This window comes from Lygodium microphyllum, chromosome 7 (genome assembly GCF_053477565.2).
Source record: "Lygodium microphyllum isolate KBCC chromosome 7, Lygodium_microphyllum_v1.1.10, whole genome shotgun sequence".
NCBI classification, from domain to species: Eukaryota; Viridiplantae; Streptophyta; class Polypodiopsida; order Schizaeales; family Lygodiaceae; genus Lygodium; species Lygodium microphyllum.
The window spans coordinates 60169818-60241906 of NC_141141.1; the positions used below are offsets into that span (position 1 = coordinate 60169818).

At 40.6% G+C, this 72089-nt stretch overlaps 1 protein-coding gene and 1 pseudogene across 1 annotated transcript; one reads left to right on the top strand and one right to left on the bottom strand.

The window, feature by feature from the left end:
* Nucleotides 1-19325: 19325 nt before the first annotated feature.
* Nucleotides 19326-57286, bottom strand: LOC148033500 (uncharacterized). The gene is made up of 2 exons (XM_087681444.1): nt 55274-57286; nt 19326-20312 (listed from the first exon to the last, which is right to left on the bottom strand). Exons 1-2 carry the CDS (start codon nt 57138-57140, stop codon nt 19993-19995), a joined length of 2187 nt encoding a protein of 728 aa, XP_087537570.1. The 5' UTR covers nt 57141-57286; the 3' UTR covers nt 19326-19992.
* Nucleotides 49127-50092, top strand: LOC148033501 (uncharacterized; annotated as a pseudogene).
* Nucleotides 57287-72089: the final 14803 nt, after the last annotated feature.

Sequence of the window (72089 nt, forward strand, 5' to 3'; positions counted from 1 at the left end):
CCTAAGTGACACATGCAATTATATTATCACTTGGTAGCATGAGCCCTAAGTGACACATGCAATTATATTATGGGTTTTCGACTCCAAGGCCAATTCAGCCAAAACTCTAAGGTGATGCCCAAATGGTTTTGGGAGGGCTAAAAAATTCATGGCCGAATGGGAGATGGGAGGGCCGATTTGGCATGGTAGAGGCTCAGATTGCCTATGATGCCTATTCCAAGGCCAAGGGGGTGGTGCTAGAATCAAATGGCAGCAACAAATGATTGATGAGGTGACACATCTAATTTGAATGAAGGGGTAGGCAAATTTGGGACCAAAGACTCGTTGAATGAGAGGGTGGTAGGCCTATTTGGTTATCATTGCATAGGTTGTTTGGCCATCCTCCTTTCATCATCAACTTGGTCTTGTGGGCGAGATCGTGTGTGTGTGTGTGTGTTTGTGTGTGTGTGTGTGTGTGTGTGTTCCAAGGCTTAACTCTGAATGAAGTGATTTTAAATATGATTTGTATTAGGCAATGATTCAATTCTACAACTTCTACTAGAGCTTTTAGTGTTGGTTTGGATCCAATCCACCTGCCTCCCTTGTTGACATAAGCTCTATCAAGTTTGGCAGCTCTCCAAGAGCTACCAGATTGTCTATTGTGCCAAGTAAATATCAATGCTCCCCTTTCCCCATTTATATGAGCTACATCCACAAGTTCTTGGCTCCATCACAATTTACTCCAATTCTGCTTCTCAACTTTGATCATGGTGGTACTTCTATGCAACCTATCTCCCTCTTTAGGAACCATATTCTAGTCCTCAATCAGAATGGTGTTCTTCACATCAATGAACTAATCTAGCTTGCCTCATAATTCATCTCTCTTAGCAGAGCTGTTAGGGCCATGTATAGAGAATACTTAGATCTCAAACTTATCTATCTTGATGCTTACCCCTACAACTACTCCTCCAAATATTGAGTTTTAGTTCATCTCTAATAAGCAACAAGGTTCCTCCTCTTCCTCTTACTTTAGCATCCATCATAGCCACATACCCCTCCAAAACTATTTGGGAGTCATCATTATCATCATGCAACTTCATTTCTCGGACCGCTATTATGTCCACAACTTCCTCCTATCCTACCTACCAATCTTTTGCATGCACTCCTCCTTTTCTCTGAACATAATCCTCTTATATTTCAAAAAATTATGTTGAGTTTGTTGTGCTTAAATACCATAAATAGTGTCATAAAATTCTTGAAACTCGTTGTGCTCTTTAGCAAGAGGGGCATAGACATTTTTGTCCACCAAAGCATTTCTAGCAAGTCTCAAAAGTGAGATATTGTTCTTTTTCTTATCTTTAGCCTTCGGAATAGGGGCAAATTTTCTTTGTTTTCGTTTTTCTTTGACCTTGATGCTATCACTTTTGGGTTCTTTCTAGGTTGCATTATACCTTACTCTTCCTTCTAATTATCCAACACTTTGACAAGCTTATCACTTGAACCTTCACCCATCGGTGCCTTCCCCGCTGGGTCTTTCTCCTCCACCTTTGGCTATTGCTTGGGCTCCTCTTTATCCTTCTCAATTGGAGCCTCCTCCTTTGATTCATTTTTCTTGCATTCCTGAGCAAAGTGCTCAGTCTTATGACACAAATAACATGCATCTAGGAAGGGACTAAATTTGATTTCCACATAGAATTCAAATCCCTATTGGTTGATGACCTCCAAATAGTCAGGAATCTCCTTACTCCTATTCCATAGAATGCAAAATTTCTTGCTAGCTTGAATGATGCCATTGCTTGACTTGGGCACATATAATACTTTAACAAACAACTCTAATAGTGGGAAAGCTTCATCCTCCATCCAATCTAGCAGCCTAGGGTATGTGACCCATACTAGGCACTCATGTTGCAAAGATTCCTCCATGTTGAAGTGTGGAGCCCATGGTAGGGCATAGATGAAGTTCCCTTTATATCCAACCACTTAGGCGATAATCCAACCTCTCTCCTATACTAGGTCCCCATAAGGGAAAAATAGAAACCTCTCCCAAATAACTTATATTGGCATAGCAAAGCCCTTCCATGATGAGTGAGTAGAAACCATTTAGCAAAATCTTCCTCAGTAGGAATTTTTTCCATGAAGTAAAAGTAGATCCCACATGTAGTAAACTTTGCATATTTATTATTGAGTTTCTACAAAGAAAACAAGGCTTGTGCCTTGAGGACCTTTGCGTCCTTCTCTGCAACGGCCTTCTTCTTGCACTCAAAGGACTTTGATATTTTGCATGAGATTCTCTCGACCTCTACCATATAGAGATCATGCGACTTACTAGCAACAACTGTGAATAGTCTAGTTCCATAGCATCTTCTCCTTTTGTTGCCTTCCTCCTCAGCTATTCAGCCTTGACACCATCTTCTACCTATTGTTTGCCAACTGAGACTTGCTGCATGGACTAGGCCACATCAGCTCACCCCTGACACGCAAGTTAATGGTGGGCAATAAATGTCCTTAAATGCTCATGCCACTCCAACTTTCTAGAGTGTTCTTCTCCTCTCCTCTCATCTTGAGTTAAAATCCTATAAGGCTCTTTAATACCTCTTTAATTATCTTATTTTAGCAATGCTAAACACATAAGTTTGCTTTAATTTTTCTTGCATGAATGTATATATGTCCAAACATGCCAATAACATATGCAATCCTAACTTCTTAACAAATAGGGATACTTGAGCTACTTTGGCACTTCTCAAGTCCTACAATGTTGGCTTAGGATACAATAAATATATTAGACTAATTGCACAATCAAGCTGAGAAAGACAAGCACCACTCAAAGAATACATCCCATGATCACAATATGAATCCACCTATATCACTAGTTTCTTTTATGTTGAATGATTTGGATGATGAATTGCATGGTTTCACCTTGGAGTACATTGTATGGTTAAAATGCTTTCAAATAATGAGTAATAACTTATTCCTTTATCATATGCCATTGAGAAATCAAATTTTCTTACACATGAATTGAAAACCTATTGGCTTTTTGACATTTTCACTAGTTGCATTTGATTATGAAACCATGATGAATGTGAACAATATGATTATAAAGACATAAAATTTATTTTTTAAAATTAAAAGGGAAAAGAGGTTTGCAGATAAGTATTCAAAACATTTAAAGTAAGTTTTCAAAAAAAAAGCTGCAATCTTTGATCCATAGAAATTTAAGCTTTGAAAATATTTAAAAATATTTAAAAAGTCAAGTAACTAATATACCTAGGAATCCATCATGATAAACCAAGAAAGAACAAGGACAATATCCACAATCTATTATCTTTCAAAATTGGATCTTATGAAGTTGAACTTTATAAAACAAGAGAATCACCCTTTTAGGGCTCTTTTTTTTGTATTTAAATTTTACTTGTGGCCTATCAAGTGGTGCTTTGCATGAAAATTTGATGTAAAAGTCATTTGCTTGCTTGTAGTTCTTTTTGTTAGCTCTTAATCTATGATGTATAGTTCTTATAAGTAGGTGATTGTATCCAATTAAGAGGTTAGTGTATGTTGTTTGCTTATGATTGATTTTGTTTGTTTTTTAATTGTATATGTTGTGAGTTGTCCAATTAAAAAGCCTTGGTACATTATGAATAGGTTTTATGAGGACTTAATCTTTTTTTAGTGTGTGGCTCTTTTTATTATCCTGAATAAGGTGTTTAGTTTTGGGATACATAGCATGATGCTAAGTTTTACAATAAATATTGTAGTTTTCTTAAAAGATACTTAATTATGGCATTTTGTTATTGAAAGGTATAAACATATAAGACTTAACAATGCAATAATGATAGACTTTGCAAATCAAGAGTGAAATAGTTGTACTTTAAGAGGGGGATTTTGGACATGAAAGGAAAAACGGAAGCTAAGGGGGAGATAGAAGGATAGAAGAAACACTTCTAATTGAGCCATTCAAAAGATACCATGGACATTTCATTGATTTAGAGAGCACATTCTCTAATTTGAGGAAGTCAAATGACCAATTCCAAGTGAGTATTATAAAAAGTGCAAGTAGCATGAAGAGCCCAAGGGTTTTGTTGCTTTATCACTCCAAATTATGCCATAAGCACACATAAGCCTTTAAACTAAACATGACCATATAGCCACTAGGGGGGGAAGCCTAAAAATTGTATGTGACTTAGATTTGGTATCGTTTTATAAGCACTTGTTTTCTCAATACCATTGTTTATCACTGAAAAATATCTAAAATATCACGTGAGTTCAAGACAATGGAATTTTGAAGTCCCTTTTTAAACACATTTTACGCATATAATGGTATCATTTAGTAAGAATATTCACGAGTTGAATAGAAAAAGGGTTCTTTTTATACATGAAAAAGTGACAAATAAGGGTTCTTAAATTAGGCCTTGAACACATGTGATAGAAAGGGTTTACATGTAGTAAACCCCCCTGAGGGGATTCATTCTAAGTAAAATTATGATAATAGCAGTGTTATATCAATGCTAAATATAGTCAAATCCCTTGAGATTCGCTTATGGCCCATGTTGGACTTTTGTGCTGAATTTGACTACATGCCCTAAAGACTTAATTCACCAATAGATTTTTCATCACAGTATAAAACAACAATATTATTATCAAATCAATGGGGACCATAAGTAGAAAGGAGAGCTAGCCTAAGATTATGTCACAAGAGTGCAAAGAATCATAAAGTGAATACTTAAGGACAAGTGTTAAATAACACGTTGTTCTCTATATTCATAATAGGTGGAATGAATACCTTAAGTGCCTTAGGTATGTCTTTAGGAAATGCAAGAGGTTTGGAATCTCATTTAACCCCTTACATGCTAATTCTAGGTAGGTACAAAGTGATCTTAGGTTACGCTTTGTCAAAGAATGATATATTCACTAACATGTCCAAGTTAAAATTCATTGTTGAATAGACTCTACTAACAAGTTATATGCAAGTCCAAAGATTCATGAGCCATGTGGGATATTATGTCAAGAAAATTCATATTGGAGTTCGCTTTGTTTGTCTTTGTATAAGATCCACATCCATTTGGAGTGCATAGATGAATGTCAAGAATCTTCCAATAAGCTTAGGGTTGTTCTCTCCAATGTATCTATCCAAAGACACCCAATTGTTAATTGCTACTATACTCATGTCAATATCAGATATCATCAAAATGGGATCCTATTTTGACCTTCTAGCTTAAAATTGGATTAATCTACCAACTTTGCAAGTAGATAGAGCTAGATGTAAGATCAACCACACATATGGAACAAGAAGGACTAGTTACATGGTTTAACTACCTTTTAGTGACTTCTTCCAACATTTTCACATTGACTCATGTTTTACCTTATACATTAAGCCTACAACACAACTTCCAGACTAGTTTTTGTTGTTAGATTTTGGCCTTCAAGTCGTAATAAGAAAAAGCAATAACACTTATGATCAATCATCTATTGTGTTTCACACTTGAAAATTACACATTTTAGTGGGTGATCATGTTTGTGGTGTACCTCTTTACTTAATATAACATCTTTCATATTGACTTTACACCATACTAGCTTAAAAAATTTTAAATGACAATAGCCCAAAATTCCAAGAGAAATGGGCAAGCTAAAATGCTTTACAATCTATTCACATGTAGCATTTCTAGTTGACAAATAGTTATACAAAAAAGGGCATTAAAGTCCATAGAATGGTTCTCTCCAATAGTCATGTGTTTTGTGAGCATGATTACCATTTACTCCTTCACAAACCTCACACATGCAAAGCAAGAGGGTAATTCTAAATATTCTTTGGTCTCAATTATAAATGCGTACCATTTTTAGAGGTGCATTAGCTATTCAAAAAAGGGCATTAGGTCCATATAGCGGTGTTCTCCAATGATGATGTGTTTTGTGAGGATGATTACCATTTATTCCTTCAAAGCTAGAGCGAAATTCTAAAGATTCTATGGTCTCAATAATATTTTCATACCCTTTTTAAAGATGTTGCTTTGTATGAACCACAAAGTTTTCTCACAGGAAAATAGAGTGTGACAAAATGGATGCCCATTGGAGCTCATAATTCATCAAGGCTTTCATTTCACTAATGAATTCATATTCACATCATCAAACAAATATGTCGCACATTAATGGCCATCACCATTGAACCCTCAAGCAACAACTAGGATTTATCCATGGATAGGGTTCTCTTTTGTCCTAAATAAAACAACCACCTTGTGGGCCTATAGAATAACCTATAAGGTAGTGACAAACACCTCACACTAGCTCATGGAACTTACCAATGGAACAAGGTAAGTATCTTGTTAATAATTTATAGATACAATAGGAGTGGTTATATATACAACCAAGCATACATGTCTAATCATCATCCCTTTAGTGATCTTAATCCGTAGATGAAATAGTCCTCAACAAATTTTGCTAGTTAATCACACCCAACACCATACAAGCTCAACAAGTTTACATAGCCACACCTAATTCAATCACCCAAATCTAAAAGGCAACATGATGCTTGATACATTGGTTAACCAAGCAACAATGTACCTTGGATGGATTCCCAAACTTTCTTAGGGGCTCTAGGATTTACAAAGGTAAAACATCCATTTGTATACCTTCAAGGAGACTTGCTACAATACCATACTTGAACTAGAACATATTACAGTACACTATGTCAACATCCTCCTATTATAACTTGTCCTATTAAAGAAAACATGGCTATCTATAGTAATTGACTATAACACAAGGTATACAAAAATGTGAAGTCTCATAAAGGATCATTATACTTGTTATTGTAAATCAAAACAACACAAGGTATACAAAAATATGAAGTCTTGGAGAAGATCATTATACTTGCTATTGTAATAAGAACACCACAATGTATATAAAAATATGAAGTCTTGGAAAGGATCATTATACTTGCTATTGTAAATAAGAACACCACAAGGTATACAACATTGAAGTCTTTGAAAGGGTCCTTATAATTGACTTTGTGTTCATGGTCATGTATATCTTACTTTGTGCATTCTTAGAATACCAAATGAGTTATTTTTTGAGAAACTTCCATGCATGAATAGAAATAATAGATGTTATTTTGGATCTATGTGCACTTTTACATATATCTATATCTTCATATTTTATTTATCTATGAAGGTATACTAAGGGAGACTCCTCATGAGTCTCTTTTAGCGCACCATTTGTAGTGTCAATACTTTATCGAAGAGAAGTCACTACTTGGGTCATAAATATCCTAATAACTTCCTCTACCTAATCACCATAGAGCTCCAATTAGAGCAATTGGAAAAAATTGGCAATGAGCACAAATTGAAAAAAATTAGTCACTAGTTGGGCCATAAATATCCTAACAACTCAACTACCTAATTGCCATAGAGACCCAATTAAAGTAATTGGAAAAAATTGGCAATGATCACTAATAAAGTTGTATGTTCCCATACAAACCTTAAGTTATTGTTTCATTGTTAAACAAACTTTGTTGACCTTTTTTGAAAAATCTTCTCATATATCTCATTTTGACTCTCATATGAAAATTGGTAGATTTTGTTAAGCTTAGAAACGGTGATAGATGATTAGTTCAGGGATTATTTGGATACATTAATTAATCAACCCAAAGATTAATGTGAGTTTACCCCATATCTCTATAGCTTTGGTTACTATTATATCAATCATTGCTTGTGCTCTTTTCCCTTGAAACTAGGGTGTTTTTGTTAGATCTAGGTTTGCAATAATTCGCACATACAAGAAAAAGCTTGAGAGATCATACCACAAAGTGTGTTGACACGTACCAATAGATAAGATTTACAAGACTACATATGCTCTAAAGTGGAAAAGCATATAGATAATGTTGAGAGAAAAGAAACCCTTCAAAGAGGGGAAAAAATGCTCCAGTGATCCTAACTGTGTTCGTACACATCATTATTGAACTGTGGAAACAACACCTCCCCCCCAAAGGAGTGATGCATGAAAGGTAGAGCCCGATTGGAAGCACACAAGCAGAAGCAAGAGCTATGGTAGATGGTGCAAGATAGTAAGAGAGCAAGAGAGAGAGAGGCGCTGTATGTGAGAACTCTAACAATTACATTGAAACAATTACACTGTGTGATGGGCCTTCCCTTATTCAATAGTCAATGAAAGAATAAAGAATAAAGTGATAGTGATAGGTTCTTACTACTTGCAGTGTGCAGGTGAGCGACCATGGTGTTGTGTGAAGTAAATAGATGGTGGCATAGGCACAGGCATCTTTGCCCCCAACAACCTACCACTTAAACATGAATGTGTCTTTACTGAGGAGATAACAAGAAAAAAAGTAATAAATTACAAATGTGCATAAGTACAACAAGATGAGAAATAGATGTCATCTCATCCTACACCCATCATCTTCCTAAGGAAGGCAAAACATTCTGCTGAGAGACTTTTAGCGAGTAGATTTGTAGAAATCTCGTCAATTGAGATCTTGACAAGCTCAATAGACTTTTCCTCTACCACCTTCCTAACGAAGTGATAGAGCACCTCAATGTGCTTTGTCTTCACATCATGGAAGACCAATTTCTTTGCCAAATTGAATGGCACTTATATAATCCAAATGCAATATAGAAGTAGCACTGATACCAAGGTCTAATCCGAACCATAGAGCCTCCTTGCAAGCCTTAGTGGGCTACAACATACTCTACCCCGCAGATGTAGATAAGGCCATACATTTCTATATCTTGGACATCTAAGAAATAACATCTCTAGCAAAAGTGAAGATATACCCAGAGGAGGTGGACTTCCTATTTCCTGCATGTTGTCCATGGTTGGAGCTAGTGTAACCCACGATTGTAGTATCCTACCCACCATAGCAAATGCATATATTTGCATTGCCTTTTGCGTATCTCAAGATACCCTTCACAACATCCCAATATCTCAGGCCATGTGTACCCATATAGCATGCCATAACTCCCATTGCAAATGCTATGTCAAGGCGAGTGGCTATCATAGCATACATCAAACTACCCATTGTGGATGCATTAGGGATCTTATCCATCTCAACCTTTTGCTATGACTGGGGCCAATCGGCCTGATTGACATTCATATGGGAAGATATAGGACAGCCAATAGGCCTAACATCCTGCATATGAAATTTCTCAAGCACCTTCTATATGTATGCTTGATGTGATAGATAAAGAAACCTCTTAGAGTGATCATGTATGATGCACATAAAAAATCTCATAAAGGTCCAAATCTAATTGTGAAACCAAGACCAACATCAATCGTAGGATAGTCATCTTGACTACAAGAGAAGAGATTTCATCAAAATAAACATTATGCTCCTACTTAAAACCCTTAGCAACCAATCTAGCCTTGTATGCTAGCTTGGGGCATTCAAGGGTACTCTTCAACCTTGTACACCCACTTGTATGGCAATGTATGTTTTCCACTAGGCAAAGGAACCGTCCCATGTATGGTTTTTTTGTTTTTTTTGCAGTGAATCAAACTCAGACTGCATGGCCCTCTCCCAAGAGTGACTATCGCCTCTGTGCATGGCCTCCTCATAAATAAGTAAGGGACTCATCGAAATTTATCACCATAACATAGTGCATGGAGGATACAAACCAATCAAGCTAAATTCTATTTCTAGTAGATTGTCTCAAAACAAGCTATGGGGCCTATACATCATGTCCAACATCATGATCATGTGCCACTAAAACATTAGTTGCTAGTTGTACGGTATCAAGAGGCTCCTTCTAAAATTTTACCCTACGTACTTCAACTACTTGCTCATGCTATTTATGCATCTTCTCCTCATGGAAAACAACATCATAGCTACTAGGATAACCTTCCAATCCTATGGATCCCATAGGTGATAGCTCATCTCACACGCATCCCCGTAACCAAGAAAGATACATTTCAGTAACTTAGGATCTAGCTTATTATATTTGTCCTCGGGTACATGATGGTAGAATGCCTCACATCCAAAGACTCCAAGATACATGGGGATATTTTCCAGACCATAGCACCTCTGCAACTTGACAACCAATAGTAGTGCATGGGGATCTCTTTATCAAATGTACGGTAGTAGTAACTCCTTAGCCTAAAAATGATGCAGTAAGCCTACCTAACTAAGCATATTGTAGACTCTTTCGTAAACTATCATGTTCATGTGCTCAAAAACATTGTTCGAGGGTGGGATATATAAGGCAATACGCTTAATACCCCTCTCATCAAACAAAACTACTCAAAGGCTTTAGAAACATACATATCCCCATTGTCATACCTTAGGCATTTCAGCCAAGACTGAAAGATAGATAACACATCTGATTTCTACTTAATAGGATATGGCTAGACCTTATGTGAATAATCATCAATGAGCATAACAAAATATTGCACACTACCCAATAACTGACAAGGCATGGGACCACATACATTAGAATGACAAGAGACAGAGGCTCACCCATGCGCATAATGCCTTACTTCTTATGCTACCATAAAGAAAATGGTCGCAAGAATCAAAATATTTATAATCAAGAGGCAAAAGATATTGCAAATGAGTAAACATTTTCATTCCCTTTAAGGACATGTGCCTAATGAAACAATGCCATAAAGACACATGTGGTACGTTAGCCACAACCAAAATATGGTAAATTATAAACTTTAAGGAAAAGTGAATTACTTTGTTGGGCACCCCATGAGCATATATGGAGGTGCTACTAGTATTCATGGGAAGGGAAGGAGCAAAGACCATGAGAATAAGGTAGTGAACTAAGGTATGGAGTATTAATCAAGTGGAGAGGACAAAACGAAAAAAAACCACTTAGGAGTAGGTGGTGGTGGTGCTCTAGCATTAATTGAAGTAGAACTAGAACCTGCAACATCCTCCATTGCACCTATTTCTACTACACTCATAACTTCCAGAACACCACTAGGACATTCTTCAATCCCATGTGCAATTTTCCAAATCCCTTTTGCAACCAATACATGATGCATCATATAAGCCCATAATGGATTGTTGGTTCCATCCAACTTATCTTCAACAACCAATATTCAAAATACATTATTGTTGCTAGTTATAGTCATTGGTTGTACTTGATTCAAAAGTTGTCTATATAGAGAAGAATATGTAGAAAACCAAGTAGTGATATGTAGCACAATACAAAGTAGACAATAAGGGCTCTTGCAAAAATCACTATTGTTGAAAATTCTACACAAAAGAATAAAATAGCATGTGTAGTACTAGCAATAGTGCAAATGGAGGCTAGAACAAACCAGCCAAAAATACAATGATATCTAGCTCTTCGGGTTGTCTTGCAATATTTGTCAACCTAGATGTGCATGTCAAATATTGTCCCGATTGGAAAAAATCAAGTGGAGGCTATTGACAACTCTATCCAACATGTCAAAGCCCGCTCTGATACTAATTGTTGGATTTAGGGTTTCAAAAGTGCATATACACAGTTTAGAGAGGCTTTCTTGAGAGAGCACAATGTAAAGTGTATTGAGAGATGTCAATGGAGAATATTTACAAGACTAAGTAGGCTTTAAAGTGATAGGCATATTACAATGTTGGAGGGCAAAGACCTAAGTATATTCATACACATCACTACTAAAATATGGTAACAATCTTATATGAGAATGAGCAACAAAAGCACAAGAATCACAATTGCTAAGCATTGAGAAGAATGAACAATGAAAGAGAGAATTAAAAAACTTAAACAATGAATGAATGGGAAATGGAATCCATACCACAATACAAACCACATGGGTACATAGTGCATGCAATGACCATTCGTACCTCCAAAGTCTCTCTCTCCAAGTGGACGTGATGATCCAATGTAGCAAGTATGGAGAAGAACTATAGTGAATATAGACTCTAGGGTGAAACCTAAGACAAGTGACCTAGCCCTAAATGGACTGCCCAATTGCCCATAAAGTCCCCAATGCCCACTCACAAATTTACACTACTAACACCCTTTCTCAAATGGGGGATCAATACAATAAAATATACAATGATGGGGAACAAAAAGCCCCTAGGAATTATCACCATGTCTCATACCAAAGCAATGATTTGCTAGAGATCTATACCACCCTAGTATATAGTAATAGCAAGTGTTGCTCAAAGTACTTGAATGCACCACCAAAATAACTCCAAGGCTCCAACTCTCGATCACAACTCCTAGTTTGGAAGACTTTTGAAGAAGAAGCACCAAGTTGATGTCGATCATACTCAAAACTTGATCATAGAATGTGGAAATAACTAAATCTTAACTTCTATCACTGATGTATTGCATCACATCATGATCATGAATTCCCTTCCTTTAGCCAAACTGTTGGTGTGTCCCCCATGTGGGAACAGACTAGTAGGAGAAGAACATTTCTTACTATCCATGCCTTCTGTCTAGGATCTGAAAGTCAAACCATCTCCAAGATATGAATCATCAAACTATGTCAATGTATGTAGAAAGCCTCCCTCATGATCCACCATATCATATGAATTTATAGTATGCATCAATATGCCCAGTTGTTACCCTCCTACAATCATCCCTCACTAAACTAGGGATACATGAGGAGTGTCACTCCAGTACTATAAGACAGGGTTATCCTCCTCTGTACCAAGTCATGCATCACAGGAAAATAGGTGCTATCATAGAGGAGATCAAGGAATGCCAAAACCCGCATCAGTAAACCCGCCAAGCAAGCCATGCCATAGGAGAAGATCAAGGAATGCCAAAACCCACATAGGTAAACTTGTCAGCCCAGCATGCCATACGAGACGATGACTTCCTTCCCTCACAAAACCACATTTTTAGCCGGTGTGAGGGATAAAGAGTTTATCTAGCAACCATCTATCTAGTAGCTAAACTAAATTGACCATAATTGTCTTTAGAATAGGAAAATAGAGCACCTAGCTCTAAAAATAAGGTTACCCAGCTATGTGACAAATCACCACCAATAAAGGAAGGGGTGGAGATTAAAAACATGATTTTTTATAGTTTTGACAATAAAAAACCAAACTTTGGCAACTCAGAACAACAGCAAAACAAATCATCCAGTATACAATACATCCAATGAGCAATAAAATGTAGCAATTCTTGACTTAAACATTGAATAATACTAAGTATAATGAATAGTGAAAGAGAGGACACAAGAATATAAACAATGAATGTGCAAGCAACGGAATCCATAACACAATACAAGATATGTATAATACAAACCACACAGGTGAATGGCATGTGTGGTGGCCACAACAATACCTCCAAACTTCTCTCCAAGTGGATGTGTTCTAACATAATAAGAAACCCTAATTGAAAGTTTAATAAAGAGCCTAACAATCATGAAATGTACACCACTAACATTTTCTACATCTAACATCAAGTGAATATTTTTCTATGTGTAAGTCCACTTGTTTCTATCTACCCTCCAAAAAATACATTGACGTCTTATGACTAGATATTATTTTTAAAACTTATCTTCCACATCTAACAAGTGATTATTTTTTCTTTCTAACATATATTTACCACTAACTCCAAGAAGTATTTTGAAGTCATATGAACACAAACAATTAAGTATTCCACTTTGTCTTGAATTTCAAATAAACATTAAAAACCATCAAAGAATTCTAGTATTGTTCTTTTTTGCATTTAATGAGCTTTGTTGAGATACCCTACATCAATAGTACTTCCATTAATGGATTGTGATGGACATTGGGCCAAGTCACTAACATTACATACAAACATTTTGCAAAATGTTCATATGACTTTATGTAACATGAATAGTTATAGACCTCACAACTTAACCAAATAACATTTATCAAAAGAAGAACATATCATGGCTAAACAAGTATAGTTCTCTTTGAAGGTTTTATTATACAATGTATGCACAAGCACGTAGAGAATGAATGTGTCCTCAAGCATGCATGCATCTATACATGTATTCACAAAGTAACTTGTCATGCTTTTTTGTTAGAGATGCACTTTAACCTTAACTAAATGAATCTTGTTTTTCTCATCATATTTGTTTTAATATTTTAGTTTTCAAATGGCTACATCATATTCATTTGAAACAACCCTTCACTATTAGATTCATGCAACAAATTTTTGGAATTAATTCACTAACATATGCTACGGAGCATAAAAGTGCTAACATGTGAAGAAATCTACCTAGTTTGTTATTTTGCTATTATCCCTAAACAAAGATGAGACCAACTATGCTCTAGAAATAACAATTGACAGGACATGTCACAAGGGGATGGACATCTCATAAACCAAAGTGTAGGGAACATGCCAAAATAAACAACATATAACTTCAAAGATATCATAGGCAAGACCAAGCTCATTCTAGTTACATGGGTAGCCTAATACAAATTTGTGAAAGCTTGAAAGATAAAATAGTCAAATGTGCCAAATTAGTGAAAAGACTAATGAAACTAATGAAAATATATAAATATAATAATGTGTAGTGTATTTGGTAGATATGAAAATAGCCAAATCATCAAATGGATTGAGAAGCTAACATGGATTGTGATATTCATGGCAAGCAACCATATAATAGTGATGATAGCTTGAGTTTGGATTTGTCACACACACACATACACAAAGCCCTTCAATATGAGCTTAGAATGCAATTGAAAGGAAGACAAGAGTAGGGAGTTTGGATTTGTGATTTTGAGAGAGAGAGAGAGAGAGAGAGAGAGAGAGAGAGAGAGAGAGAGAGAGAGAGAGCTCAAAATGCAATTGCGAGCAAGACCACAGGAGTATGGAGTCACAAACAATTGAAGAGAATTGAGAAGCATTAGAAAACGAAGTTTGTGAGGCGAAACTGAAAGTGGAAGTGCATATGCACACATGCTATTAAACAAGTTTGTGTGCCAATACTCAAAGTAGAAGTGCATATATGCACACACACAGGTAAATGAGAAAGGGTACAACTCTCATCTTTACATATTTGGAAGAGAAGTGTGCAGCTATCCACCACATGTATCTTATGGCACTCATGTAGCTTTGCACATTATGCATTGCTTACAAAGCTTTTTTTCCCATTAATTTTGCCGAGTTAACCATTATAAACTTTTCTTTCTAGTGAGACCATTTATAAGAAAAGTATAATATGTATTGGCATGACAAGTACTCTAGGCTCATGCAACCTCAAGTCACATAACTCATAAATATCATTATGTACTATATACAACCACATGTAGCTATCGTATTGCATTTGATCCTTGTCTTAATAATCAAGGTTATTATCATTTTTCCACTAATATATATGTGTTCTTGTTTTACACCTCACAATCTAAAAAACTTATGTGACAAGCCCTCATGCCAAAGGCTAACCCATCCAAGGCTACTTAAGCAGAGGGGTGGAAAATTAACCACCTAAGGATACTAAGGTCAATTGAAGGGTAGAAATTACCACAATTTTATTTGTATTTTTGCATCATTGTAGAAACATGCATATGTGAAAGGATGAATTTTACAAGGAAGATTGCCTTAAAACTCCATATTAACCAACATTGGTAGCACACAACTAGCTAATCTTGGCTCATGAATCGTTTATGGTGCTAGTAGTTCATACTTATAACTCATTCTTTTTTCTAAAATCTTTCAAGGTAAGAGGGTAAGATGTGAATGTTTCTCCTTCTATTAGCACCAACATAAGAGATTGCATTTTTAATTAATTGAATTGTCAAAATGCTACAAGAATATGCTTTAAATTCAAATTATCTTGGTGTTTCATGGAGACATAGCTAAGTTCATATTGTTTCCTATCTGAAAACTTGTTAGCAGAATATGTTATTGATTGTATCCAAGCTAGACTTTCTGCATGATGGATTACATCCTACTCAAGATGGCTTTATGCCCAAAAGACAAATTAACGATACTATTACCTATATTTATATTGATATTGAGTATACTATAATAGACATATCAAGATATGATTATACTATAAGCATGCATTAAAAAGGCATTTGACTCTATGAGCTAGGATTACCTTTTACCTTAACACACTAGCTAAATTGGGAAATGCGACAGACTATTTTCTAGCTTTATGTAGATAGCAAAGCTTTAGTCACATTGAAATGACTTGTTTGACTTAAATCATTTGGGCAAATTGGATCCTTAGGGTTTTCCATAGAGTGCCTTGCTTTATGCAATGGACAAACTCTCTTTTCTCTCTTACTTGGACCAATTGACTGAGCATGATAGTTTAGATGGATTGGAGTTACCAAATGGGAAGCATATCTTGCCCATGTTTATGTTGATAATTCCTTCTTAAGGAAAATTCATCCTACTTGTCTAAACCCTTCTCCATTAAATTAGTTCCAACAAAAGAGTACACTAACTTTTCCCATATAGAAGTCATCTTCATTCTCATGTGCTCATGTAAGGGTTCCACTTTATAATGTCTCAAGTGAGCCCTAACTATGCATAATCCTTTGCCTTTGAAGGCAAGTTTCAAAAGTATGGGCCAACATTATAAAAAATGCCTAAGATATTATTTAAATAATCATATCTACATCTCCTCAAGCGGACAAGGCTTCATTGCTCTATGTATACATTATTTGAATCAAAAAGTCGGTGAAGATGGCACATTGGAAAGCCCTAAGAGTTAGTTAGACAATATGCACGAAATAGAAACAATATGGCTTGGCAAATTCTATGCATATGAGCATGTATTGAAAGAAATCCCTTGTAACAGCAAGAGAGAGTTTTGATGTATTCTATGAATATTTATGTTGTTACTTTGTTGAGCATAATAGAAGAAGAGGTGAGTCCAAGGCAATGAATCAACATGGTCAATTAAAATAAAACTCACATGTGCACTATTTGAAAAGACTATAAAAGAGAGTGTGAGATAAAAACTATCTCATGTCTTAAGGGACTTAATGAAACTAGCCTTCCTCCTCGAACAGGGTAGTAAAACTTGATCAAACACTCAATTACAACAATTAATAACTATGCATAAACAGAAATGCACACATTGCCTTAATAATCTTGGACAATAGACGCCCAATTAGATGGCCTCAAAACTAACCCCCCTTTCGCTATTTCTTTAACGTTGATTGCTAATCATCGATATATAAGTTAAGATTCTACAATCTCCTTTGCCAATTCAAAAGCCCCTTGTTGTACATACAATCACCAAACAAGTTGGGCCGATTGCCCCTTGATTTTCACCCAAGAGTTACACAAATAGAACCACCAACTAGCTCGATGTATAAGTTGAGATTCTACAATCTCCTTTGCCGATTCAAAAGCCCCTTATTGTACATACAATCAACAAACAAGTTGGGCCGATTGCCCCTTGATTTTCACCCAAGAATTACACAAATGAAACTACCAACTAGCCAAATGCTACCTCAATTTTCATTGGATGACCTGACATTTAAAATCAATATCAATTGCATGAATTTAAGTGTTGATTTCAGTGTATAATGCATATTTCTATTGGCATGGATCCCAAGGTAACTGTCAAACCAAAATTAGAGTTTATAGCAAAAATCCTCTTACTATTCACCAAATTTAACTGAGATATGTTGAGAATGGCTGAGAAATGTTGAGATCTTTTAAGAATTACTAGAGAAGGTGAGAGAAAGCCAAGATGAGAGAGGAATGAGATTTTCCTTGTGAGAAAATCTTAAACTTGTTTGTTGTCTGCTCTAGCCTACATTTAATGCAGTCACCTACTGCCAAGCACCTTCAAAATGCTATCACTTGATCAACAATGCAATTGCCAATCCCTGAAAGGTATCTTCATATTGTTCTCTACCTGCTGAGGCTCCCAAATGGTTATCTTCGAAATTGTTGTCCTCTAATTAGAAAATGAATCAATTGCTACATCTCTCCCAAGCTATCTTCAAATTGTTGTTCTCTAATCATAAAATGGACTAATTACTCCCCCCCCCCCCCCCCCTCTCTCTCTCTCCCAAGCTGTAAATGACTAAGACCCAACTCTCAAAAACATTCTAGGTTTGAATTGACATTTTTGCCAATTGACAACCTTCTTAATCCATTTTTCAAAGTTGCCCACCATTTAACTATTATTCAAAATTGAATAATCTTGAAATTTTACTTTAAGCCTTTCTAAACCTACCCAAAATTAAATGTGTTTTCCATAGTTAAATTTGCTAAGTCATTTGCAATCTGGAGTGATCTCCAACCTTTGTTGAACCTTAGAGTGACATTAGTTAATTAATTAAGGCTAGTCCCTAATGTCACCATTGATACTTATTCTCCAAACAATTGTCCTAGAATCAAAATTGACACCAAATGATCACAAAAACCCAATTGGCACAACTTATCACAACTTTTACCTTTAACGCCCACTGCATCCTCGAGATTCATGGCTTGTTACCATAAAATAATTGCCATGTGCATCACATATGCTAAACAACCTTACGCATTTGATTAATAACTTAATCAAATGTTATTGAAAAAATTAAAACATCTCAAAATTTCACATCCCCATGATACTTTACCTGGAGTACAAGTGCTCTTGCTAAAAATGCACCTCAATACTATATAACATGCCTTCTTTTTTCTCACCAAAGACTGCACTTCAACCCATAGCATTCTCTTTTGATGAAGATAAATACCTAAAGGAATACAATAAGAAGAATATAACAACTTGCAGAAGCAAGCCAGAAGGTTACCAGAGTAGGTGCCATATAATATAGAGAAAGGCTCACCATTGTAGAGCAAATGCTGGAAGCCACCTTGCTGGAGGTCCATGTTGATAAAAGACAAGTGTAAGTAGTTCAACATGGATCAGAAGCCAGAAGGTCGCAGGCAAAAAGAGCAACATGTAGGTACGAAGAGAGCTGCAGGCTCAGCCTCAAAAAATCCAGCTGAAGATAGGTCGGTGAGGGCTGGAGGGCTAAGAGCAGGCCAAGGAGTAGTGCCATTGCCAGCAAGCAAGGAAGAGCAGGCAGGCATTTTCCATATAATGCTTCTACATCAATTACAATGTATTCCTTTGCCTAATGCTATGCATATGAGATCAGATGGTTTCAAACATTCCAATGGAAGACTCACCATGTGATCACCCCAGGCACATTCGTACTGGATGATACTTGCAAAGTTAAACGTTAACAATATCACAAACATTGTTCAGGCCTCCTGTTGCAAATTTCAAAACACACATAAAAACACTACTCAGCAAATTTATTTGCTTTGAAATCTATCCTAGATATGGAATCGTTTGTTTGCCTTCTCTTACAGCTTATATTGAAATGTTCATTTAACAGAACTTTGCATCTTACTATGCCTGAGATACATTTACAGGTCATATAACGAAACTATGTTAGCAATTTCATTGTCAGAAGCTGCCACATCCCAAGAACTCTATGTTCCATGTAGCTGAGTCTATACAATGGGCATATATAATGTTACAACGCTAAAACCAAAACTCCATAGCAAACCACTAGGTTGGAATAAGTTTGATTAATCAAAACAGTGGCACACTTCCACTCTGATTTACTGCCAAAATTTAGTGCCTGACAATCTTCATTAGTCATGAATATGATAAGATGTGTTACAGAAAAGCAGTCCAGTTTGGCCTGTCCCATCCTTGAAGGATGTGACGAACTGGAGGAAGGAATGGGGACAAGCCTACGCAAATCCATCCCTTGCCATATTACATGATGTGAAGCTCTCTGAGTTGCAACCAGAGCCTTATGTCTTTCAATTAGACTGCAAAGTTGCTTGCAGAATTGTTACAAGGAACTAAAACACCCTGTTATATAGAGTTGTGGAGACTGAATGTACCGGTACAGTTTTAAGGGAGAGACTGGAATTGAACAAAAATTCAAGTGTCGGCCAGTTTGATTTTCTGCAACATCAATCCAAGCACAGGTTCAAAAGCACATTGTGCTAGTAACCAACAGCTGTGTGTTTCCGCAGCTTGATTGCCATCCATACACAAGGCCACCATTCCGAGTCTTAAAATACAGCCTTCAATGTAGGCTTCCGAATCTACAGTCTAAGGCAATTATGATAAGGAGATGACTGGCAAAATTTTTCATCTAGCCTCCCCATATTTATGTATCTCTGTGGTATGGGTAGCATTCACTGCATGAAGCCCATGTCCCCAAGACAATGAACTAACTTCCTGACCAGCAAGCCCACAATAAGGGGCAAAAATCATAGCTTTCGGTGGTGGACGTGAGCCAATGTCTAGTGGTGGAAATGAGAAGTCTGGACCAAAGTTGAATTTCACAGTGCAGTTGGGCTCCCTTGGAAGAGTATACATAGATGCAGCTGGAAAATATCTACCAGCCTTTATATCTTTGAAAGCTGTACCTTGGCAAACACCATTGCGGAAAAAGCATATTTCACTTCCTGCAAAATAGTAAAATCCCATCTCTCTCTCTCTCTCTCTCTCTCTCTCTCTCTCTCTCTCTCCGTGAAGATAATTGAATGTGTGTGTGTGTGTGTGTGTGTGTGTGTGTGTGTGTGTGTGTGTGTGTGTGTGAGAGAGAGAGAGAGAAGGGTAACTATATTAATGACTGGAAAAGTACCAAGTGTCACATATGAGCTAAATGTACGGCAAAGTAATGGAGGAAACTACTGTCATGAGACCAGATCCTCCTGGAGGAGAAAGCCTGCATCCTACACAATATCAAGCTGCCAGTGAAGAAGACCTTTAAATTGAGCAGTGTGACTTTGAACGCCTAAATGGGAATAAAAAATAAAGGCAAAGGAAGCAAGACCCATTGGAGCTATTTCATTTAGATTGGGCCAAAGGAAGGGGCAAGCCACCAAGCAGCATTCTCCAAAGAAAGATCTTGCATTTGAATGGAGTTTCATTGATCCATCCCTCCATAATAGTTGATTTCCACCATGTCCTGCTTTTATGAAGCCAGAAAGAATTACCCTGAACTGCCAACCAGTGACAATCCCTAATAAGCAAGTGATAAATTTGATTAACTGGAGCACACTCCAAATGCAGCAGCCCATAAGTCACCAATCCTGCCAGGGATTATCCAGTTCTGGAAAAGGCTAGCAATTCCACAAAGCTAAGGAAAGCCTGTCCCACATGTCATGGTATTCTCGAGGGACATGAAAAATCCATCGAATTGTGTGAAATCTCTCTCTCTCATAATCGATTGGCTACTAAATGACTACCTTATCAGCCATACTATCCCTACTGTGGTTTACCTCACACACCCATCCCCACTAAGACATTTTTTGTCAAACCAATGCTTTGATTACACTATTGAAAAGGGGAGATGTCACCGAGTCGTCCACAACAAACAAATTAGTCAAAAACAGTGGGAAAATCCACAAAAGCGCAAGTATGTAGCTACTGTTATAAAGAGCTAAGGATTGAATGGAAAGGCTAAAAAAATAACATCAAATATGGCATGGTTGAATGCTGTCCATATTGTCGACAAAGCCCAAAATTTTGCCCCACTACCTGCACACCAGCAATAAGGCAACCAGTATGGCATGTCACCTGACCTGCCTTATCAGCAGCCTACCTAACTATCAACCAGACCTGTTGTGCCACCCCACCTAATGTCCATCCGTGGCAGTGTCATCAAGTGGACTACAAGAAGCTTGATTGAGCAGGCAAAGACACAAGGCAGCAGACTTTATTGCTGCTTTCTGAATCTCCACAAAGACTTTGATACAACCTCAGGATCCACAAATTAGAAGTGCTTGGGATATCATCAACATCAATATGGAGGGTCATTGCCCTACACACATAACCTCTATCAGCCCTACTCGTGATATTCTTAGCCCTACCCACCATTTTCTCAGCCTTGCTCGTCATTTTCTCAGCCTCACCCGCCATTTTCTATATATCTGAGAAAAAACCCAAAAAACCCTAATTTTTTGAATTTAGGGGTTTTCAAAAAAATTTGCAATTTCTCATTCATCTTGCTCATCTCCTACCCAATTTCAAATAAATTTTTAAATTCTCACACTCTGTGCCAAGGAATTTGGGAATTTTCGACGAACTTTCCCAATTTCTCAAAATTTCTTTGAGGAAATTTGGGGCTTTTGCCTAATTCAAGTTCCCATGCATGAATCTCCATCAAAATTACCAACATTGTGCAATTACTTTGACATTGATACGAGAAATTTGGAGCTTTTTAATTTTTTTGGCTCCAACACGCATCAAGGGGTGGATTCCAACTGCTGGTTACTGTTGGCACATATCTCTATGCAACATTTCTGCAAAAATTCAGACTATAAGGTATAAATTTCTTCACTTTCTTTGAAATTTTTTGAAGAAATTTGGGGCTTTTGCCCAACGCACATAATAGGTGGTATAGCAATATTAATTCGGTGTGACAGTCAAATGTAGCAGCAAATTTTGGGAATTTTCAATAAAATTTAATGAGACTCAACATTAAATTGTTGTAAATTGTTTTCTTTTGGGCACTCATTTCACAACAAGTGCGGTACAGCAGTGCATTGCTGTCATTTGCAAGCTCAGTGCTCATTTGTGCAACATTGGGCACATTTGGCAAGATTTGTCACAGTTTGGTAGTTGCATTCTAATCCCATGAAAGATTTTTGGTACTCAACAAAGTACATACTATACTACAACATTGAAGTATTTGGCTGCTAATTTTTGTGTATCACTGACAACATGGCATGTTAGGGGCATAATGATCAAAGCAACATCCTTGGTGTCCTCACTCAGGAGAACAAGCTTCATGGCACAAACTACCCGTTATGGAGTTTCATGGTGCGCAACCTTCTTATGGCGAAGGACTTCTAGAACTGTCGCTAGTGATCTGCAGCAACCAAGAGGTCTTGCACCTCATACACCTCAACATAATGCTAGAGGACAAGTGGTTGGTGTAGGTGCTGCCCCTCCTACTGAGGATCAGCAGAGGTGGGACTCGAAAGATGCACAAGCACTATCTTTGACTTCCTTGCCGGTAAAAAGGGCTATTATTCTGCATATTTGGTCTTGTAGGACCTCAAAAGCTGCTTGGGGTGTGCTTGAGCGCATGTTTGCAGCACTAATGAGGCCAAGTTATCTTATCTCCGCAAAGAGCTGGCTAATGTGAACATGAATGAGGGTGAAGTATGACTGATCATCTTGCACACATAGGATTCACATGAGCAGTTGCTTACTATTAATGAGGTCATTCAAGATGTAAAATTGGTAAACATCACACTAATCCCTCTTCCTAAGTCATATCTTGGTTTCTACACCTCTTTGATGTTTTTTTTTTTTTTTTTTTGGCACTTGGTTTTGTTGTGCCACGCCAGCAACTCTTTACATTTGTGGAGTTGGAAAGTTTCTTACTGCAACAGGAATAGATTCGGAAGAATCTCACATTGCATCCAAGTGGTGTGGCTATGCTCTCAAAGTACGAAGGCAAAGGGGAAGTCAAGTAAAATGTAAAAAATCAGCAAAAGGCCAATGCTTAATAGCCATCAAATAAGGCTGCCCACAACACAAAAAAGTCCACGACACAGAAGTCCAAGAAAAGGGAAATGTCATTATTGCAAGAAGCTTGGTCATAGTAATTGGCCAAAGAGAAGGACTCCGATTTGGCTGTCCACCATACATCAACTAGCAAATCTATTGATGGTGATACTTCAGTCAGCTTTGTGGAGGAAGACTATGCATTTCTTACATGCAATTTTGATTCTTCAATGACTGCTTTAGCATTCAATGCTGCTGAAACACAACACGCATGGTATTTTGACAGTGGAGCATCAAAGCGTATCACTTCCTAGAAGTGTCTCTTTACCTCTTTGCATTCAGCCCCTACTAGGAAGCGTGTTACATATGCGATTAGTAGCAGTTACGATGTATGTGGCATTGGCTTGGTCACGATTGTTACTGCAGATGGTTCCAATTTCATGCTTCTCAATGTTTTATTTATGCCTAGCATTACAAAGAATTGGTTGTCTATATCTGCTTTTAATAAGCATGGCTTTTAGATCATCTTTGAGAATGACAAATGCATTGTCCGAGATAGAGAGATGGATTATGCACTCCAGCTATATGGCACCTTATACAAGGGTCTCTTTTTGTTGGATACATATGACACTCTCTCATAATGCTTTCACAATTACTACTCTTTCGGCCACAATGCAAAATGCGGAGCTATGGCATGCTTGTTGTAGACATGGATTTTGGTAGTCTGATGACCCTTCAAAAGTGTCAAATGGTAAATGCATTGCCTCCACCCAACCTCCTCATACATGTGAGAGATGTATTTTGGGCAAAATGCACACGTTTGCTTTCAAGAAGGATGGTGCAAGGCGTGCTATCTAGAAAATGTAGCTTATTCACTCCGATGTATATGGTCCCATGAGGACAAGTGCACTCGGGCGTCATCTTTATCTTGTCACCTTTATTGATGACTACTCTTGGTATACAAGGGTATATGGGCTAAAAGTAAAATTTAATGTGTTTATGCATTTAAAATATCTTGTTGCAAAGCTTGAGGCTGAAACTAGCTTGAGAATGCAAACACTTCACATAGATAGAGAGGGAGAGTATATGTCTCGTGCTTTTGAGACATTCGCTTAAAAATGATATTATACATCAAGCCACGATAAGAATGACACCTTAGAAAAATGGTATTGCTAAAAGAAAAAATCGAACACTTGTGGAGATGACTCATTGTATGTTGAAAAGCAAGGGGCTGCCACATAAATTTTGGCTAGAAGGCTTTCAATGTGTAAATCATGTACTTATCATGCACCCACCAAAGCATTGAAGATAATCACACCGTTTGAATCTTGGCATGGCAAGAAACCCAAAGTTGGTTACTTCCAGTGTTCCGATGCATAGCCTATAAGCATGTTCCGAAAGATCTTTGTGGAAAGCTCGATGACAAGGATGTAAAATGCATATTTATTAGCTACAATTTGGAGAGCAAGGGCTATCGCTTATATAATCCACGCACAAAGAAAGTTTTTGTATCAAGATGTCAAATTTGCTGAAAATGCTATATTTTCACATGATCATTTTGAGATACCAGCCACCTGTCAGCAAAGTGTACAAGGATCGAGACACACGATGCTGTGGTTCGCATCATGAGAGAGAGTGATTGCAAAGTAGAGAGAGAGAGAGAGAGAGAGAGAGAGAGAGCATAGGACTTGATGTGGGTACAATCTCAAAAATGCCACTTTAGGTTTTTGATAAATCATAATATATATAGCACATGTATAAGGATGCATACACACCCGAACACCATAAAAGGCACGGTAACCTTTTATTCCCAACAACCTCCCACCTAAAGGTAACGTGCTTAAAGGTAGAGGAAAGAATCAGCTAAGTCTATGTACGTACAAAGTTGAAATACGCATATACTATGCAACCCCCATTATCTAGCGGCAATGAGCAAACCACTTTGCTGGGAAGACCCTTCATGAGAAGGTCTGTAGGGTTATCATCAGTATGTACCTTGACAAGCTCAATGCTCTTGCTATCAACTACATCCCTAATAGAATAATACTTCACCTGTATATGCTTTGCCTCTATATGAAAGACGGGATACAAGCACTCTGGCTATCACAGTGGAGAATAGCAACCTCTAAAATGGCAAGCTCTCTTATCACACGTAAAAGCCATAAAGCCTCCTTGCATGCCGTAATGGCAACCACATACTCTACCTCTGTAGTAGACAATGCAACACACTTTTGCAACCTGGATATCCAAGAGATTGCTCCCCTTGTGAATGTGAACACATATCCTAAAGTAGACTTCCTACAGTCAGATGACCAGCATAGTCTGTATCCATGAAGCCAACAACAAATGACTTTTTGCAATCAGGATGACCAACATAGTCTGCATCCGTGAAGCCAACAACAGATGACTTCTACTTCCCAAAGCAAATGCACAAGTCTTTTGTGTCCTTAAAGTATCTCATGATACCCTTCACTGCTTCCCAATGCTTTTTGCCAAGATATGCCATGTACCTGCTAACCACTCCCACTGCAAATGCAATGTTAGAACGTAGCAACCATAGCATACATCAAGCTACCAACAGCTAAAGTATAAGGAATCTTAGCCATCTCAGCCTTTCCATCATCAAATGTAGGGCTGCCGTTTACACTAAGTTTCACATAGAGAGGCAACAGTACACCAATGGCTTTTCTCCCCTCCGTATTGAAACGCTGCAAAACCTTAGTAACATAATCCTGCTGTGACAGATAGAGAAAACCCTGCGATCTATTCCTGAGTATACGCATGCCAAGAATATGATTGGCCTTACCAAGATCCTTCATATCAAAGCTATTGTGCAGGCTTTGTTTCAAGGAGTCCAAAGTATAAACATCCCTACCTGCATTCAGCATGTCATCCACATACAAAACCAAGAGAATAAGACTGCCATCTGTTGCCTTCTTGGTGTATAAGCAATGATCAACTTGAGATTTATGGAATCCTGAGATTGTATAAATATATCAAATTTATGATAGTCTGCAAATCTGCATTAACAGCTTATTGTTCTGCAAGTTCAACATGATGTATAGTCGGTTTTGGTTGTTCCAAAGGCATCTATTCTTGCTGAAATTGTGATACATCATGGGCAATATCTTACTGATCATTTTCAGCATCATTCTCTGCATTTTCAGGGCCATTTACAGCAGGTAATTGCTCCTGTCTAGTGGACATTCTTTGCTGACCTAGCAGTACATCTTCTCAACCCTTCTGACTTGCTCAATCTTTTCAAACTATTTGTGCATACAATCTTCCCGGAAGATAACATCATTGCTACGTACAATTTTTCTTTTTTCAAGCTCCCATAACCTATACCCTATTTCACTCTCATCACCATATCCTAGGAAAATACATTCACAGGACTTTGGCTCAAGTTTGATGTGTTTTTCCTTCTGAATGTGCACAAATGCCTCGCACCCAAACACTCTCAAGTGAGCATACAAAGGTGGCTTGCCCAACCACGCTTCATGAGAAACTCCCCCCCCCTCCCCCTTCCCCCTAAAAAGACATGTTTGGTGACCGATTAATCAAGTGTACGGCTGCTATAACAACCTCTGCCTAAAATCCATGAGGTAAAGCAACATGTGACAGCATTGTATGGACCCTCTCTTGAATGGTCCCGTTCATATGCTTTGCAATACCATTTTAGGGTGAATTGTGAGGGGCAATGAGCTCCCTTTAATCCCTTTGCAATCACAAAGTCCTGAAAGGCTTTGGACACATATTCCCCACCATTGTCGCAACGAAGACACTTCAATGTCTTGTTGGTCTAATATTCAGCAAGTGCCAAGAATTTTTTAAATTTATCCAAGGCCTCGTCTTCACAACGGATTGGATAAACCCATACTTTGCATGTGGCATCATCAACAAAAGTAATAAAATACTGTTGGAGTGCACGGATAGTGGAAGCGTGAAGATTTGCAGCAGAGGAAGTGAGCAGGTGAGTGAGAGTGAGAGTAAGAGTGACGAATCGATTTGGGTGTACCAACAATGTGTTGGTACACAAAGAATAAAATGTATTTATACTTAGGGCCCGTAAAGGTGCATTCACATGTACAACATAACAATACACGTGTAAAATACACGGAGGTGAATAAAGGACCTTTACATCCCAACAACCTCCCACTTAAAGGTCCGGAGTGAACCTTTAACCAACTCCCACTAGTCGTATGCAATGCTCATGCTGAGCCTTGCCTAGACTTTTAGTGAGAACATCTGCAGGATTGTCCTGTGTTTTGATCTTGGTCAATGTGATTAAACCATCCTCCAGAATCTGTCTGATAAAGTGATATCGCACATCAATATGCTTTGTGCGTGAATGATACATGGCATTTTTAGCCAGATACACAGCACTCTGGCTATCACATCCCAACACTGGAGTACTCATAGACATGCCGAGATCCTCTGCGAGTCTGCTAAACCATATAGCTTCCTTCAAAGCTTCAGTATAGCTTATATGTATTCAACTTCAGTAGTACTCAGTGCTACGATGTTCTGCAACCTGGAGCACCAAGAGACGGCCCCTCCAGCAACTGTAAAGACATACCCGCTAGTGGACCATCGAGTGTCTAAGTCACCTGCCATGTCTGCATCACAATAACCCTGCAGATTAAGTGCACCCTGCCCGTAGCAAATACACTTTCTTTGTGTACCCTTCAGATATCTAAGAATACACTTGACAGCCTCCCAATGTGGTTTGCCAGGATTTGACATAAACCTGCTGACAACTCCCACTGCATGAGCAATGTCTGGACGAGTAGCCACCATAGCATACATAAGAGAGCCACAAGCTGATGCATAAGGGACTCCCTTCATAGCATTGGCTTCCATGTCATCTTTTGGGCTATTGGCTTTACTAAGCTTAAGGTATGGAGGTAAGGGTACTCCGAGAGGCTTAGCTTCAGCCATGTTAAATCTGTCCAGTACCTTTTCAATGTACTTTTCTTGAGATAAGAACATCAATTTCTGCATTCTATCCCTACGAATCCTCATGCCCGATATATGCTCTGCATTCCACAGATCTTTCATGGAAAAAGCTATTTCAGCTGATCTTTGAGGGCATCCAAGCTAGTCTTTCTCTTCCCAGCTAGCAACATATCATCCACATATAAAACAAGTATGATAGGGCTGCCATCTGTATCCTTTTTCATATACAAACAATGATCTGCATGGCTGCGTGTAAACCCATGAGAGAGCATAAAAGTGTCAAACTTTTTGTACCACTGCCGTGGTGCTTGTTCCAGCCCATATAAGCTGCGTTTTAGTTTACATACCAACTGCTCTTTTCCAGGAACTACAAAACCCTCGGGCTGTTTCATGTAGATCTCCTCATCAATGTCACCATGCAGAAAAGCTATTTTCACATCCATTTGGTACAACTCTAAATCCAATACAATAGTGAGAGCAAAAAGCACACGTAGTGTGGTCATCTTCACGACAGGTGTGAAGACCTCCTGGAAGTCAATCCCTTCCTTCTGTGCATACCCTTTGGCAACCAATCTTGCCTTGTACTTGGGTTTCCCATCAACTGTCTTTACTTTGTAAACCCATTTGTTTAGAAGAGGCTGTCTTCCTTTGGGCAACGACACAAGATCCCAAGTATCATTAGTATACAGAGATTTAATCTCTTCCTGCATAGCTAGCTCCCACTTATTGCTGAATTTGCATGACTTAGCCTCTTTATATGTCAGAGGCTCACCCTCATCAGTAAGCATCACATAATGCAAAGAGGGGTCATACCTATGTGGCTGCCTTCTTAGGCGTGTAGACCTGCGTACCCAATGATCTACATTCTCAGGAATCGGATCTACATCTGGAGGCATGTTATTTTCAGCATTTATTGGCTGCTGTAAGCCATTTTCAGCATGCTGTTCATGCTGTACAACACCTTCATTTTCATTTCCAGCACCTGCATTTTCATAATCAGCAAGTCTATCTTGCTGTCCATGACCTCCCTGTGCTTCTATTTGCTGTCCATCATCATCTGGCTCAAAGATAACCGGCTGATCATCAGTTTTAGCTTGTGGTACAGCACCATGAGGCTCATCATTTGAAGTAATAGGTGGCTGCGAATTCTGAAATTTGACCTTTTTCATGTCTTCATCAGAGGCTAAAGTACTTTTCAGCAACTTTGCCTCATTAAACACAACATTACGGCTGCGAACAATTTTCTTGGACTGAGGTAGCCACACTCTATAGCCAAATTCACCCTCATCACCATAGCCCATGAAAATGCCTTTGGTGGATTTCAGGTCAAGTTTATTCCTCAGCTCATCTCTAACATACACAAAAGCATCACAGCCAAATATTCGTAAATGGTCATATGAGGCCGGTTTGCCAGACCAAACCTCCTCAAGGATGCCATTATTTAAGGACCTGTTTGGAGAGCGGTTGCAAATGTGAACTGCGGTTTTAAGTGCCTCTCCCCAAAATTCATGAGGGAGATTAGCAATGGACAGCATGCACTACACTCTCTCACATAGGGTCCTATTGTATCTTTTAGCCACACCATTTGAAGAAGGGCTGTAAGGAGCTGTAAGCTCCCTCTTGATCCCATGCAAGTCACAAAAGGACTTAAATTCATTAGATGTGAACTCACCCCCATTATCAGTTCTCAAGCATTTCAACTTTCTACCTGTCTGAGTGGTCACGAATGCATGAAAAGTTTTAAAAACAGAAAACACTTCACTTTTCTTTTTCAACAAATAAACCCAAATCTTCTTGGAACAATCATCAATAAAAGAGGCAAAGTATACAGCACCACCCAACGATTTCAAAGGTATGCTACATACATCAGAATGCACTAAGTCCAAGACATTTGACTTACGGGAGACACCAGAGTAAAAGGAATTTTTCATTTGCTTTCCAAACTAACAATCATTACAAAAATCAAGTTTAGAGCCTTTTTCATCAACCCTCTTCAAAGAGGTAAGGACATCAAGTCCTTTCTAGCTCATATGGCCTAATCTCTTATGCCATAACTCCAAATGACAGCCAATTTCAGCAACTGCAAGAAACTTGCCATTCAAAGCTTTACAGTGCAGACAATACAAAGTGCCCTTCTTGGTTCCTTTAGCAATCAGCATGGAACCCCTTTTTAATTTCCACAAACCACCACCAAACAATGTGGTGTAACCACGCAAGTCAAGCTGTCCAACAGATAGTAAACTCTTATTGATGCCAGGCACATATCTGACATCTTTCAACACAAGTTCTTACCCATTATCCAAAGACAAGTGTATGGTGCCAATCCCATCAATGCTCCAAGCATGATTATTTCCAAGGTAAACCTTGCCACAACAGCCTGCATCAAAAGTAGCAAAGCACTCCAAGCATGCAGTCACATGGAAAGAGGCACCAGAGTCTACAATCCAAGTCTGAGTGACACCATCATCAACTGACAAACGTGCATCAATCACGTCAGCCTTGGTGATCTCCATATCCTGCATGTGACATACAAGGGCATCATAATCCACTGCACATAATACATCAGCCTCTGCATCCGAGAGCTCCTCTATGACAACACTGGAGGCCACATTGGCCTTTTCCTTACATTTGTCTGCCTCAGATGTATCTGTCTTTTCCTCTTTCTTATTTTTGTCTCCTGCATTCTTCTTTCTCTCTTGTTCCTTCTTGTAATACCTGCAATCAGGCTTCTTGTGGCCCTTCCGACCACACTGATAGCATGTAGCATCGCTCTTTTCTTTTCCTTTGCTCTTGCTCCTGCTTCTCTGTCCAGCATTTGCGTTTTTCTTTTCAGCCCTGCCTCTAACATTATAAGCTGAGTTGCTGCCTTCTCTACTAGACTTACGTCTAATTTCTTCATTCAAGATGGAACCCCTCACACCACCATATGTGAGATTGGGGTTATTGCTGAGAGAAACAACCAAAGTCTCCCAAGAGTTAGGCAATGTCATGATCAAAAAGATCGCCCTCAACTTATCATCAAAATCCAAACTTGCATCCTTGAGCTGATTTAAAATGCCAGTAAATGCACTCAAGTGCTCAGCTGCAGGCTTGGACTCATCCAGCCGCATATTCACCAACTTACGCATTAAATGCACCTGATTGATAGGTGTGGTGATCTCATAGGTAGTCTTCAACTTCTCCCATATTGCATGACCAGTGTCTAAACCCTTAATATCTATCAAAATGTCATCAGTGACACCCATCTTTATATAACCCACAACCCTTTTATTGACTTTGGCCCAATCCACCTCAGACATTTGTGCGGGTTTAACCATTTGCAAAGCATCCTCACAATCCTTTAAGAACAGTATGCCCTGCATACGATCTTTCCAAATATCAAAGCCCTGACCATCAAATCGCTTGATTTCCATCAAACTTTTAATGTCAGAACTGGAAGAAGTTGCAGTCATTTTTTTCCAAGTACAAGTGTAAAAGCATTGAACTGTAAGAGCACAAGCTAAATCAGTAAATACACTGCTGTTCTTGCATAACCAGCAATAATCCTTTGCTGTTTTGACATAAACCAGCCATTGCACAGGCAAATAATGCAGAAATTTATCAAATTCTGCACAAAATCCCAAATTTCCAGGTCCAAATGTGCACAAATGTCAACTAAACTGACTCAGCTGAGCAAAATTACATCAATACATAAAAAGCCCCAATTTTTCTTGGTCTAATGCAAAGAAATTTTACTCGGATGAGCAAAATTTCAACAAATTTGGAAAAATCCCCAAATTAATTGAGGTCAATGCGCACAATGTCTGCAATTTCTGACACAGATGTCACTGTCAAGCATAAACAGCATCAAATCTGGGAAAAACCCCAAATTTCCAGGTTCAAATTTGCCCAAATCTGAGAACTATGCTTGCGCGCGCGAACTCTGATCAGTGGGGCAAAGGGGCTGCTTGCAGTAAACCTTAGAAGAATTTAAAAATTTTCTGGAAGATAAATGTGTCGAATCTGCAGCCGTTGACCTTGCGCCTGCCCATCACCCCGTTGCCTGATGCCACGCAGCCTTGCGCCTGCCCGTCAGCCCGTCGCCTGATGAATCTGCTGTCGCCTGACAATTTTGACCTGCCACCTGCTTGCGTAAGTTGTCGCCTGCAATCGCCGCCCTTGCCTGGTCATCTCCTGGTCATTGCCTGCCCTCGCCTGGTCATCGCTTGCATTCCTGATGGAAAAACGACCTGTCCCAACTGTCACCTGCGGTCGCCTGGTCAGGCACGACCTATGTGAGCCCGCTGGTCAGACACGACCTGTGTGAGCCCGCTGGTCAGACATGACCATTCCTGTGAGCTGCCAAGTCAAAAACGACCTGTATTTCGCGCCAGCGAACATTGAAGACGTCTCGCACGGACTCCGAGGAGCGCGAGCACCTTAACCGCAGCTCTGATACCAGTTGTTGGAGTGCACGGGTAGCAGAAGCGTGAAGATTTGCAGCAGAGGAAGTGAGCAGGTGAGTGAGAGTGAGAGTAAGAGTGACAAATCGATTTGGATGTACTAACAATGTGTTGGTACACAAAGAATAAAATGTATTTATACTTAGGGCCCGTAAGGGTGCATTCACATGTACAACATAACAATACACGTGTAAAATACACGGAGGTGAATAAAGGACCTTTACATCCCAACAAATACTTCTTATCCCCTAGAGATAACCTTGGCATCTAACATACATCTAAATGTACCAACTCTAAGGGCATAGACTTCAAAGAAAGAAATTTTTTATGTGACGTTTGGGCATGCTTACCATAAATACAATGATCACACTGTTCAAAATCAACATACCTCAAATACAATAAATAACCCAAACGAGAAAGCACTTTCATTTCAATTTGACTCATGTATCCCAACTGGCTATGCCACAAAGAAACATTTGGCTACTCGGTTATAGCGACTATATGGTCACGCACACTAGATACATACAAAGGATACAAAGTATCACTTTTAGAGCCCTTGGCAACATTGTGAGAGCCCTTATAAATTTTCCATTTGCTATCCCCAAAGATGATATGATAGCCTTCGTCATCTTGCTGCCCTATGCTTATCAAGCTCTTCTTGAGTTGGGGTACATGCCTCACATTATGCAAAAAACAAACACAAAGCCATGCTGAAATTCCAATTTCACACTGCCAATACTTGCAATTTGACATGCATAGTTATCTCCCAAGTGGACAACACCACGTGCACCACCATTGTAGTCAAAAAACCACTCATGATGTGGTGTGACATGAAAAGACACACCTAAATCAAGTATCCAAGTGTGCATATCATCATTAGAATCTACAATCAGCGCACGTGCACTCAAAGAGGAAGCAAGGAGTATATCACTGTCGTTGTCATTCTCATGATTGACTACATTTACTTCTATCTTCACACTGCTTTTCTTTGCAAGTTGGCTATCCTTTTTCCCAGTCTTGTCTTCAATGTTTTTGCCTTTGCCTTTCTCTTTCTTCAATCAAAAACAGTCCCATTTGTAGTGCACTTTCCTGCCACAATGATGACACTCCACATTTTGCCATGAGACTTGGTGCCTCTATTTTCAGAACTGCCCTTTTGTTGAAATCTGCCCCTAGTGTGCAATGCATTAGAAGACTTGGTTGCTGAATTATTTTGCCTGTTGAGTCCTTCCATCAGCAGATAACCCTCCACGTCAGATATAACAACCGAGCATTTGAGTAACTCAAAACTGTCCTGAAAGTATTCCAACTTTCAAGCAAAGTGCATAACAAGAAAGTAGCCTTGAACTCATCATCAATGTGGAAATACAAAGCAATCAATTGACTGAAAATTGAGTTGAACTCATTCAAATGTAGAGACATGGTTGTACCTTCCTTCATGCAAAGGTCCATCAACTTTTTTAGCCAACAAACTTTGCTGGCTACACTTTTTTGAGCATACAATTCCTCAAGTCTTTGCCACATTTCATATGCAGAATTCAACTTCTCAATGTTAAAGAGCAAGCTATCTAACACTAAGAGCTCTATGGTAGAGCGTGCAAGCTCATCCAAATCATCCCACTCTTCTTGTTTCATACCTGCTGGTCTTATTCCCTTCACTTAAATGGGCTTCACATGTTTCTTCTGCACAAAGCCATTGTGGCACTGTTTTTGCCATATTGCAAAATTGTGTGCATCCTTAAGCTTCTTGATGTGCAAAAGGTTGCTGCTATCACTATTTCCAGCCATGATTTGCAACACTAAATTAACTCAAACATCAACAAATACAAGCCCAAATATCACACAAATGACCAGGTATGCTACAAGTACCAGCCAGCAATGAAAATCAAGAAATTGCAGAAATTTCAGATCTACAAATTGATTTTCAAAATTAGAGAATGTCTGCTATTGCACTCCACGATCAATTACAGCCAAATTCATAGGCCAATGCACCAATTGCAAGTGAAATCCCCAAAATTCTGCTGCAATTTCCGCTCCAAATGCATTCTTGGGCACAAATTTGACGACTGTGGTCAAAAGCCCCAAATTTTCAAAGCAAAACCGCCCAAATTGCATCAATACATGTACCCAAGTGCATATGCCAAGTAATTCTTGCACAATTTAATGAAATTCTGCAAAAGCCCCAATTTTCTCAAATCCATTGTGCAAAATTTCAATGAAATTGACAAAATTTCACTATAATGAGAAAAGCCCCAAATTTTCTAGGCAAATGTGCACCAAATTTGCGAATTTCTAAATCAAATTGTCATGTTCTGCATCAAAATCCCCAAATTCGGGAAAAGCCCCAATTTTTCAGCTCAAAATTTTACAATGTGCTTATACATGCGAACACCTGTCAGTGGAAAGGAGAACAGGTTGCAAAAATTAGTTTTTTTAAAATGATGAAAAAGACTTTCAAATCGTGATGCTTGCCTCCTATCGCATGATGTCTGCCAAGTCGTCGCCTACTCACGGCTGATATGTCCAGCCCATCACCTATCCAGGCTATTGCCTGCTCACAGTTGACATATCCAATCCGTCGCCTATCCAGGCCATCGCCTGACTATCACAACTCACATCGTCGCCTGACTGTCGCAACTCACACCTGACTGTCTAAGCCATCACTTGACTCACGCCTGCATCGCTTGACTCACGCCTACAATCAATCACAGATCTCGTTTGGCCTGTCCAAGTTGTCACCTCTACTGACGCCTAACTCACCCCTGATTTGTCCGGTCGAAAAATGACCTATTGACTACCTCGACTAGTCAGTCTAGTCAAAAACGACCTATTGCCTACCTCACTTGGTCACAACTGACCTATTACCTGCCTAAAGAAGCGCACACACCATGTTGCAACTCTGATATCAGTTTGTCAACAAAGAGTACGAGGATCGACACGCGATGTTGTGGTTCACACAATGAGAAAGAGTGAGTGCAAAGTAGAGAGTGAGAGAGAGAGAGAGAGCGCGCACAAGACTCGATGTGGATACAATCTCAAAAGTACTACTTTAGGTTTTTGATAATATATATATAGTACATGTGTAAGGGTGCGTGCACACTCGAACACCATAAAACACATAGTGACCCTTTATTCCCAACACCACCCATGGCATTGGTGATATCTTTGAGGGTCTCTTACCACTTTCTTTGGAGTTTGTGCCTATTGTAAATGGTCGGATAGACATAATACAGCAAGTTGTTGCTACACCAACTGATGGAGACAACAATGGACAGCTTCGACTAAGATGTCCTCCGCGAACGGGGTGTGGGCAGCAAGCTGAAACACCTGAAATTTGCAAAAACGAGATTTTGATGTAGCGGAAGAAGAAGAGAAGTGAAAGGCGAACCCGCCACCGGTCTTTGCCTTCACTAGAGTGGAGGATCTTCGCTACTAGGTGAGCAAATCCAGCTCTGATACCATGTCAAAAGATAACGTACCAGCGAGACAATAGGGTTTGCGGGGAGGAACACGGAGTGAACTCGGCAAACATGGAGAAGATAAGAGAAGAGAAAAGAGAAGAAACTCTGATGAATGGAATGATGAAGTTCTGAATCATGGAGTGAATGATATACAAGGGACCAAGGGTGCCGTAGCACAAGGAAGATGATGAAGACAGTCACGAACCACGAACCGCAATGTCCTCCTGAAGGAGTGTGAGAGTAGTAGAGAGGCTGGAGAGAAGGGGTAACAAACTGAATGAATCAGCCGTAAGGAATGAATAAGAGAGTGGCCTATAAATAGGCATAGTCAGTCTAGGATGGCGCCCCTTTTTGGGGCTCCAAACCCTAAACGCAAAACGCAGAAATGCAAACTGCAAGTGAAGGGTAAAGGGTTCCTCAACATACCCAAATATTTTTGGAACAATTATCAATAAAGGAGACAAAATATACAGCACTACCCAACGATTTCACAGGCATACTACATACATTAAAATGCACTAAGTCCAAGACATTGGACTTACGAGAGACACCAGAGTAAAAGGAATTTTTTATTTACTTTCCAAACTGACACTCTTTACAAAAGTCAAGTTTAGAGCCTTTTCTATCAACCCTCTTCAGAGAGGTAAGGACATCAAGTCCTTTCTGGCTCATATGGTCTAATCTCATATGCCATAACTCCAAGTGACTGCAAATTTCAACAACTGCAAGAAACTTGCCATTCAAAGCTTTACAGTGCAAACAATACAAAGTGCCCTTCTTGGTTCCTTTTGCAATCAGCATGAAACCCTTTTTCACTTTCCACAATCCACCATCAAATAGTGTAGTGTAACCATGCAAGTCAAGCTGACCAACAGATAGTAAACTCTTTTTAATGCCAAGCACATATCTGACATCTTTCAACACAGCTCTTGCCAATTGTCTAAAGACAAGTGTACAGTGCCAATCACATCAATGCTGCAAGCATGGTTATTTCCAAGATACACCTTTCCATAACTGCCTGCATTGAACATAGCAAAACACTCCAAGAAAGAAGTTACATGAAAAGAGGCACCAAAGTCTATAATCCAAGTCTAAGTGACACCATCATCAACTGACAAAAATGCATCAATCATATCAACATTGGTAATCTACATATCCTGCATGTGACATACAAGGGCATCATAATCAACCGCACATAATACAGCAACCTCTGTATCTGAAAGCTCCTCTATGACCACACTAGAGGCCAGATTGGCCTTTTCCTTGCCTTTGGCTGCCTTAGATGCATCTGTTTTATCCTCCTCCTTTTTATCTCCTACATTCTTCTTTCTCTCTTGTTCCTTCTTGTAATACCTACAATCAGGTTTCTTGTGGCCTTCCGACCACAATGATAGCAAGTAATGTCACTTTTTTCCTTTCCTTTGCTCTTGCTCATGTTTCTCTATCCTACATTTGCATTTTTCTTTTCAGCCCTACCTTTTACATTATAAGCTAAGCTGCTGCCTTCTCCACTAGACATACGTCTAATTTCTTCATTCAAGATTGAGCCCCTCACCCCATCATATGAGAGATTGGGGTTATTGCTAAGAGAGCCACCAAGGTCTCCCAAGAGTCACGCAGTGTCACGGTCAAAAAGATCGCCCTCGACTTATCATCAAAGTCCAAATTTGCATCTTTGAGCTGATTTAAAATCCCTATAAATGCACTCAAGTGCTCAGCTGCAAGCTTTGACTCATCCAATCGCATATTCACCAACTTGCGCATTAAATGCACCTGATTAACAGGTGTGGTGATCTCATAGGTAGTTTTCAACTTATCCCATATCGCATAACTTGTATCTAAACCCTTGATGTATATCAAGATGTCATCAGTGGCACCCATCTTAATGTAGGCCACTGCCTTTTTGTTTGGCTTTGACCCAATCCACATCAGACATTGATGTGGGTTTAAATTCCTACAAAGCATCCTCACAATCCTTTAGGAACAATATGCCCTACATACGATCTTTCCAAACATCAAAGCCATGACCATCAAACCGTTTGATTTCCATCAAACCCTTGATGTCTAAACTGGAAGAAGTTGCAGCCATTTTATCATGAACACTAGAGTAACCCATGACCGAGCAGCCAAGTGTTTCTTTGTGGCATGGTCGGTTGGGACCCATGAGTCAAACAGGAATGAAAGTGCTTTCTCATTTGGGTTACTTGCCTTGTCTTCGTTATGCTGATTTTGAGCAATGTAATCATTGTATTTATGGTAAACATGCACAGACGTCTCATAAAAAGTCTCTTTTGCTTAAATATTCTCCTCTAGAGTTAGTACATTCAAATGTATGTCAAATGCCACGATTATCTTTAGGGAGAAAGAAATATTGTCACCTTTGTCGATGATGCTACACTGAAGGTATGGGTTTACCCTATTCGTAGCAAGGATGAAGTGCTTGACAAATTTAAAAAATTCTTAGCATTGGCTGAAAATCAAACAAATAACACTTAAGTGTCTTCGCTCTGACAATGGTGGGGAATATGTATCCAAGGCCTTGCAAGCATTTTGTGACAGCAAAGGGATAAAGAGGGAGCTCACTGCACCTCATAATCCACCCCAAAATGGAGTTGCAGAGCATATGAATCGGACCATATAGGATAAGGTCCGTACGATGCTGTCTCGTGCTGCATTACCTCGTGGTTTTTGGGCAGAGGCTATTATGACACCTGTACACTTACTTAATCAGTCACTAAACACGTCTTTTTTTTGGGGGGGGGGGGGGGGGGGGGGGGGGGGGTTCCCCAAGAAGCGTGGTCGGGCAAGCCACCTTTATATGCTCACCTAAAAGTGTTTGGCTGCGAGGCTTTTGTGCACATTCGTAAAGAAAAATGCAGCAAACTTGAGCCAAAGTCCTGTAAATGCATTTTCTTGGGATATGGTGACGAGGGTGAAATGGGGTATAGACTATGGGATCCCGAGAAAAGGAAAGTAGTACGCAGCAATGATGTTATTTTCCGTGAAAATCGCATGCATAAACAGCCTGAAAAGACTGAGGAGATCTGTAAGGGTATATTCCGAGAAGAAATAACTTTTGGACAGCAAAATGTGCCCGTTGTACAGCAGCAAATACCTGCTGTAAATGCAGAAAATAATGTTGGAAATTATCAGACAGCTATTGCCCATGATAATGAGCCACTACATGTGCAAGAACAGCCAAGACAGCAAGCTGTTAATGCTGATTTGTAGGCTGAAATGCCAAGACAGCAAGCTGAAAATGCTCAACAACCAGCAAACAATGATCATTGGGTTAGGAGATCGTCTAGGACTACTAGACAACCTGATAGATTCATTCCTAGTGCAAACAATGTGGCTGATTATGTCATGTTGACACATTGTGGTGAACTGTCTTGCTTCAAGGAAGCAATAGATAGACAGGACAGCAAGAAATGGTATAAAGCCATGTTGTCAGAAATGGAATCTTTTGACAAAAATGGCACTTGGGACTTGGTGCAGTTGCCTAAAGGGCAGAAAACACTTCCGTGCAAATGGGTTTACAAGTTCAAAACAACATGATCGAAATCATAGGGTCCAGATTCTACCAATTCTCCAACCATTACTTTGTTTGAACCATGAATGCGGGGGGATCTAAAGGATTTACCGAGAGCTTGGTTTAATACAATTCCTTACCGTGTCTAAGTGACGGGAAACCCTTAAACCCTTTTAAACAACCGGAAAAAGCCAGTATTAAGAATTTCCATTTCTGGGGATCGGATGGGTCATAGAAAGTAAAGTAAATCTAATGGATAGATAATGATTGCTTCTTCAAATATTCTCTTGCCTAAATATGGATTGAGTAACAAAAATGAAGGTCACTTCAGGTTTCTCACCAAAGTACAAAGCAAGATTGGTTGCAAAGGGATACAAGCAAGAGCATGGAATTGACTTTGATGAGATATTCTCTCCTGTAGTCAAGATGACTACCTTGAGAACCATTTTAGGCTTGGTTGCAGCTGAAGATATGGAGCTCATACAAATGGATGTAAAGACTGCATTCTTACATGGTAATCTGCATGAAGACATATATATGCAGCACCCTGAAGGGTTTGTGGAAAAAAGAGAAGATGGTATGTAAACTCAAAAGGAGCTTGTATGGGCTAAAACAAGCACCAAGAGAATGGTATCATAAGTTTGATATATTCATGCAGTCTCAAGGTTTCCATAGAAGTCAAGTGGATTACTGCTTGTACACCAAGAAGGCATTAGATGGCAACCTGATTATCTTGGTTTTGTATGTTGATGACATGCTAATTGTTGGCAGGGATACTCATACATTGGATTCACTGAAGCAAAGTCTTCATGGCAGCTTTGACATGAAGGATCTTGGTGATGCAAATCACATTCTTGGTATGTGAATACTCAGAGATAGGTCAAAAGGATTGCTCTATCTATCTCAACAGGAGTACATCTCTAAGGTTTTGCAGCGTTTCAATATGGAGGGGGTGGAAACAATTAGGGTTCCATTGCCTCCATATGTGAAACTCAATGCAGAGGACAGCTCTACATCTGATGACGAGAAGGCTGAAATGGCCAAGATACCATATGCTTCAGTTGTTGATAGTTTGATGTATGCTACGGTTGCTATACGTCCTGACATTGCCTTTGCAGTGGGAGTGGTTAGCAGATACATGGCAAACCCTGGCAAGAAGCATTGGGATGAAATGAAAGATATTATGAGATACCTCAAAGGCACAAAGGAATTGTGCATCTGCTTTAGAAAGCAGAAGGCATCTATTGTTGGTTTTACGGATGCAAACTATGCTGCTCATGCGAATTGTAGAAAGTCCACTTCTGGGTATGTGTTTACTTTCAGAGGAGGAGCATTCTCTTGGATCTCCAAGCTACAAAAGTGTGTTGCATTGTCTACTACAGAGACAGAGTATGCAGCTGCCACTAAGGCATGCAAGGAGGCTTTATGGCTTTCACGTTTGGTGGGAGAGCTTGGCATCACAGAGTTACCTGTTCTCCATTGTGATAGTCAGAGTGCTATCATGCTAGCACGGAATCCTGTCTTTTATGCAAAGACAAAGCACATACAGGTGAAATACCACTTCATTAGAGATGCACTTGACAACAAGAGCATTGAGCTTATCAAAGTGCATACAGATGATAATCCTATAGATCTTTTCACAAAGGGTCTTCCAGCAGAGCGGTTTGCTCATTGCCGACAAATTATGGGAGTTGGATAGATATATATATTTCAGCTTTGTACATACCTAGACTTAGCTGATTATTTTCTTCTCTTAAGGCACATTGCCTTTAGGTGGGAGGTTGTTGGAAATAAAGGCCCTTGTGCCTTTAAATGTGCTCAAGTGTGAACACACCCTTAGCACTTATACTTGCACATATATATCTATCTAAAACCCTAAAGGTACACATTCGTCATTGTACCTGAAATCGTGCATACTCTCTGCTTTGCGCTCTCTCTCTCTCTCTCTCTCTCTCTCTCTCTCTCTCTCTCTCTCTCTCTCTTCGCGCCTAAGGAACTACTGTCTCGATCTTCGTATCTGACCCGTCACTACACATCTGTCACCAGGTGGTGATACTTTTTGCAATTGCTTTTCTTATTTGCTTATATAAATATTATATTTTTCTTTTCTTTAGTTATTGTTGCTTTTTATCCTAGAGATCTCTTGGATTAAGCCACGATCTTTGCATGGCCAGAAGAGATAGCCATTGGGACAAATTAGACTAATGATTTGTCTGAGCCTTAGGATCGGTTCCATATTGAATGGGCACTAAAGAATAGAATGTCAGTGGTTTGGAACTGTGTGCTTAGCCAGTGGAGATGGTGCAGGATAATGAGCCTAGCGGCCAAGACAGAAGATACACATGTGAGAATGTTCACGGAATAAAAGTCACCGCAACTAAGCCACATTACACTTTTTGATGTGGTTGCAATGATAAAAGTTGCTCAAAACAACTTGAGGAATGCAAGGTTCACCATCCCTAAAATTTAGGGAGTTACTATTTTTGGACCCCAAAATCTATTCGTCCCATTATCTTCATTTTCGCACGAGGATTAATTTTTTGGTCTGCGCCGAGGCCAAATTTTGCACCGATCATGGAGAATTTTAGATCGGAAGGTTTAAACGGGAAAATTGTTACATGTATGCCATGTGGCACAAATTCCCGAGAGAGAGAGAGAGAGAGAGAGAGAGAGAGAGAGAGAGCATTTTTAAAAAAACGTAATAGGTATGAGGGGCAGATCTGAGAGTGACATTTTAAGGAGCTGAGTGCAGATTATTGCAAGTACATCAGCTATGGAGAATACTTATTCGTCTCTTGACTCGTATACGGAGGTAGAGCTTGCTCCCTCTGGTCAACTCTCTTTCTATTCTCAGACGAAAGGCTCTGCATGATGGGCTGATTCCATCGAAGGCACAGTTTGGTGTTTTGTTTGCACTTCTACTGAGGCAAGAGCCTCACTGTCCAGGTTCACAAGTAGTTGATGGCTTCTCCAATGCAGCAACCAAAGAAAGTAATGACCATGCCACACAAAAGCAAGGTTTTTCAGCTCTGATTTAGAGTTGTTTGTGGGACTGTTTTACTGCTGGAATGATGCCAAGGTAAAAGGGATGTTGTTTTGGATATGTTGGACAGTAAGAACAGTGAATACAGAGTTCTGCAGACTGCAATTCTGCACATGAATCATTGAGTTATGGTCACAAAAAATGCTTTCCTAAAAGGGATGTTGTTTTGGATATGCTGGACACTAAGAACAATGAATACAAATTTCTGAAGACTACAATTCTGCATATGAATTATTGAGTTATGGTCACAAAAAATGCTTTCCTAAAAGGGATGTTGTTCTGGTCATGTTGTACTATTCTTATGCAGGTGGGATTTACTCAGAAAAGATGAAAATCAATTGTTCACAGGTTATGTATTTTGAAGCATTTCATTTTTGTAACTTTCCATCTTTTAATTGATAAAGAACTGGTGTTGAGCAAGGGAGTGAGGTCTCTGTTTGTGTGTATGTGTGTGTGTGTGTGTGTGTGTGTGTGTGTGTGTGTGTGTGAAAAGACTAGGTGTTAATTAAAGGAGCTACCGCTTTATGTGAGTCATAGACCGGTTTCATGGTTTCATTCTCGGGATTTGAATTCTTTTCTATAAGAATTTAAGCTCGGACAGTTTTGGGTGAAAAGGCCATACATAGATTTTACAGAGATTACAGGACTAGAGAGATGGCAGACATGGATAAAGGCAAAGGAAAACTCCCTCATGAAGAAGAGAGTTCTTCTTCTGCTCATAGACACCGAAGAGAGAGTATTGGAGCACAGTGTCAACACCTTCTAGAACCAACATTGAACCACACGATGAGGAGCAAGAACAAGAAGACTTGTTTATGGCACAACTCCTCAGTATGGTTGGCTCTTTCCAACAACTTGTAAAGAATCCTCGAATGAAAACAATTTTGAAGTCACATAATTAGGATTCTCAAGCTGAGTCATCACTGTTAGACAGTCATTTCTTGGACGTCAGTAGTACGGCAGTCCACGTCAGCAATACGGCAAGGCACTCGTACATTCGGCCAAATTTAATGCAATCGGTTGCATTTAATGCAGCCGACCTGCTCCAATTATTTCCTATTTTTCGGCTATTTATAGCTAGTTATGAGGCTCACTCTAGATTCATTATTCAGATTCTGATCTTGAGATCTGTTGGCTGAGACAGACTGTGCTCAGGCTGACGGAGATCGAGGTCATCAAGTCGAAGACATGTGCAGATATTTCCTCTGCCCCCTTGTGTATTTCTGCACTCTCATACAGCATATTACACCGCAGATTTTTTGCGTTTACATTGTCTCCTTTTCTCTCTCTCTCTTCTCTCTGTGTTCACTCTCTCTCAGTCTTTGTCCTACGCTTCCGCATCGCTGCACTCTGACATGGTATCAAAGTGGTAAAGATGGACTAACTAAGGGCTGAACCTATCTGAAGAGGAGATTTCATCGCGACACAAGGCTGCGTTTCAAGGTTTCAAGGGCGAGCATGAGGGCTGCGCATCAGATCAAGGCTGAAGCGAGCGTGGGTGTGCGGGAAAGGAGTCTAATCAGTGAATTTGCTGCAGGTTATTGCTGTTCAAAGGGGAGGAAGGCTGTGTTTAAGGCCTTCCATTGCAGATTTTACCTTTTCATCGCCTCCAGCAAGTGAAGAAGGTGTGGGCAGCGAAGAAATCAGTCCTAAAAGGCTGCGTTTTCACAATCAGAGGGGGCTGCTTTTGCGTTTGTGCAGGTATTGCACGTTAACATGTTTTCAAAGACTGATTTGGAGTTCCAGGCGATCATGGACAAGAAGGTGTCTGTCCTACCGGCTCTTCCAACGGATCAAAAGCTTGATGGTGACAATTACCGCATTTGGCGGGTGATGATGTTGGCCATTTTAGAGTCTTATGATTTGGCACAACTAGTGATGGAGAAGATTAACAGGCCCTCGGTGAGAGGGATGAGTCCAAACTCTCTTCCAATGCTCGTGCGGAGTTGACCAAGGCCCAATCTCATTGGGACACACTGAATGCCAGGATTCGATCTTTTATGTTTTTGTCTTGCACCACAACCGTAATAGCTCACATCGAGCACTTGACGGTGGCTCGTAAGATATGGTTGGAGCTCGACCAGATGTACAACCGGATGACCCTAATGAAGAGGGTTTCTTTGGAGGTACAGATGTGGACTTTGTCCGTGAATAAGTCTTCTTCGCTTCGAGAACACATCGATAATCTTCGGCAGCTCCAGATGCAGGTTTAAAATACGGGGAAGCCTATTTCCTCCGGAGGCATGGCGATCACTTTACTATCCCAGTTGCTGCCACGATTCAGAACTTTTTATTCCGCTCTTATTGCTTCAGGGCGAAAGTCGACTCTTCGATGGGAAGAGTTGGTTCCTATGGTCTTGGACCAAGAGGAACAATTAAAGGGACAGAATGCTTCCTAATCGGAGGCATTGGTTGGTCAAGCCTCTCAGAAGAGTGGGGAGGACCAAAAGAAGAAGGAGGACAACAAATCCAAGAAGGACAAGGAGAAGGAATCAACTTGCCATATTTGTGGTAAGACTGGTCACTAGAAGAAGGATTGCCCTGACAAAGACAAGAAGGATACCAAGAAGGACACGAAGGAGTCTGGAGCAGTGGCTGCACCCTCATCAGCTGCTTTTCTACACTTAGCAGTCATTGAGGAATCTACACCGACAACTTCTGATGCTGCGATGGCAGCCCCCCAGGCTTGAGAGTGGATTGTGGACAGTGGTGCCTCAGGGCACATGACTCCTCCTTCCATTGGTGTTGCCCATTTGCGACCTTCGCGTGGGCAGATTCTCATTGGAGACAGCTCTTCTGTCTATTGCTGCGCAGGGTGAGATGCAGCTTATTCCAGATGGACGTGGTGGTACCCACACCTCTGAGGTGTTGCATGTGCCAAGATTGGGGTATCATTTACTTTCGGTTCATAAGATTTGTGCTCTTGGTCTCTAAGTGGAGTTTGACAGTGATATTGTTGGAGTCCTTAATCGTGGATCGAAGAAGGTTTTCTCTGCACAGTATGAGGAGAATGGAGTCTACAAATTGAAGTCTTTTTCAACTCTTACTTCTCTTCTTCTTACTTCTCAGACACAGTCCGAGCTATGGCATGCTCGGTTTGGTCACCTGAACTACGAGTACCTTCAGAAGGCGTCGCGAGGGTCGTTTGTCCAAGGTTTGCCGGACATAGTGGTGGGCCATCAACCATGTGTCTCCTGCATTCGTGGGAAACTACATTGGGATGCAATTTCCAACAAAGCTTCTAAGCGGTCTACTTCACCCATAGAGCTTGTATCTACAGATCTTTGTGGCCCGATGAGGACCGAGTCCTTGAAGGGGAGCTTGTACTTCATATTGATCGTAGATGACTACAGCAGGATGACTTGGGCCTATTTCTTGACTTTGAAGTCGAAGGCTTTCGCTCATTTCAAGGATTGGCTTCTTTTTTAGAAGAACCGTTCTGGCCGGCAACTAAAGACCTTGCGTTTAGACAAGGGAGGTGAATTTATGTCTAATGAGTTTACTCGTTTTTGTGCATATAGGGGCATTCACCAGGAGTTTGCTAACACCAACACTCCCCAAGAGAATGGCATTTTGGAGCGGAAGAACCGAAGTGTGATCGAGATGGCACGCACCATGATGGAGCACCGACAAACATCTCAATTTCTGTGGGCCGAGGCTGTGGCTACCGCAGTTCACATCCTTAATCGATCTCCCACTTCAGCCATTGACAGGATGACACCTTTTGAGGCTTACTTCGAGACTAAGCCTGATGTCTCTTATTTCAGGATCTTTGGGTGTGACGCTTATGTGCGCATTCTGAAGACGCAGCGTAATAAGTTCAAGGCGGCTTCCTGATGACAAGTTTTTGTTGGCTATAGCTCCCAATCCCAAGGTTATCGTTTGTTTGATCCTGTTAAGCGGGATGTCTACACGAGCCAAGATGTGCGGTTCGTGGATGTACCGGCCACAAAAGGGGGTGAGGAGCACCCCGTCCTTAGAGATCCAGGGGAGAGTTGGGCTCCCGAGACAATTTCTTTAGAGCCAGAGTCTCTTGATGGGGATTCTTTAAAGTCTTCTCTTCCACCGGCCACCCCCGAGGAGCCTCCGCCGGTGGATGTTCCTGACTCTTCAACAGATGGAGCACGACAAGGAGAGGTTCGTCCTCCTCGTTGGGCCCGTGACACCCTCCGAGATTCAGGGATCGAGGGGGTCCTCGAGGAGTGGAAACTGCAGGATGGACCACGAAGGTCACAGAGGAACCAGGCACATTCTTTGGAGCTCGTTTGCTCCAACTATTGTTTACTGACCCATGTTATGCAGGATCGAGAACCCACTTCAGTGAAGGAGACTTTGCAGTCTGATCATTGGCAGAAGGCCATGGAAGCCGAGTTGGAGACTACTGAGAGGAATGGCACTTGATCTCTTGTGCCTCATCCCTCTCACAAGAAGGTGATTGGTGTCAAGTGGGTCTTCAAGACGAAGTACGTTAGCGATGGTTCTTTGGACAAGCACAAGGCTCGCCTTGTTGCTAAAGGTTTTGCTCAACGCCCAGGCATTGATTTCCATGATTCTTTTGCCCCCACTGCTCGTATGGCGACTATTCGAGCTGTTCTTGCCTTGGCTAGCCATAGGAGATGGCATGTTTATCAATTGGATGTGAAGTCAACCTTTCTGAATGCTGACTTGCAAGAGGAGATCTATGTTGAGCAGTCTCCTGGCTTTGGATCCTCGGATGGGAAAGTTTACAGGTTGAAGAAGGCCTTGTATGGCCTTAAGCAGGCTCCGCGTGTATGGAACGAGAAAATTGACTCGTTTCTTCAATCAAAGTTGGGATATCGGCGCCCCAAGGCCGATCCGCAACTTTATGTGCACACTTCCGATGTTGGTCGTGTGCTATTCATGTTATATGTTGATGATTTGATTTTGACAAGGGATCATGTACAAAAGGTCCGAGAGACCAAGACAGCTTTACATCAGGCATTCAAGATAACGGATTTGGGGCTTCTTCATTTCTTCTTGGGTCACGAGATTTATCAGTCTCAGAGGGGGATTTTCATCTCTCAACAAAGGTACATTCAGGAGCTCTTGGTGACTTTTGAGATGAATACTTGTCGGCCCATTACTGCTCCTATGGATCCGAATTGAAAGGCCACTTCACACTCAAATTCTCCCGTGATGGATGCTTCACGCTACCGTCAGTTGATTGGATCCTTGATTTGGCTTCTCAACACTCGTGTTGATCTTTGTTTTGTTATGGGTCTTTTGGCAGGTTTCATGACGGAACCCAAACAGGTGCATTGGCAGGCTACCCTGAGGATTATTCGGTATTTGAGAGGGACCTCTGACTTACGGATTTCTTATCCTGCAGGTACAGATGCTTTCGATCTGGTTCTTGCAGGTTGGAGTGACTCGGATTGGGCTGAAGATGTGGACCACCGACGGTCTACTACAGGCTACTGTTTTATCTTAGATACCGGTGTTATCTCTTGGAGTAGCAAGAAGCAGCCCACGGTAGCCCTTTCTTCTACTAAGGCAGAGTATCGAGCTGCATCTTCCACCACATGTGAGGTAATGTGGCTTCGGAGATTGTTGGAGGAGCTTGGCTGCCCCCAAACTCGTCCTACTCTTCTGCGCTGCGACAATGAGAGCTGCATTGCCTTGGTACGGAATTCAATATTCCATGCCCGGACAAAGCACACTGAGATCCAATATCACTTCATTCAGGAGAAGCTTCTGGATGGGACCATTGATGTGGAGTACTGCAAGACGAAGGATAATCTTGCAGATTTGTTTACAAAGGCGCTTCCCCAAGCTCTTCTTAGGCAGCATTCCAGATCCCTCATTCTTTTGACCCATCTAGGAACTGAGAGGGGGTATTAGACAGTCATTTCCTGGACGTCAGCAGTACGGCAGTCCACGTTAGCAGTACGGCAGTCCATGTCAGCAATACGACAAGGCACTGGTACATTTGGCCAGATTTAATGCAGTCGGTTGCATTTAATGCAGCCGACCTGCTCCAATTATTTCCTATTTTTCGGCTATTTATAGCCGGTTTCGTGGCTCACTCCAGATTCATTATTCAGATTCTGATCTTAAGATCTATTGGCTGAGACAAACTGTGCTCAGGCTGACGAAGATCGAGGTCATCAAGTCGGAGACATACGCAGATATTTCCTCTGTCTCCTTGTGTATTTCTGCACTCTCATACAGCATATTACACTGCAGATTTTCTGCGTTTACACTGTCTCATTTTCTCTCTCTCTCTTCTCTTTGTGTTCACACTCTCTCAATCTTTGGCCTACGCTTCCACATCGTTGCACTGTGACAATCACATCATACCATGGAGCACTCAAAAAGCCAAACCTCTAATGTGCGTGAACATGCGGAAAAGACACCAAACATGGAGACACATCCAGTGCAACAAGAAGTACAAGCACAGGATCAGGGAGTGAATGGTCAAGGCAGTTATGCACAAGTGGCACAGCAGACTATTCCTCCTCAGTTTGCTACTTATCCTGGTTACTTTGGTGGTGGGTCACTTTTTCAAGCAATGGCTGGATTACCCACAGGTTATCAAGGATACTTGCCTAGAGGGCCACCAGGAATAATACCTATTGAGGCAGTGAACCCACTTTATGCTAATATTGGTCTACAGCCCGGTTATTAGACTTTGTAGAGTCCTTATTTGATGCCTGGAGTACAAAATGCAATGGTTGGTTTTTTTTCAGCCTAGTGGACATATGGCAGCTAAGACAGGTGAAATGAATGCTGATAATGCGCCTAAGGGAGTCCTCTTTTTACAGCCGCCTGTCTATGACAACCTGACACCAAAAAGTGCAAAGCCTAAAGACTATAAAGAGAGTGGTCAGATATTAAAGTTTGAAACCTTCAGTGGTATGCAAGATAAGATGAAAGCTTTGACATTTATACAGCAGTTTGATGCAACTTACACTGGAGGGAATTTTACTAAGACTTCTAAGGTGCGCAAGGCTGCAACTTTTTTAAGAGGTAATGCTTTGCAGTGGTGGAACATATTGTTGATGCAAGGATATGCAACTATCACTTGGGTCCATTTTAAACAGTTGTTTGCAGCCTCATGGTTAACTAACACGTTTGAAGTAGATGTCATGACTGCATGGCATAAATTGGACGCAGCAAATTGTGCGGATTTAGAAGAGTACAATAAGAAATTTTGGGAAACACTTTTGCCCGTGAGTTCTTACAGGACAGTGCCCCTGTCAGAACAAATTGGAAAGTACTGTTGCGGTTTGCCCGAAGCCATCAGGGATTATTGTACCAAGACTAGGTTTACAAATATGGTACAGTTAATTGAAAATGCTGTTGTGGCAAGTGCATTGTTGAAAGGAAAAGCTGACAACTTTAAAGGCACTAAAAAGAAGGATTCTCAGTTTAAGCAGGATCCTAGCAAAAAGAAGAAGCAATTTTCAAAAAAGACCAGCTTTACAAAGAAGTCTTTTTGGAAGATGAATTTCAGGAGCAACCCCAAACTTCTTTTAAACAGGGCAAAGGATAGAAGAGGCCACTTTTTGGCAAATCATTTGAAGAAAGAAAGGCTTTAATGATGGCCGGGAAATGCTTTATATGTGAACAAAAAGGCCATATTGCTTCTAACTGCCCATAACAATCTTCTAAAGATGAGGAGGATAAAGATGCACCAAGTAAAAAGAAGCCCAACATTTGGCTTAGTGCCTGATATGGTGGGAGATCAATTAGCTAATCATGCTACAGTGCTTATTTTCATTGATCCTAGAGCTCGTGCAAACTTTATCTCACCGGCATTAGCAGCTAAGTTGGGTATATGTCCTGAGAAAATGGGACTAGTTGGACTAGCTGATTTGGCATGCCCAGGACATACTGAACCTGTCACCCCCATTCTTGGCAAACTCCTTATACACATTCAGAGCTATGTGGACACAGAGGAGTTCCATATTATGCCTTTAGAGGGTTGTGATGTTTTGTTGGGTATTCCATGGTGCCATAGGAAGCATGCTATCTTGGATACTTACAATAGAACGATTACTCTTGTACATAGGGGCAAGACTCATGTGTTAGATGTGAAGGTTAAAGGAGAGTCTATCCCAGTTCTGCATTACTTCTATAATGAAAAATCATATTACTGCATACTTGGTTTTTGATAAGCAAGTTAATGAAGTTGACAATAATATGTCTGTACTAGATGAAAATATAAGGGCTTTCTTGGATAAATTCAGTGATTGTTTCTCAGATTCATTACCAAGAGAGTTACCCCTTGAGAGGCCTAAAGATCATACCATAGATCTTATTCCAGGGACTAGTCCGCCCAATAGGCCACCGTACAGGGTCAATGCAACGCAACAGAAAGAGATTATGGCATAGGTTAATGAGCTTTTAGATAGTTCTTCATTTTGTTCACCTGCATTGCTAGTTCAGAAAAAGGACGGCTCTTGGCAAATGTGTATTGACTACAAAGCTTTGAATAAGAACATGATCAAGAATAGGTTTCCGAGTCTAAGGATAGATGACATTCTTGATCGATTGCAGGGACCAGGAATATTTAGCAGGATAGATTTGAAAAGTGGATACCATCAAATCAGAATCAAGTCAAAAGATATCCATAAGACTGCTTTTAGAACGACATTTGGTCTCTATGAATTTTTAGTCATGCTGTTTGGATTGGCCAATGCTCTTGCTACGTTTAGCAGGATGAAGGATAGAATTTTCCACCTTCATTGAAGTTTCGTTGGCACATTCTTTAATGATATGATTATCTTTTCAAAGAATGAAAAGGAGCATACAAAACACTTAGTTACATTCTTTAATGAGCTTAAGCATAACAGATTGCTCATTAATGGCAAGAAGAGTGGATTCTTTTTGGAAGAGATTAACTTCCTTGGGCACATAGTTTCTAAAGGTGGTGTGAAGATGGATCCTACAAGGATAGAAGCAATTGTCTCTTAGCTAGACTTGAAAACTGTTCATGATGTCCACAGTTTCCTTGGCCTATGCTCTTATTACAAATATATTGACAATTGTGTACCACATCAAACATAAACCAAGCCTCACTTTCATCCAATTTATATTGACCATTACCAAAAATAGTGAAACAGTCCATATCTTGAAGCATCTTTGAATTGCCTATCAAGGCCTCTGACAAAGCATGAACTGTCTCATAAACGATAATTATATCCTGCAAATCATGTGCATCCAATACTTCATCAATCTCCCTTTAAGTCCCTGCATCAAGTAAAACATAAGCTTCGTAAACCTCTTCGGATGCATTAAGAAAATCTATATATGCATTGGCTAAATCTTCCACTACAAGATCTTCCAAGGCATCCATGGCTATCTAAATATCAAGCTGCAGTATATATCCCAGCTGCTTGCCCTTTGCTTGCTATCTTGTTTCTGCTCCTGCCCAACCCCTTCTATAACATGCTCGCGAGGTGGCTCATTTGCAACTATAGAAGGATCCACACTTCTTGTCACTCTTATATATCCTTGCATTATCTTCATCTCTCTTCTGTTTCTCTTCCACAAGTACATCCGTGTTTTGTCCTTTTACTAAATATGCATCCACTGAATATGCATCAGCCGATGATTCCCAGCTAGTTATATCACGAATGTTTTGCCCTGCATGAGACATTTCACTATCAGTAACTTTCCTCTTTTCAGTTGCGTGCAAAGCATTTGTCCATATTACAATCTTCGAACCAACTATCACTTGGCCAGGCATTCTATCCAATTATAGACCAAAAGTAGAAGCATGTACATCCGCATAAGCATTTCGGACAACCAAGTCTTCCAACAACTTTTGCATACCTCCCTTTTTAAAATTCAAAGCAAGAGGCAATCCCGTTTCTTGTGCATGATCTTGCTATCTTTCCAAAAAATGAGTTGTCGTGCCAAGGCCTCTTGATAAGCGCTGCAATCCTTCCTTTCATACTACAAACTATCACACCACATACATCTTTTCCCTAGTTTAGGGACTGTTGCACGTCCCCTTTCCTCTTGTCATTTCTCATTCAATTTTGCGACCTTCAACTAAAGATCCCGCATGCCTTTGACCAATTCATCTAATACATCTTTCTCCCTAACATTGGAAACAATAGGTGCTGCCATAGGATTAGCCATAGAAGTGAATGGCTTACTAGATATATCAACTGTTTTGCCCGTAACAGTGGACAAGCTAGATCCATGGAATATTTCTCTTCTTCTATGCTTTTTTACCAGTGCAATAACAGCTTTCTTAACATGCCTTCACTCTATTTTAACCCTTGTCTCTGTAGTCTGATGCTCTAACAAATCATCAAGCTTCTCTTAAAGCTCAAGATCTGCTACTTATAGAAATAATTCAATTTTCTGACATGCAAGAGCTTGTTGTTCTGCAAGATCTAACTGCTCATACCGACTTTCAAACTCTCTTAATAACTTTGTAGCCACAAGAGTCTTATTGGATTGTAGAACCCACTCCTGGAAAGTCTTGCACGTAATCAAACTTGTGTCTTCAATGTAAAATTCTTCCCTAAGTGTTTTCTTGAAAGCTACCCAGCCAACATCCTGTATATATAATTCAGTAACTCGGGCTTTCAATTCATGTACATTGACCCGTACAAAATACTGACTCCATGCAAGTTGAGCCATCTCAAAGAATTCCATCTTTTGAGCATAGATATACAAATATGCAGATACATTCTTGCCATTAAACAACTTCATCTCACGCTCTACTTCTTGCAAAGCATTCATCACAATAGTTTCTGTTTGAGCAGAAGCTTGTATCACCTATTGTTATTGTTATACCTGTATAAGCATGTTCATATTCTACACTAACTGCTGCAAAACATCACTAGGAATTGTACTTGAAGGTTCTTCCATCTTGTCTTTCCTTCTGACAACCTTTCACGGCGGGTTCACCAATGTCGGAGGGATTTTAGTCGAAAAGTTGTATCCACCAAGAATCAGAGAGAAAAGGAAGTTGAGAATAGGAGATAGAAAAGAAAGAAAAGAATAGACAAAAGATACACAAGATAAAGACAAAGCTCAATGAATCAAAGCACTATGTATTAATAGAACCTGAGAAGATAAATAAAATCCTTGTCTAGGACTACTTGGAAGCAATCTCCGGGCATTAGATCTCCGGAAGCTCCCTAGTAGACCAAAAACGCACACCAAACATTAACTTTTTCTCTGCTGCTCAGATCGCAAATTTGATGGTTCTCTTGGCTCTAAAAGGGGGGTAAAACTCTAGGATAACTACTCAAAATTCTATCAGATCGCTTCTCCTAGTTCGGAGTGTTGTTTGCTACCTGTAAACTGTGATCGCACGCTTCTATTAGATCACTCCTCCTCCCAGTTTGGAGTGTTGTTTACTGCCTGTAAACTGTGATCGCACGCTACGTAATTTCGGAAGCCTTCTTTTTGCATGAAATTTTCCAAATTTGGTTGAAAAGCCACTTGCTTTTTACATGTCACTCTATTCTATAATTTTTCTATACCTTTTTAAGAAATTTATAAAAAATAATATCAAAAATAGTCTAAAATTGTCCAAAAATCTTGTAATTTTGGACCATCCATACTTTGGCCACTAACACTAATGACTAATATGGCATTGACTCTCTAGATTAATAAGAAAGCCAGATGACGATGCACTCCAGAGTTTTTCACATTGTATTTGCGTAACGGCACGACATCAGTGCTGTACAGTATACACATCAATCACTTAATTGTGATAAGTTGACCCAAACTCTAGGATCATGGACTTCTTAAAATAGAAATGCCTTAGGCTTTTCTTTTGGAGATAAATGAACATAGGGAGTCCTAGTTGAGGTATGAGCTGCTGGGGCACACTAGAGGACCCATGCCCTCACCAACTTCTTTGGAGCAAACAAGCCAATTTTCCAACTCGCCATTAGATGGAGCATAGTAGATCCACCTCCCTTTTCTGGACATTGCCGAAGTCTGGCCAAGATAAACTACTGAACAACGCCAAACCAAATTTGAAATGTCCCACCAACAATTTCACCCATATACACACCACCATATGAGGATCAAGGCAACATTGCATCATTGTCTTAGACTCACATATTGACCTCCACACTACAATGCCCCATGAGAGACTTTGTAAACATAGCCCTAATATAAGGATTATGATCATTCCACAACATTCTAAACTTTTGTTCTACAAATGGCCCCAATATAAGAGAACCATGTTCATTCTATTATATTTTAAACTTTCACTGTCCACAATAATGGAATGTTTGACAGCACTATGTACTCGTTTTCAGGTCTCATGGCTGTTTGCAGCCATAAACACAGGCATACCCCACCCTCCAACCAAACCGATTTTAAAGATTATTTTTTTTTAACCCATCCCTTGCCCTCCCTCCCTCACCTCTGTGCATAGCATGGCGCTTGTACCTCCAAATATTCATCATGAATTTTGATTGGTGTGCCTATGTGAGAAGTGGAAATTTCAAGGGTCTACACATACCTGGTACTATAACAGGCGTAACCTCTTTTGAATCAGAATGATATGACCGTCCTTTATAAGAGACTTGTGAAGCTGGGTTTGGAACAAACCCAGCACCATTGGGAAGGTGTATGTAGCACCCTACTACATCCCCTTCAAAATAGGAGTTACCATATTTCTCTCGCATTGCCATGTGGATTTTCTCACCTTCTAAATCTCGATAGCCATAACTGTTACTATCAAACCCAACAGGAGCTTGTGCGTCACCCTTTTGAGTGGACCAGCCAAGCCTAGTATGTCCTGTTGGTCCAAGCTGAACCAAATGAATCTCAAAGTACCAAGTTCCATCATTGATACCCCGAGTTGCCCTTACCATCCTGTAGCCCTTAGTGCTACTTGCACTAAGTCTGTCTGAACTCAACTCTATCTTTTCAGCCTTGTCATACTTAGAAAGAACGATTGAATGTTCTGGCTCATCATCAAGCTTGTCCAAGTGGTTAAAAACTGGAGCAAGTTGAACAGTGTCTTCCCTAGCAGGATTCTGATTTGAGCCATTCTTTGTATTTCTTTTGCCTCCCTTTCTGGATGATGTTTTAGCCCACACATTCCCAGGCTTCTTTTTTGCTCTCTTAACGACAGCATCAGCTTGGCAACTTGCATCTGCAATGCCAGTGTCTGAAACAAGGCTTACTGCTGATTTCCTCTTCTGGGTAGTCTTCACAGTTCCACCTGCTTTATCACATTCGGCTCCACCATTCTTTTCTTCTTCTGAAGTTCCTATGTTTGCCTCATCAGATATGCCTGTTTTATCTTCATCCGATCCACCAGCTTTCTCTGCTTTCACAACCGCATGCATGCTGCTGTCATGACAAAGCAACTGAGCACCAATAGAATGGTGTATATCTTCTTCAAGGACAGATGCAACTGCCTTGCCAGCCACTCGCGAATCTCTTCTATGATCTTCCCATTTTGAGTTCCATTCACGGTGGCTTGGTTCTACTTTTGCCTGAGCTTGAATTTCAGAGCTAGCCTGTGGTTGCCCTTCTCTCCTCCTAACCCCAGTTGTTTCTTCATCTTTAACCAATTGTCGCCTGCTGGAATTGCTTCCTATATCTTCAGAGACTTCCATGCAACCTACATTGGCACAACGTTTATCAAACAGTAAAACATCTGCTTTTGTCTCAAGTTGCACTCTAGTACTAGGCCGCCATTCTCGTGTACGTGACACACCGAGCTGTTCTTTCCTCTGTTTATCTACCATACTTCTTTCAGAATGTCCTTCTGTCTCAATTGGAGCTGAAATGCCTATAATCTGGTTGCTATGGGATTCAACAGGTTCCGATTGCAGGCCTTGCTCAGATACCATTACAATGTGTGGCCTTCCATTCATCCGCTTACCCCTTTCTCTTTTATCCCCTGCTGCCGATTCCAGCTCTGTAATTACAGGGAGAGGTAGGACTGTTTTGATTTCCACTTTCAGGCCTTGCTCGGGATGAGGCTTAATATCAGGCTGTCCCTCCACTCTCTGGTCCTCCCTGTTTTTCTCAACATGTGCTGCTTCAGTAGGTGACAGGATTCTTTCCACGTCCATATGTGATTCAAACTGTCGCAATTTTGGAGCTTGCTCGGCCAAAACCATGACACTATCCTCAGTACGTTGAGCATCCTGTGCTGATGCTATACCTAAGTTGGAGGGAGGAGATGAGGCTGTTTTCACGGATTCTGCAGGCACCTCGATAGGGCTTTGCGCAGACACAACCATGTCAGCTCGTCCTTGAACGTGTGCAGCCGAATTGGCTCCTGCGTCGACATGCGCCTCAACGCCGACAGGCGTGCCATTGTCGTCTGTTGTTCCGAGCACTGCTTGATCCACTTGGACGGTCTCCATGATCGCGGCGCCGGCTTGCAGCTTTCATTCAAACGCACGCGTTTCCGAAGAAATGAATGTCTGTTGCTTCCTTCAGCCATGCGCAATCCCATTATTTGTTGAGTTCTGACCGTGCCAAGACTTCCATGCCGTAAAATAATCATAAGCTTGCATTGCATAAACAACCAACATTTTAAATCGTATTTCGCAAACAAACAAAACACTTGCATAACCTTACCTAGAGCATGTTCCTACCGCTTTTCAATCAACACATTACAAGGTCAAGATTTGTCTTGAGCTCTAACCTTACCCAGAGCATGTTCCTATCGCTTATCAATCAACGCATTACCACGTCAAGATTAGAGTTGAACTCAACCAAGAATAGGATTTGCAACAAAGTTTTTTACCGCATGACTACCCACGGTCCTAGTTCCTACCCTTGTACTATTTTCTGCCTCTTTCTTCTTAAGTTGTCAATGCTTGGCCATTTCTACCTTGGTCCATCGATTTCCTTCATATCTCTTCAACCGATAAACTACCCACAATATCATTAAATTTAAATGCACCATCTAGAGTTAAATTACTAATAACTGTTATAGGCAAAGAGCACAGCAAAAAGATTACCTTAACCTTATCTTCGAACTTTAATTTTTGAGCCTATATATATGAATGAATGTCATATTGAATTCATTAACATGGGAGGTAATAGTAGAGCCCTCATTCATCTACAACTCAAATAACTTTTTCATGAGATATACCTTATTAGAGGCAACTTCCTCCTCATAACTATTACATAGCTTCGAAGTTCTATAAGTCATTTATAGTGGTCTCATTTACAGTTGTAAAATACACAAATTCATCCAAGTGTAACTTAGCGTGGATTTAGCCAATGCATCAAGCTTTGACCAATCCTCTTCCATCTATGTCTACTAATTTTCTATATATGTCTCTTATGGGCCTCAATTACTTCTTCTAAATAAGGACATTGTGGATCTGATCATTCCACAAACTAAAGTTAGTACCATCAAACATATAGATGTTATATACTTTCCTATCCATCATAGATTATGAAGCATTTGTTAAAATAGCAACACTATTAAGTGATAACAACTAGAAAATCAACAAATTACACTATGAAATTGTTAGAATTTATGCAAAACTTGCTTAGTATAATTAGACTCAAGAGAAGATAGAAAATAAACCACTGCTCATAACATTAATGCATGTATCACTCTCCAAACATTGAAAATTGCTATATAGAATCAATATATTATATTACTTCATCAATGCTTCCTCGTAGATATAGCAACATAATTGCATCCAACTATTTAAAAGTACACCAGAAGATTGATTTTGTTGAAACCACTACAATACATCAAATAACAATGTTCTTGCTCATTCACAAGCAAATATGCATGGATAGTATGATTATATATATACTTTTTTTTGTGTATGAGAGAGAGAGAGAGAGAACAATGTGTTTGTGGTGCCGCCAATAGCTCCCTTGTGAGAAACACCTTAAAATGTGGAAGCTTTCACTCAACCGCCAAGACCCACTGACCGCTTATTATTTCAAGTGTTCCAAGCCGAGCACTAATGGCTACCTCTCACATAACCGACGCACTATCCATATCTACGGGTGTAGTGAGCTTACCTCCGTGCCATTCGAGTTACCTCCTCTCCCACGCACTCTGGTAGCTCCACGATCCAAGTGCAAGCTTCAAGCAAGCTCCATCCTCAAGCTCCACGCTCCAAGCTCCATTGCTACGAGCAAGACAAGAGAAGAGAAGAGAAGAGAAGAAGAGAGGAGAAGATGGAGAGCTTCTCCTCCTCGGTCCCTCACCCTCACACACTCACTCCCTCATACTCTCACACTCCCTCTCTCAAGCACAAGCTCAAGCAAGCAAGAACAAGAAGAAGAAGAAGAATAGGAGAGCTACTTTTTGCCACACACAAGAATGAGCTTCTCATTCACTTTTCAACTTTATATACAAAACCCTAAATCCCTTTTGGGCGGTCATCCCCTTTTCCCCTTTTTACATGGCCGGCCGTAGCCTAGGCCCTTTTTCCCATTGTCCTTCTATCTTCCTAGCTTCCTTTCCACCGCCCGTCTATATTTAGAAATTGCACGGGTGAGAGCCCGGCGCTCCTTGAATTAAACCATGATGCGCTTGCGCTCTTTTACAAAAGTTTTGACTTGCGCTTTTCCTTGTGTGCCTTTCTCCCTTATTTAGGACTCTTCTCCTTGTGAGTCTTTGTCCTCCGTTTCTCTTTGCCTTGGCCTTTGTTTTTGTCTTCTACTTTAGCTTTTCCAGATTTTCCACCTTCGTTTGTTTGAGGGTTAACATTACCCCCCTCCTAGACGAGTGCCAGTCCCATGGCACTCACCGTCGTAGGTAGTAGGCTATAGCATGCACTGAAGACGTGGGTGGTAAGGACATCTATGGTTGCCATAGCGGAGTGTTAGTAGTGGTGGGGAGGAAGGTCATTGGGGGCACATTGGTGGGTTGAGTGGTAGGTGGTAGGGCAATGGGAGTTGGTGGTAGGGCTGTTCTTTGGGGGGGTTGCACTGATGGTGTACAAGTGGCGGTTTGTTGGGGATGCTGTGCATGCTGATTCTTGGCAGGCTTACAGGGTGATAAGGATAGGAATTCAGAGTTGAGTGTTGATGAAGAGAGAACGACACCTTCATTGGAGTCTTCAATACCTGCAATTGAAAACCTCTCGTGTGGTCTCTCCCTAAGGGGTAGTGCTAGTCTTCTTATTGTGCACAATACATATTTGATTAGTTTGGAAAACAGGTCGAACTCTAAGCAAGCTGAGAGTATTGTCCTGCACTTGAGGACCCAAACTGTGTATATACTTCGGTGTAGATATTATATAAGTGCCCGTGCATACTTAGATATTACGTAGTTAGAAGACCGTGGGCTAGTTTCTCGTAACAATGTGAATGAAGTAAAGTTGTCCATGTTGAGAAGAAGTACACGTGAAGGTATATGAGACATCCTTTGCATTGTGACTGTACGACGTAGCATAACTGAATACAGGGACACCGCACTTTCGATAGCTGAAAGCTATTGGACTTGCTTGATGAGGACGGTGTACATTTCATGGCCAATCGTGCGGTGCTTACCACAATTGATTGCAATGGTATTAAGGCAGAGTGCAAGAGAGAATTGTGCAAGCGGGTCAGGGTGACAAGTCTAACCATAGGCGAGACAAGCTCCCTAGGTATGTCCTGCCCTTGATGTGCCCTGAACAATTGCGGGTGATGCTAAAGGGCTAGGGGACTAGGGACGGAGCCAGTTGATCAAGCTCACTGGACGTACCTAATTTGAGGACCCCTAGGTGCTGTGCTGTGATTGTGGGTGCTTCTTTTCGTTCATTTCTTTTCTTTGTTTTTTTTTTCTTTTTTTTCTTCCTTTTTTTCTCTCTCTCTCTCTTTTCTCTTTTATTTTTTAACTTGTCCGATTACAACCATTGCAATATGTTGAGGCTATCATCCTTTCAGTGGGTTGGAAAATGTCAAGCTTCGAAGGCTCAAGAAATGGATATTACAGTGATGATTGTGCCCTAGCCTCGTTATTAGAGAAGTAGTTGTTGAGATGGGGAGATACACTTGAGATATTGCAAACCTCCTTGCGACACACGCGATGTTGGTACAATTGAGGTAACAACTACCGTGAGCCAACTATAGAGCTTGACCCAGAAAGAGAGCATAGCCCATGAATATGCTTTGGGCTATGCGATGTGGGCGGTCGACAAGGGTGATTTTTGCTTTCGACAGCATGGCTTTGTCACAGCTCTTTGTGGGGTCGATGGTCTTGCGGTGATCGGGCATTGAATACTTTCACACAAGGACCTATATTATCTTGCATCCACTTGTCACTTCGTGAGAGTATATGCTTGCTTGTGTTAAGTGTATCGAATCAAATGCAATCATGATAAGATATAAATTTTCAGAATTCTATGATGTCTATTGGAATGTCTATTTCATTGCTTGTTAAGGTTGCATTCATTAACGAGAAGTAACGGGAATGTGTACAAGTGGGGATCTTGCCCCTTTACTCATAAAAAAACAAAATGTTCTGGCATGCTGACTTGTCGAGCTACTTGTACATCATAGGAATTTAGTCGATAGGCAGGAGGCGGGGTGAGTCCAATTGGCTAGGCGACCGGGGCGATGCTAGTGCGGGGCTCCCATGAGGCTTGGCAAGGAACATGTCGGCCGGGACATGAACGGTGTAGTCCCGGGACGCTACCGTTTCCAGAATGTCTTTAAAAAATTCATTAAATTCTGCCCTATCCCAAGCTGCCCTTTCTGCCCTTGAGCATCTGGTGCCCGAGCGTGCGTTGGGGGTCTGTGCAATTGGCGTTGCTACATTTTGTGTGCCTCTATGAGCGTTCGCCCCCTGGCCTGCGAGTTCTTCAACCATCGTCCGAGGTGGTGTCGCTTGGAGCCGCGTTTTTTGGCATACCTTTTAAGAGTGGGCACGTAGCGCATTGGCGGAGGGGCGTGTGCTGCATGTTCCCGTCAGCTGCTCTGCGGAGAGCGTCCTTGCAGGCTAACTGCCCTTGGTTCTCCATGTTTTCCTCGCGGGGGGCCTGTAAGATGCAAATCAAGGATTAGGATTTGTCACATGATAAGACCATTCATATGTAAGGGATTATAGTGCAGATTATCAAGCGCATAGGACGAGAAGGGGAGGGGTGGGGCATGCAGTGCTTGTTGTAGAGGGATGGCCCCCGTGATGTATATTTAGCCTCCTGCCATTAGTAGATCTTGGTTCACGCCGAGTTACCTCGGCTGGCGGTCATGGATTTAGGCAGGGCTCCTCCTCGGAAGGATAGACCGGAAAGGGAAGAAGGTGTATAAAAAGGGACTATACCCTGTCTACACCATCAGAGTTGTTGGTCAAGGCTTCCTATGGTGGTAATGTGGGTTGCATGCCCTTCACTTGGAGGTGGGGATGGTCACACGGCTTTTAAATGCGTGATGAGAGGAGGACTTGAGAAGCTTAGCCTGTCAGACCCAACTCTTCTCCCTGTGCTTGACTATCATTGCTTGTGTGTGTTGATATTGTTTATACATGGTGACACAAAAATTAGTGTTTATTTATATACATATTTATGAATCCATGTCACTTCACGAGGATAAGAACCAATTGTAGAACTCGGGGTTGTACTGGAGCATGGCACGTGCATCCAGCACTCGTGGCAGCTTACTTAGTACTGATGGATATTTTGCCACATCGAGCAGCATGGACCCTTGTCCGAGTCTACTGGCAACATGTAACTCCTCTTCAATGAAAACCTTATCAAACAGAGAGTTTTCTTGGCTAGGTTCAGCCAAGTCCGTACCTCGAATGGCAGTCAACACTCGAAGGGAAGTTGGTGCCACATAGGTTGGGTCTCTTTGAGACCACCATTTGGCCAATCGCTCCTCAGATACTGTCATGATCTGAGCTCCTAGTTCAGCCATTGCAACGCGGTTTTCACACCAACGCTGCTCAAATTAACTCTGGCCTGCTGACAGTAGCTTTAGTTGCTCTATGTCTACAAGATTCGGTCGGTAGAGCACTTCATTGAACGTGACGGTTAAGCGCAGTTCGTCGGCTTCCTCGTCAGAGATGAGTCGCATGCATTCATGTAGGAGCCTGTCATAGTGCTTGTTAAGATGTTCTTCCTCTTCCCAGGGTAGAGGAAAGGGCAAGTAATCTCCAAGCTGCTTCTTGGGGATTGTGCCCACATCCGCAAGGACGTAAACCTGTGCGAACACCTTGAGCTTAGCATCCAACTTAGCTAAGCATTCTACGATACTTCTATGTTCAACGAGGGCTTGCTCGGTTGCCATCTCATGCAAGGTCCTAGGAGTTTGTCTAGGCTTTAGCATAGCTGGGGGTTCAGGCCTAATTGAGCAAGATTGGTCAATGCTAGGAGTGCTCATGCTCTTGGGGTTTCCATCTTTCTCTTGAGGCTTTGTTATTGCATCATGGTTCTCCTTGGGTATGACTGGTGTGAATTCGTCATCCCGTCGTGACAGTGTTGTATCCACTCTTGATTGGTCGATGTGAGTTCTATTATCAATGGATTGAGTGTTGAAAGTAACTGTTGATGGCAACAATTGCTTTGATTTTTCAGAGCACACGGATGTGTCTAAGGTTTCACCACTATTAGGAGAGACATCAATGGACTCCCTAGTGGATGGACTTGACGCTTTATTCCTCAGCTCTCCAGCACTCTTGGTCTCAACGTTCTTGGGGTCCACAACCACCTGTAGCTGCTGTTGTTTTCGATGTTTTCTCCTCTTTTTCTTGGTCAGTGAAGGTGCATCTCTCAATGACTCAGGGCCCTGGACTAGGTCAACCGTTGATGTGCTGGGTTGGGCCTCAGCATTCTCTTCCTCTAGTGCGTCCTTATGGGACATGGCCATGGCCTGCTGAATAGCCTCACTAGGTTGTGATACCACAACTACCTTCCTTTTTGGAGAGTCTAGCTTTTCAGCCAACTCCCTTGTGTTTAACTCCTCCAGCTTAGGCTTTAGGCACTTTGAAAGTGCTGGAGTTGTCGAGAGATTTGGTTGCGACACCTCCTCCATAGGTAAACTACTAAGGACACGTTCCATAAGGGGCATTGTCACAGCTAAGGGCTGCAACTGCTGTGATCCCTGATTGGAAGTAGTAGTAGCTAGTTTAGTGGGCTGGCTACCTTTGGTGGATTGCGGTGCCAAGTCCCTAGGGCGATTGGAAGTGGCCGTGTTTTTTGTTGCCCTTGGAGCACTCATCTGTGTAGATCGATTGATCTAATCACATTAGGTTGCTCATGCATATCCTTGGGTCGAGAGCTACAGATGGCGTCACGTCCTACCTCTTGGACATTTGGAAGCTTAGATGGAGATAGAGATTGGAATTGAGCAATTTCCCTTGACAACCACTGTCGTGCTTCCTGTGTCCGTTTGGAAAAAGAGGATGTAGGAGATCTAGGACTCTTAGGTGGACTTGGCCCTGGCTGAATGATTTGCTCGAGGCTATTAGACGATTGTGCAATTTGCTTTGTTGAGCGATTAGCCTTGCCTTGAGCAATGTTGTGCCTATGATGCTTGTTCTCCCCTTGGGAAATCAAAGGCTCTTTGGACACTAACGATTTTTGTGCATGCTCGATGGCTACATATAACATCTATCTATTTAGCATGCTAGGCTTAGGCTCTTTCCTTCGAACAATCATGTCTGGTTTCTTGCCTCGAGTCCTAGAGTTTCTCTTAGATTCCCTCCTGTGCTTCATTACTTTTTATGCACTCTGGCCTTCAGCTGATAGAGGCGGTTTAGCAGGGGATTTTGGTACCCAGATCCATCAGTTACCTGCGTAGTACCCTTGAGCACGTAGTAAAGCTTTGGATATCCATCGCAACGTTGTGCTGACCCTCCATCGATGCCTGCGTCTATAAGGCTTGGGCTTCTTTTGGGGTCTTCTATGATATTTGTAAGTCCAAAGCCCGTCCTTGGCATTGTCTCTTGACCTTCTTGTTTCAGGCATGGCCTCACTCACGGGTTCTCGTTGTTCGACCTATGCTTGTATTAACTCTTCCAACAAGTCCTTGCTCTCGTCAGCAAGATTGACTGTTATGTCAGCACCTTGCTTGCCTTTCCCTCGAGGTTTGATGAGGTCACCCTTGCTAAAGGTTGTGACTATTCTCACACCCAGTAGTGTCAGTTGTATCCTCTATGCTACATAGTTGGCCTCACACTTGGTCGCCCTTTTGAAGGGTCTTCCTAGGAGGGTTTCTTTCCCGCAGCTAGCACTATTTGGAGAAACATGAAATATGATAGGTAAGCTTTCAGTTTCAATTATTGCAAGGATATTGCACTTCCCTATGAGTGCTTGTGGAGGTTCCCCATAAGGGCTAAGAGTTGCATTAGTCGGTGTTAGCTCTGGTTGGCCCAGTAGGGTCCATGATTCATAGGTCAAGATGTTAAAATCTGCTCCTTCATCAATCAGAGCATCAATAGTATGCTCTATTTTTGCGGTGAGTTTGACCCTAAGATAAGCAGCTTGTACTATGTCTTCATCTTCTGGGTCCTGGCTTGTAAATTTAAGCCTTCTGACAGATACACTTGAGTCCCCACTTGCATGACTAGACGTGGATTCTCCACCGATGTCTTGGGTCATCTGTGCAGTGTTGCTCAAGGCACATCTCTCGTCAAAAGTGTCATGTCTAGTCATCTTGGCATTTGTAGCTTGCTGATGTTGCATTTCGCTCTGACTAGACATGGTATGAACACAATGTCTTTGTGTTATCGTGGTGTGGCCTTTTTGCCCTTGATGGCTAGATTGGCCCATTGATGTTCTAGGGTCTTTGTTTCTCTCTGTTTGGGTATGGGCTTTTGGCTACTCTTTTGCAAGTGAGGATCCATGCTCGTGTAGAGCCATTACTTCGCTAGGGTCCAATTTGAAGGGCCTGTCACGGTACGCGTTTTCCCTCCAACCTACTTGGGGGAGGTGCGGAGGGGACAGAGCCCCCTCTATGGGGGTCTCGGGGGCGCAGTCCCCCCCGGCCCGCAGGGCCGTTACAGTAAACACCATGCAAGATTTGAAGGACCGTTTATAGCCAAATTTTGAACTACGTGCTCTAAATTTTAGCCCGGTGATGGATCTGTGATGTGCCTTTAGCTCTACGTAGCCTTTGGGGTCAATTTCGGGATTTAGATGCGTCAAAATTTGTGTTCTAGATACCTGTCTGATTTTGATAATTTTTTTGTCCAATTTTCAGGAGTCCGATTATCAAAATCAGACGTTCGATTTTGGGTGGTCCGATTCTAGACTGGTCCAATTCTGGGAATCAGATCGGACAGGGTGGTCCGATTCTGGATTGGTCCAATTTTGGACTCTAGTCCGATTCTGGGTGGGCCGATTGGTCCAATTGGACAGGATGGTTCGATTTCTAAAATCGGACAGGCTGGTCCGAGTGTCCGAGTCGGACGGGTTGGTCCAATCGGACGGTTGTTCGAGTGTCCGATTTTGGGAATCGGACACTGAATCGGGTGTCCGATTTCGCCGGCCTGAACGCACTTTCGAGCACAAATTTGTCCAAAATCTTAAGGTATTTCTTATTTTAAGCTACAAGATTCCACAGGAATGATGCTGGAGTGATGGGGAAGAGATCTATATACTTGGGATAGCCAATAAACTCCAAAATGCAAATCAGCAAACGAATCAAATCCTCATGCCCTGTTATGACAACAAAAACCCTGATGCTTGTTTTTCTTCTTTTTCTTTGTTTTTTCCTACCCTAATGCACCCAAATCACAAAGTAAATACCTACACTACTTCATTCCACAACATAAATCTCAAGAAAGCAAAAAACCTACTTGCCAAGGAGATCAAATACCATCTTCAACCCCCCTCACTTCCTACCTATCTCAAGCACCAGTTTAGGGAAAACCCCTTATTTTGATGCTTGATTCGAAGCGCGCAAGCGCTCAAGGCTTGAACCCGTTGGTCCCAGCAACGGAACCAAAATGTGGGAGCTTTCACTCAACTGCCAAGACCCACGGACCGCTTATTATTTCAAGCGTTCCAAGCCGAGCACTAATGGCTATCTCTCACATAACCGACGCGCCATCCATATCTACGGGTGTAGTGAGCTTACCTCCGTGCCGTTCGAGTTACCTCCTCTCCCGTGCACTCCGGTAGCTTCATGATCCAAGTGCAAGCTTCAAGCAAGCTCCATCCTCAAGCTCCACTCTCCAAGCTCCATTGCCGCGAGCAAGAGAAGAGAAGAGAAGAGAAGAAGACAGGAGAAGATGGAGAACTTCTCCTCCTCGGTCCCTCACCCTCACACACTCACTCCCTCACACTCTCACACTCCCTCTCTCAAGCACAAGCTCAAGCAAGCAAGAAGAAGAAGAAGAAGAAGAAGAAGAAGAAGAAGAGGAGAGCTACTTTTTGCCACACATAAGAATGAGCTTCTCATTCACTTTTCAACTTTATATACAAAACCCTAAATCCCTTTTGGGCAGTCATCCCCTTTTTACATGGCCGGCCGTAGCCTAGGCCCTTTTTCCCATTGTCCTTCTATCTTCCTACCTTTCTTTCCACCACCCGTCTACATTTACAAATTGCACGGGTGAGAGCCCGGCGCTCCTTGAATTAAACCATGATGCGCTTGCGCTCTTTTACAAAAGTTTTGACTTGCACTTTTCCTTGTGCGCCTTTCTCCCTTATTTAGGACTCTTCTCCTTGTGTGTCTTTGTCCTCCGTTTCTCTTTGCCTTGGCCTTTGTTTTTGTCTTTTGCTTTAGCTTTTCCGGATTTTCCACCTTTGTTCGTTTGAGGGTTAACAACCTTATTGTCTTATTACTCAAAGAGTAAAAAATGAGTACATACATATATAGTTAGTGTTAGTCAATAAGATGGACAACTGGCTACATTGGCTTTCATCCCAACATTAGCCACTCCATTTTGAGTTGGATTTTCAAGAGTAGTCAACTCCCTCTTCATACATGTATCTCACTAAGGTTCTAGAATACATGAGAAGTATACCACCCACAATTATCAGTCCTTAAGAGTTTAAGCTTCTTGTATGACTACTTTTTCATTTAAGCTAAGAGCTTTTGAAATGCATGAAATATGTTGCTCTTCTCACAAATAGGATAGCCCATTCTTTTCTAGTAGCATCATCAATGAATATAATGGAGTAAGATGCTGCACCTAATGAGAATGCGGTCATAGCCCCACGTATATCACTATGTATTAATTCTGATGGTTTGGATTTTCTCATATCAAGACCCTTCTTATGTAATATTTTAGTTGTTTTTTTCGAACATGTAGTACTCACATATTTCACAATCGGAGAAATTGAATGATGGAAGATACTACAAATGAGAAAGAACTTTCATTTTAGTCATTGATATGTGGCCCAAACAATGATGCCGAGGAGATACAAATGGTTGTTCAGTGATAGCTACACTTTAATCTTTCACACTGGATATACAAAAAGAGTATAAAGTACTACACTTTGACCCTCTAGCAATAATAAATGACCCTTTGCATATATTCCAAGCATGATCAATAATCTTAAGACATATCATCATCCATAGCAACAAGGAATGCATCCTCAAGAGTAGAGATATATAATACATCTCCATGGTCATCATTACTGCATATGGTGTTTACCTCTTCAATCCTAGAGACATATAGTATATCTTCATTGTCACTGTTATTGGATATGGTGTTTACCTCTTCAATATTTACCTTCAGTTCCTCTTTCTTGCCATCTTCATCAATATTTTTCTTGCCTTTTATTTTGTTCTTCCACTTGAAGAAGTCCTTATTGATATGACCATTCTTGTTGCAGTAAAAGTGTTCCACATCTTTCCTTATGCAAGACTTGCTTCTTGAGTTGAATCTATCACGGGATTTTTCCCTTGTATTTGACCTCCCTCTAGCTATAAGTGCACTAGACTGCTTAGTACTTGGATTATTCTTTCTATTCATCTCTCCCATAAGCAAACCTCTTTCCACATTAAAACTAGTCAAACTACCATTAGGTGTATCGAGTTACGGATTGCAATTCTAAAGGTATCCCAACTTTCAAGAAGGTTACAAGTAAAAATGTAACCTTTATCAAATCCTCAAAGACAAATTTATGTACAAACAAGTAGCTAAAGTTAGTGTGGAACTCATTAAAACGGTTGGGCATGAATGTCCCCTCCTCCATATGAAGATCAATGAGTTTTTTTAGCCCCAATAAACTTGTGATGTGGCACTTTGCTTCTCATAGGCATTGCATTATTTCTTCTAAACTTCATATATAGCATCCGTTATGTTGAAATAAATTGATTTTGATAGAGTCAATATATTAGTAGAGCATGCAAGCTCATCCATCTCATTCAATGTGTTTCTTTCCATGGCATCAAGCTTCACACCTTGCAATTTGATATGCTTAACTTGCTTTTTCTACACCAAAGACACTATAGATCTATTCCTTCCAACGTGAGAAGTTTGTGCAGTCCAATATCTCAATATAAAACAATGCATTTTTTGAAGCAAAAGAGGAAGCTCTAACTACTACTATATATACAAACCAACTAGCAATCAAGTTGGTATAAATTGCACAAGAAAAAGTGATGTTGTAACAACCAAACAATGGTTAAAGCAATGCCAAAATAGCTCGAGCACTCTTTAATGCATATCAATATTTTTGCAAAATTTTGCATGTTTATCTCAAGCAAAACAATCTCCAAAAAACATGTATCTTCTTTTACAGTGTGAAAGTGGTTCTTACTATTTTGACCTTAATTCAAAGTAATAGAATACACGAACCAAATCCATTGCCAACCAACCGCCCCCCCCCCCCCCCCCCTTTGGTGCTTGCATACATTGAGTAAATGAACCAAATCCTTTTCTAAGAAATCCAAAACCAAACAATTTTGCCCTAGATCTAGCCACTATCGGCTATCCAAACACTTCAAATTTTGGCTATGGAAGCCCCCAAATCGAACCTTAACGACTCTCTTAATTGAAGTACCTATTTGACTTAAATCAAAGAGTTCAATGATAGAATCAATACCTCTTTTGAATTCAAGCAGCAAGTACAAATGTTGCAATGAAGCTTAATCCTTAAACTTAGATCAAAGTTGGACTCCTTGCACTCCTCACTCCAACCACAAGGCTCTTAACTCACTCTGATACTAGTTACGAGGAACTAATGATGGGATGCATAGTCAATGCAATGAACACACACACACACACACACACACACACACACACACACACACACACACACACACACACACACACACACACACACACACACACACACACACACACACACACACACACACACACACACACACACACACACACACACACACACACACACACACACACACACACACACACACACACACACACACACACACACACACACACACACACACACACACACACACACACACACACACACACACACACACACACACACACACACACCCACGCACGCGTGCGCGCATGCGCGCGCACGCACGCACGCACGCACGTAGAGCACAATAAGTTTTTGGTGGGCTCTATTATCTTCACTTATTTATGATTATACATTATGTATGAATACAAGGGGTACCTGCCTAGGCTTTGGATGTTAGCCTTTATTCCAACACTTATCGTCAATTAGGTCAAAGAAATTGTATTGTCTATTAACCCAAAATGCATGTGAATGAATTGGTATAATCTCATTCTAGTCTTGAATGTTGGCTTATATGCATTTGATGGTTTCAAGAGTGTTGTAAGTATCCAAATGCAAGGTTGAGAAATATGAAGTATTTGGCCAACTACTAATGGTGTCGAGGAGGTTCCTAAGTCATGGAAGTGAAAAGAGATCATGTTGGGTGACTTTGTTGAGAGATCTATGGTCAATATAGAATCGGTATGAGCTATCATCCCTCTTAATAAGGTGTGGTAGGGATGAGTAGTGAATTATTGATGGAGTGATGATGCCTTTCTTCAAGATTTTCTTGACTGCTTGGTTGATTTGTTGTATTTCACGTATTGATCTTTTTCTCATATTTTCATAAGAGGTTCTTGATCCTATATGGATTTCATGATAAATTAATATGTTTAACATCTTTGTTGTTTGGATGGGAATTTCTATAGGATTGTGCATTTGTTGTGTTGTGATGTTTTCATATACTATGTGGGAGTGAACTTAAATGTGTCATGTGCATTGTGTTGTTCAAGGTGTTGTGGTTGAGATAGGGGGATTGACATGTTATGTCTAGCCAATCATACCTAATATGAGAGGAGATATTTTTATGGAATTGTTATGATTATAGTATTTTATAAAATTTTATCATTGTGGATTTTCTTTATTTTCTGTATGATCCATGACATCGCACGAGGCGCACACATGTGATACCAGTCACATTATGCCTGGAAAATAGATGGAAGGGTACTAATGTGTGTTGTAATGTGGTGAGTAGATGATTACATGGAGTAAGTGAAATTATTATTTTTGGAGTGTGTAATTTTATGTGTAGAATTTGTATGCTCTACAACATGGAAAAATATTATTTGAAGCATGTGTATTAGGACAAGGACTTTGTATACACACATGCAAAATAGATTTATTTTTTATGCATTTATTAGAGAGGACAAAATAATATTTTTGTAAAGCTATTAGAATAGAGAGTGCTTTGATTTATTTGTACAAAAGAGTATCATGCAAAGCAAGGAAAATTAAGGAATAGAAAAAGAATGCTTTCAATATATTGTGGTCACAAAAGTTGATTATAATATCATAAATACATGCATGGGAAAGGTGTTGATCTATGCATGGGGGGAGATTGTACCCAATATTATATCATGCAAGTTCTTGGTGTTTTCTTTTCTCATGCTATTTGTTCACTTCTTATTTTATTCTCAATTATATTTTATCCTATGGTGAAGGCAAGCAACATTGGTATCAAAACAAGGTAATTGGTTTGCACATTAATATCAACAAGGAAACATCCATCCATGTTGAGGACTTCACCATCATCCACATTAAGTGCCATCCCCATATCCAATGAACAAAAGCTTTTAATAACTGGTTTTTCTGTCTAAAGTGTGGAAGGGTGGTTTCTAAGGAAGAAAAGAACCAAAGGTTGAAAGAGACTTGTAAAAGTCTTAACAGAGCTCTCTCTCTCTCTCTCTCTCTCTCTCTCTCTCTCTCTCTCTCTCTCTCTCTCTCTCTCTCTCTCTCTCTCTCTCTCTCTCTCTCTCTCTCTCTCTCTCTCTCTCTCTCTCTCTCTCTCTCTCAATTCTTCAAATACCACAACTCATCATCCAAAAATCACAATCACTAGTGGTTTTGTATCCTCTAGTGGTTTTTCATGAGACAACTAGAGATAGAGATTAACACATTGGACCCAAAACTGCCATTTGTTGCCTTGAATGCCATCATCTTTGCCACCCCCACCATCGGATAGCTGCTATCATT

Coding starts and splice junctions, on each gene's coding strand:
- LOC148033500 (XM_087681444.1), bottom strand. CDS start 57,140: ATGGAGACCGTCCAAGTGGATCAAGCAGTGCTCGGAACAACAGACGAC. Junction 20,313..55,273: donor TACGCCTGTTATAGTACCAG/GTATGTGTAGAC, acceptor ACTATTTTGCAG/GAAGTGAAATATGCTTTTTC.